Source organism: Mauremys reevesii, linkage group 2 (assembly GCF_016161935.1).
Source record: "Mauremys reevesii isolate NIE-2019 linkage group 2, ASM1616193v1, whole genome shotgun sequence".
In the NCBI taxonomy this organism is placed as follows: domain Eukaryota; kingdom Metazoa; phylum Chordata; order Testudines; family Geoemydidae; genus Mauremys; species Mauremys reevesii.
The window spans coordinates 281,762,235-281,832,881 of NC_052624.1; the positions used below are offsets into that span (position 1 = coordinate 281,762,235).

A 70,647-nucleotide genomic window follows, 5' to 3' on the forward strand; every position below is an offset into this window, starting at 1 on the left:
GAACACCACACCCGGGAGGTGTGTGGGTTACACACGGAGCCTTCACCACCAGACTTCAGGTCACCTTCCTCACAGCTTGGATAAACTTGGCTTTGAGGGGATCCTTTAGAACAGTGGCTCTCAACCTTTTCAGTCTACTGTGCCCCTTTCAGGAGTCTGATTTGTCTTGTGTACCCCCAAGTTTCACCTCACTCAGAAATTACTAGTTTACAAAATCAGATCTAAAATACAGATGTGTCACAGCACACTCTTACTGACAAATTGCTGACTTTCTCCTTTTGCCTGTATGAAATGTTAACCTGTACTTATTTCGCTAGTGCTTGTTCTGTAGCCTGCTGTAAAACTAGGCAAATATTGACAGGAGTTGTGGACCCCGTGCCCCTGGGTGACAACCACTGCTTTAGAAGAATCAGCTTCCAAGACTCAAGGGGCTAGAAAAGAAAGGGGCAGACAACCCCACATTCTTTCACCTAAGAAAACAAAACCACCAGCACCTTTGGGCCCCTGGAAGAGAGCCTGAGCAAGGGGGGAGCCAGGCACCACTTTGCTGGGAGACTGTGGCTGAGAGAAACCATCTTGAAGAGAGCCCGTGTGAAATAAGGCATACATTGATATTGGTGAGAGTAATTAATCATTGGAACAATTTACCAATGATTGTAGTGGATTCTCCATCACTGACAACTTTTAAATCAAGACGGGATGTTTGTCTAAAAGAGCTGCTCTAGGAATTATTTTGGGGAAGTTTTCTGGCCTGTGTGATACAGCAGCATTCCGGCCTTGGAATCTATGAAAGCACCTTCCAAAGGGCAGCACGGGTTAGTAGACTATTAAACACATGAGGAAACTGAGGTACAGAGAGGCAACTCATCCAGGCTCATGCAACAGGTCAGTAGCAGAACTGCGACTGCACTGAGGTTTCCTGACTGCCTAGCCAGTGCTCTGCCCATTGGAACACACTCTCTCCTCGATAGTACATTACATTCCCTGCAAATAAATTCTGAAGAAGGAAAGGAGAGCATTCACGCTAGCAATCAGATTTCTTGGAGTTCTGCTCATCCAATCAGGGAACAGAAGTCAAGTCATATGACCCGAGTGTCCAATCCACACACTGTGAGTTTTAACTAGCAAACTGATTCCTGAAGCAGAATTATTCATTGAACTCCCCCCGTGATTATTTTTGAAATAGGGATAAATTTGAGTGCCCTGGAAGCTTTTTAGGGAGAATTTGTGAAGAGGCAATGGGATGGGTTCACAGCTTAAATTATTCCCCATGAATTAGTTGCTTGGCTGTAAAGATAAGTGCTTCCATACCCCGCACATATCGGCAAGTACTGCCGACCCAATACAGTCAAACAAGTCAGGCGTCCCGAATCATGAGATTTTAAAATTATCTGGGGGATTCTTTTGATTTGCCTTATACTTTTTGAACCATTAGGGGTGGTCCCATTTTGAAGCAAGACGGGCTAGACATTTACTATTTTTTAAATGAAAGTGGAGATTCTTGCGTGCTCGGGGATGGCCCCACTCCGGGGTACTCTTTCTGCACCGGCCGCTTCCCTACCCCTGATCAGCACATTAAGTTCAAACCAAATAAAATTTATTGAACAGCAACTGTAAGGAAAACAGGGAAAAATGGAAGAGGGTTAAGGGGAACAAGGGACCCGCCCTGTGAGCTCGGGGGCACCACAACCAGCGTCTCAGGGATGTGAGGGAAGATCACAGCCTGTTCCTCACACTCCCGGCTAGTCACACCATCAGTCTCATTGAAGCCCCAGGGCCCGCTTTCATCTTGGAATCTGGGGTTAAACGTCATACCCCAAGGAGAGTCTCTTATCATCAGTCTCTGTGTCCCAGGACAACAAGCACTTGTTCTCAGCCACTTTGGCCCATGCTTACAAGGCCCACTGGTTGCTAGGGAGATGGTGGAATTAGTGGGCCCCTTCTGTTAATGGGCATGCTGGCAGGGTGGGATTCAGTAGTATGGAAATCGGAAATAGTATAAGGGACCTACCATCAATCAAACCCTAACCCTTCTCCTTGGCCACTTAAACCCTGCCCCTTGACCCCTTAAGCCCCGACCACCTGTCACTGGAAGTCCCACCCATGGGGAATATGACTTCTGGGGTCAAGGAGGACACATAACCGGAAGCCAAGGGTGTCATGTGACCCCTCTAAGAACTCCTCCCACTGCCCTCTACCAATCAGGAGGGGTTTCGCCCCCATAGGCCTACCTGGAGTGGGGATTTGACCAATCAGGGGTGTTCCGGGGCATGGTGACCCATCCGGAAGTGGTTCGTGTGACCCCTCTAAGAACTCCTCCACTGCCCTCTGCGAATCACGATGGGATTCAGCCACACAGCACCGCCCTGAGAGCAGATTTGACCAATCGGTGGTGTTCCAGAGCGGGGTGACTTGCCCAGAAGAGAGTCGTGTGACCCCTCTAAGAACTCCTCCCAGCGCTCTCTGCCAACCAGAGCGCATCACCATCACCCCATAAGACCCAGCAATCGGAGCAGAAGAGGCCATCTTTTACCAAGGACGCGTGCTTTAGAAATCGTGGAAACATGGACTCCTTCACCAGCCTGGTGAGAACTTCAGACTTTGTGTTAGCCCCGAGGGCCTTTGGACTTGTGTGGAGAAAGCGCTACATGAGTGACAGTTCCCATGAGGGCCCTTTGACTCAGCCATTGATGGATACGCCAGAACCCGAAACCCAAACCCTCGTGAGGCACCCCGATGAGCATGAAGGCCTCTCATTTAAATGTGTCAATATGAATGTGTCCCCCTTCATATTTGTGTTAGTAAAAGACGGTACCAGTAACAGTCATTTCTACGCAGGCAGTTCTGTTAAAGAAAATAACACCCGGGAAGTGGGTGAACCCTCTTTCTCAAGTAGCCAGAAAGCATAGCAAAACTTTGAATAGAAGACAGGTAACAGCTTGGCTTTCAGACAGGGACACTTACATTTTACACATTTCCACCCCACCATCAATCTCAGCCTGGACCATTCCACACAAGAGATCCACTTCCTAGACACCACAGCACTCATAAACGATGGCCACATAAACATCACCCTACTGACCGCTATACTTACCTACAGGCCTCCAGCTTTCATCCAGACCACACCACTCGATCCATTGTCTATAGCCAAGGTCTACGAAACAATCCCATTTGCTCCAACCCCTCAGATAGAGACAAACACCTACAACATCTCCATCAAGCATTCTTACAACTACAGTACCCACCTGCTGAAGTGAAGAAACAGACTGACAGAGCCAGAAGAGTACGCAGGAGTCACTGAATACAGGAGAGGCCCAACAAAGAAAGTAACAGAACGCCACTAGCCATCACCTTCAGCCCCCAACCAGCGGCGTATTATCGCCTAGGCCAACAAGGCTTAGGCCTAGGGCGGCAAATTTGCTCATGCCCCCTCCCCAACTCTGCCCCTTCCTCAAATCCCTGGCCCGCCTCCTCTCCCAGGCGCCCCACGCTTCCCCCCTTCCACCTCCCTCCCAGGCTTGCCACGCTAAAGTGCTGGGAGAGAGGGAGAAGTGAGTAGTGGCACATTCAGAGGAGGCGGAGCAGAGGTGAGCTGGACCCACGGGTGTGGTGAGTAACCTAGGGGGGCCCGGGAACCGCTCCCCGTCCCAGCTCATCTCCGCTCCACCACCACCATCCCCCGAGCGTGCCACAACTCCCCTTCTCCCCACCCCCTCCCAGTCTTGCTGCGGGGGAGCAGAGGTGAGCTGGCGCGCGGGGTGGGGAGGGGGCACGGCAATTTTTTGAGGGCCTAGGGGTGGCAAATTTGTTAATCCGCCACTGCCTCCAACTAAAACCTCTCCAGCGCATCATCAAGGATCTACAACCTATCCTGAAGGACGATCCATCACTCTCACAGATCTTGGGAGAGAGGTCTGTCCTCGCTTACAGACAGCCCCCAATCCTACAGCAACCACACACCACACAACAAAACACTAACCCAGGAACCTATCCTTGCAACAAAGCCTGTTGCCAACACTGTTCACGTATCTATTTAGGGGATACCATCATAGGACCTAATCACATCAGCCACGCCACTAGGCACATCTACCAATGTGATAGATGCCATCATGTGCCAGCAATGCCCCTCTGCCATGTACTTTGGCCAAAGCGGACAGTCTCTACGTAAAAGAATAAATGGACACTAATCAGACATCAAGAATGATAACATTCAAAAACCAGTCGGAGAACAATTCAATCTCCCTGGCCACTTGATTACAGACCTAAAAGTCACAATATTACAACCAAAAAACTTCAAAAACAGATTCCAACAAGAGACTGCTGAATTGGAATTAATTTGCAAATTGGACACCATTAAATTAGGCTTGAATAAAGACTGGGAGTGGATGGGCCATTACACAAAGTAAAACTCTTTCCCCGTGCTTATTTTTCCCCCCACTACAGTTCCTCACATCTTCTTGTCAATTGCTGGAAATGGGCCATTTTCATTACCACTACAAACAGTCCTTTTTGTCCACTGCTGATAATAGCTCACCTTAACTGATCACTCTCCTTATAGGGTGTATGGTAACAGCCATTGTTTCTTGTTCTCTGTGTATATCTATATCTTCCTACTGTATTTTCCACTGCATGCATCTGATGAAGTGGGCTGTAGCCCATGAAAGCTTATGCTCAACTAAATTTGTTAGTCTCTAAGGTGCCACAAGTACTCCTGTTCTTTTTTGCACTTTACACAAACCGGCTCAAATACATTTTAAAAGAAACAAGACCATTGGTTCAGATGTGGATGTGCAATGGCAGGCAAATTTGGTGGATATGCACCAGTTCTCCAAATGCAACAGCGGTTTTAAGTACATCTTAACAGTGATAGACATTCTATCCAAATATGCCTGGGCCTTAGGTCAAAAACACAAGACGAGTGGTGAGTTATCCAAGGCCTTTCAAGCTATTTTCAGCAAAGGTCGCGTGCCTCTCCCTTTGAGAAATCTAAAACCAAAGGAGCTTTTGAAAAAGGTTATGAATAGACCTTTACTGATGAGATATTCATTGGGCATGCCTAGTCCTGCTCAAAACATGTTTCAACAAGCACAGACATGTATTTTGTGATAATTTTCACAGCCATGTTACCCAATAAAGCACCCCAGGTGAGGGGTTTAAAGACAATTGATGTTTGGTGTTTGTTTTTTTTTTTAAAAAAGACCAATTCAGAAAAAAGTACACAGATTATTATTTTTTAATTGAAATAATCGCTCGTGAGGTCCCCTAAATAATCCCCCCGAGGGGGATTCCACTCACCCTCCCTTTTCAAAAATATCACCAAGTCAGTTTCGTGGTACAGGCACCACTCTTGCAACCTCTCTAGGAGGTTGTATAGTTCTAAGTGGGCATAAGCGGTGGTGAAACAGGCTATGAAGACGTTGGTATTGCCAGAGACAGAGTACCGGTCTTTTGCGAGCTTCCAAGACACACACGGTTTCATCGTCGATAAACTCACAGGATGAAACCTTGTAATTGGGAGAAAACAGGTACTGAAAGAGTGGAGAAATTGGAGAGGGTCCACAGAAGAGCACCAAGAATGATTAAAGGTATTGAGAACATGACCTATGCAGGAAGGCTGAAAGAATTGGGTTCGTTTAGTTTGGAAAAGAGAAGACCGAGAGGGGACATGATAGCAGTTTTCAGGTATCTGAAAGGGTGTCATAAGGAGGAGGGAGAAAACTTGTTCGCCTTCGCCTCTAAGGATAGAACAAGAAGCAATGAGCATAAACTGCAGCAAGGGAGGTTTAGACTGGACATTAGGGAAAAGTTCCTAACTGTCAGGATGGTTAAACACTGGAATAGATTGCCAAGGGAGGTTGTGGAATCTCCATCTCTGGAGATATTTAAGAGTAGGTTAGATAAATGTCTATCAGGGCTGGTCTAGACAGTATTTGGTCCTGCCATGAGGGCAGGGGACTGGACTCGATGACCTCTCGAGGGCCCTTCCAATCCTAGAATCTATGAATCTATAAATCTATAAAATCATAAAAGGAAAAAGATACAGATGAGAGCTAGAATTGGTTAAATGGAATCAATTCCATACAATAATGGCAAAGTTCTTGGTTCAGGCTTAGAACAGTGATAGAATAAACTGCAGGTTTAAATTAAGTCTCTGGAGTCCATCCCCAGCTGGGACGGGTCATCAGTTCTTTGTTCAGAGCTTCAGTTTGGAGTAAAGTCCCTTCAGAGGTAAGAAGCAGGATTGAAGACAAGCTGGAGATGAGGCATCAGCCTTTTATAGTCTTTTCCAGGTGTAAGAACACCTCTTTGTCCTTACTGTGGAAAATTACAAGCAAAATGGAGTCTGGAGTCACATGGGCAAGTTCCTGCATACTTTGCTGACTTACAAGGTGCATCTGCCTTCTCTCAATGGGTCAATTGTGTAGCTGATGGTCCTTAATGGGCCATCAAGCAGGCTAGGCAGAGCTAACACCAACTCGTCTGGGATGTCACCCAGAAGCATAGCATAAGTTTGAGATACAGACAGGATAGAGCCAATATTCATAACTTCAACTACAAAATGACACATTGATACAGACAGCATAATCATAACCAGCAACCCATAACCTGGTCTTAGACCCCTTATATGATCCCCTTTACAAAAGATTTAGTGCTACTACAGGACCTTGGTTGCAATCATATTCTATACGGTCCCAGTTCAAGTTAAGAATGGGACACAGGCATCTTCCGGTTTGGTCATTTTCTTTAAAACACGGCCGGGGTCTGCACTAAATTGCACAGCATTTATCAAGGTCACCCCTTACGCTAAATGTTCTTGGGTTAGGCACAGACATTGCGCAGCATAACCTATGGCAAGAACAACGTTTAATAACCTTTCCAAACACAACTCAGCACACAGGCGCCGGAGCTTGAAGTTTAGATCTACTGAAGTCCAAGTCACACAGTCATGGTGCCGTTGGGCTGGCGCATCTATGACACAGCCCTCACAATCTTCAAAAAGCTTTTCCCTAAGGCACTGATTAAGGACAGCATAAACAGCAACACGTACAATAGTCCGCATGACTTTTTTACGCTCACGACGTGGCCTTGGCTCAGTTATTTCCATGCCAAGCCTCCTAAACTCCTCATAGCCGTCATCCTTGGAGTCCTCTTCAACAATTTGTACTGGCATTGAGCAAAAACAAGGAGAGCCCGGTTCATCTTCGCTGCTTGATGCAATGCTGTCCAAGGCCTCTGGGTCCTCTAGAAAGGCATCGTCAATCTGTGGAGAGATTTTCAGAAAAGAAACAGTGTAAGTTCCCACTCCTTGTTTTTAAATATACACAACCCACCCCACCCCCCGGTTCCTAACCCCATTACACCCCATCATCAACAGTCACTTCTTAATCATTCATTTACCTGAGCAATGTCTTTTCCATTCACCTTGTCCTCCGATGACTCCCCTGAGCTGCGTTCACCTTCCACCTCTAGGGGGGTGGAAAATGAGAGGCCATCACACTCATCGGTGTGCCTCACGAGAGTTTGGGTTTCGGGTTCCAGCGTATCCATCAATGGCTGAGTCAAAGGTCCCTTGTGGGAACTGTCGCTCATGTAGCGCTTTCTCCACACAAGTCCAAAGGCCCTCGGGGCTAACACAAAGTCCAAAGTACTCACAGGGTGGTGAAGGAGTCCATGCTTCTACGATTTCTAAAGCACGCGTCCTTGGTAAAAAATGGCCTCTTCTGCCCTGGTGCTGGGACTTATGGGGTGATAGTGTTGCGCTTTGACTGGCAGAGGGCGCTGGGAGGAGTTCTTAGAAGGGTCACACGACCCTCATCTGGACAGGTCACCCCGTCCCGGAACACCACCGATTGGTCAAATCTGCTCTCAGGTTGGTCCTATGCGGCCGAAACCCATCGCGATTGGTAGAGTGCAGTGGGAGGAGTTCTTAGAGGGGTCACACGAGCCACATCCGGATGGGTTACCCCACCCTGGAACACCCCTGATTGGTCAAATCCCCTCTCCAGGTAGGCCTATGAGGGCGAAACCTCTCCTGATTGGTAGAGGGCAGTGGGAGGAGTTCTTAGAGGGGTCACATGACACCCTTGGCTTCCGGTCATGTGTCCTCCTTGACCCTGGAAGTAATACCCTGTGGGTGGGACTTCTGGTGATAGGTGGGCGGGGTTTAAGGGGTCAAGGAGCGGGGTTTTAGGAGTCAAAGGGCCGGTTTGTGTTTGATTGATGATAGGGCCCTAATAGTACTACTGGACAGACTTTGAGGCCCTTGCCTTCCAAAAGGGTGGCTTTGTAAATTTAGTGTCAGCTCTTCTTGAAGGAAGGATTGATTCTTGAATGCTCAATCTCATCCAAGCTCCCAGGCCCCCCTTCATCTTGGAATCTTGGGTTAAATGTCATACCCCAAGGAGAGACACTTATATATCAGTCTCTGTGTCCCAGGACAACAAGCCATTCTTCTCAGCCACTTTAGCCCATGCTTACCGGGCCCACTGGATGATAGGGAGAGGTGGGAATTTGTGGGCCTTTTCTGGTATTGGGCATGCTGGCAGTGTGAGATTCAGTAGTATGGAAACCGTACACCCTTGGAGGCCCTTGCCTTCCAAAAGGGTGGCTTTGTAAATTTAGTGTCAGGTGTTCTGGATCGAGGGTCCTTGGACATTCGGGACTTCACTTTGTGTTGCAGCTTGCTGAAGGTTTGCTTCAGGCACATGAACATCTTTTGGAGAACTTTGCTCCTTGAAGGGGATGGTGTCCTAGCTCTGGAGGCCTTTGGTGACTTTGAGGGAGAACCGTCAGGACTCCAACTTGCTTTCTCCCCAGCTTGCGAAAGCCCTGTTGTACTCGTTGCAACGGACACCATCTTTGGTTGCTTGCGGGGAGCCCTTTTCCCCATTCCATCCTGCGTCTTGCTCTTGTCTGCTGGAAGGAGCCACAGCACTGGCATCTTATTGTGGTTGGATGATGCTGAGGAGTCTCCTGGAGTCCATCGCTGTGGAATTCCATGGGATCTTCCCGGCACGTCAGCACCTGCAGAGCCAGCTGGTCTCTTTTGTCGATGCTTACCACCCTTCTCGCAGACTCTGATTGGTGGCTGGTCCCTGGAGAGCTTTGAATTCACAGTTCCATTGAACCCATGTGAATGCACGATGTCTCGAACACTATGCAGCTCAGCAGATGTCTCCTTTGGAGTTTTCTCACCCTTCCTCTTTCCTGGATATGCCTTGCGGCACTGCTGGCAAACTGAGACCTGGCCCGCCAAGGGGCGGGAGCTGCTCAACATTTCCGTCAGCTGCTTGATCTGCAGGTCGTGTGCAGCCTGCCCAGCAAGGAGAGAGTCAAGGGTGGATCTTGTTAGCTGCTCAGAGCCTGGTGCCTCTGGGGCAACCTGGTGCCATTGGGTCCTGGGAGGATCTGCCCTGCTCTCACCTGCTTGTGCCCCTGGCTGCAGGCAGGAGCCTTCTCCCAAGAGAACCTTCCTCTCCATGTGCAGCTCCAGCTTCTCTTCAGCCCCTTTGCTGCCGCTCACACTGGTAAGGGGCTTTCTCAACTCGCTCCTATACATTTGGAGTGTCGCTGCGAGTGTCTTCTCTGCTACTGTGGTTCCTGGAGGTGGCGATGTCAGACCCACCCCTGCTGGCAGAGTGCAGCGCTGTGGGTTAGTCTGCTTTCCTGCCGCGCCATCATTCCTGCCCGTCTCCATGGTGATATCTTCCACTGGCGTTGGAGGACGTGTGGAAGAAGAGGAGCTTGTGCTTCGCCTCCCCGTCTGCAGGAAATCAGTCTCCATCTCACTGAACTCCACACGGGCTCCCCTGGCTGGGACGGCGTGAGGCAGCTTTGCCAGGGGCTCTGGGTCCAGGGTGAGCAGCCCCCTCTGCATGACTGGATGCTGATGCCTTATGAGGAGTTCGATGGGGTGGGCAGGCTGTTGTCCCATCGTTGGGAATGCCGCTGTCCTGTGCCTGCCTGGCTCCCTAGGGGGGTGGAGTGGCCCAGGCAGGGCAGTCTCTCTCCGGAGGGGAGCATCTCTGTGTGACTCTCGCACCATCTTAGGAAAGGCCTTGGTTTGGATCTGCCAGCATTTCTGAGCCATGTGATCCTGCAGCTTGACCACCACTGTGGGCACAAGCGTGGCCAGGATGGCATCAGAAGATGCCATGATCCTGTGGGCCTTTTGGGGCAGGGGTCCCCGGGGGCAGACACATGGCTCCTGGATCTCCTGTGCACGCTGAGGGCTGGTGTTGGATCTGAAGGGCTCCGGGACCTTTGCTGGAAATCCACATTTGGACGGATCTGGGTTTACTTCCAATTGCTGCTTGGTGTCCCCCTCACCCAGCAATTGCTCCCCCGGGATGGGGGTTTGTGGAGCCCCCAGTCGCCTCTGCAGATGCTTCTGCCGGATGTTGAAGTCTGAGCTATGGACTGAAGTCTGGTCCAGACCCGTGGTCTGCTCTCCCCGGTCTTTTCTGCTGTGGGCAGGAGGCCTGGAGAGAGGCTGGGCTTGGATGGGATGAGTGGATCCTTCCCAGCTCGCGAAGGGCATGATCTCCCCTGTGTGGCAGAGGGGCTCCGACTGAATGATGGCGTCTTCTCTCAGAGAAAAGGAGCTGGGACTCCAGAGGGCAGAGGTGGTGGATTCCATAGCGGAATAGGAGAACTGGCTCATCGCGGCTGTCGCCACACTCGGCCTGTGGGAGAGAGCAGACAAGGACAGATGGGACATGGCCCTGCTGAGCAAAGGCAGGGCTTGGGCACAGCCTTCCAACAGTAGTGCAATGGGGCAGTGCCTAGGCATGCCTTGCACACCACAGCCTGACACAAGGACATCAGCTGGGTAACGAAGGACTGAGAGGGGGAGCCGGCACTCATTTTATCTAGAACGATAACCCCTTCGTCACACGCACATGTGCAGCACCTAGCACAATGGGGCCTTCAGCATGACTGGGGACCTAGTGTTATTTTAATAGAAAGATTAGCTAACAACAATTGCTTTGGGTGAGGAAGACGTGAGCATGTGTGTGTAACCCTCGCCAGAGGAGGTTGTGAAGGCCAAGACTATAAACTATAAAAGGAACTGGATAAATTCATCAATGGCTATTAGCTAGGATGGGCAGGGATGGTGTCCCTAGTCTCTGTTTGTCTGAAGCTGGGAATGGGCGACAGGGGACGGATCATTTGATGATTCCCTCTTCTGGTCATTCCCTCTGCTGCACTGGCATTGGCCAGTTTTGGAAGACAGGATACTGGGCTAGATGAACCTTTGGTCTGACCCAGTCTGGCTGTTCTTATGTTCTTACATTCTAACCCACTGGAAAACTGTCCTCTTCTAATGGCTGATACACTAGAGGCTAACAACCTACTATTGCTCCCAGTTAATGGAGTTTCTCTGGTGGTGGGGGACTGTGCTACGGTCCTGAAAGTCCTGGGTTTGAACCCAGCTGATGACTCATGCTTTGGGTGTATCACAGAGTGCCCCACTCACTGCTTGTCTGGAGCCTACTCTGGGGATTAGCTCTCGAGGTCAATGCCCCTTCCAATTGTCGCATGTGGTCACATCATCTCTCTGTCATTCCGGGAACTGCAGTGTCCCCTTCTTGGCTAGGCCACTCAGCGTTTCCCCCTCTTCCAGGGTACAGTCCTGCAATTGCCTGTCACTCCCACAGTGACCCAGACAGTCCTCCTTCACTGCCCCGCCGGTCTGGGCCATGCCTTCTTGGCTGGTGAAATCTGGGCCCACACTTCACACCGGGCTCCAGGCCAGGGACCCTCAACCCAGCAGTTCTGGGCTTTCCTCTCCCAGCCTGGACTGCTTCCCACTACTCCTGGTTCCCCTCCTTGCTCTGGGTGAACCAGCTCCAAACACTCCCCCCTCTTCCCAGGGAGGGGCTGCCCTTTCCCAGCCGCAGCCCCTGTCTCTTGCCAGCTTCTCTGGCTTTATCGGCCCCGCCTATTCCTGCCCAGCTGAGCCTGCTTGGAATCAATTCCCTGCTCCCTGGCTCTTCCTCCAGGTGCATCCTGTGGAGTTCATGGGCCTGCCTGGCCACCTGAGCCCCTTCCAGTGCTGTGTGGGGTGGACACCCCCTCACAGCGTGTCATTGGATTGCTTTTTCTTTCAAACACAGCACGGGCAGGTTCTAGACAGTCGCCTGCTGGCAGATATTGCCGTACAGAAGGATTTGATCCTACTCACAACCCCAACTTGTAGTCTCTGCATTTCATTTCTGATAATCCCTCACCTCACTTTCACTGGTATCTCAGCTGTTAGGATCCTGGAGTGTCTGGTTTTCCCTGCTCCCTCCTCTCTATTTTCATTATCCCCTCCCACACAGCCCCCAGTCTGGTGCCCCCCGCTCAGTTGCCTTACGGTATCAGAACTGCATCCAGGTGTCTGCCCACGTACTGTAGCCTCCTCTCAACCAGCCTGAGGCTCTGAGCCAAGGGGAGCTTCTCCAGGGGCAGAGGGCAGCTGTGGAACAGAGAGAGCAGATAGCTGAGTGCAGGCCCTGCCCTCAGGCCCTCTTTTACCCAGAGGTGCGGCACCGAAAGGCTCCCTGTCCCCTTCTCCACTGAGGCAGCCTCCTCCCCTGCAATACCCGGGCCTTGGATGTTCTGGGTTGGGGTTAGCTGGATTGTTAGGTGATCCCTGTCTAGTGCTGAGGAGGTGAGTGTCTATCCTGCTGGCTGCATGTGTGTCATGTCCCTCCCACAGAAGCTAATCAACATGTAGGATAACAGCCTACTCTAGCTACCCAACTATGCAGCTACTTCTTTAGCTCCAGGATTCAAATCCTACGTGGAACCTATGCTGGGGGACTGGAGGAGGGGCCATTACCCAAGTGCTCCTGGGTCCCCTACTCACCGTACCAGAAAGGCCAGCCTTCCTCCTGACCTCTGCACCTCACCTCCCTGGGGTGCACGTGGCTGCTCCCAGAAAACATTTTCTCCCGCTCTTGGCAGGAGAGGATGGTCCAGTCCAGTTGACACAATCTACCCCTCCCCCTCACTGCCCCAGGTTAAAGGAGCCGTATGATGCTGGAAGAAGGGAATGACCTATTGTACAAGGCGTGGGGGTGGATTAGAGATGGCAACTTCTGCAAGGTGGGAATGAATTGCAGGAGTCTAAAGGAGAAGAGTTGCCTGTGTGGTACATAGGTCGGGGCAGGGGAGGGATTACTTGGGCTACTGCCCCTGGGTGGGGATGAATTGCATGACGCTAAAGGAGGGGACTGACCCACTGCAAATTTATGGAGGGGGGCATTGCTTACCACGTCTCTGGGGATGCACCAGCCTCCTCCAACTCTTCCGCACAGCGTCCAAAAGCTGCCAGAAGTGAGACATAAAGGAGACATTGAGCTGCTTGGGCACCCTCTGCCCCAGATTTCAGAGGCAGCCTGTGAATGGAGCCCCAGCCAGTGCCACCGCACGGCTCTGGGCACGAATGCGCCTTCTCAGGAAGAGGGGAGGCAGGTGGGGGAATAGACCCTATTTCTCTGCTTTGCATGGGGCCTGAGTCTGCCACCGCAGCTGTGGGGTGAGGGGCTGCTTACCTTTCGCTTTCTTTTTTGTCTTTCTGAGCCTCCTCTTCCTCGGAGAAGCCTGCCACACACAGAGAAAGCAGCAAGGTTAGAAGAGAACTCCTCAGTAAACCTGGGAGAACAATGAGCCAGAGGTGATTGCCATGTGGGGCCAGAGGGAAATTTTTCCTTCTGGCAGAGTATTGCACTCTGAGGCATCATGGGTAGGCATTGTGCTTTCCTATGATGCAGCCAATATAGGGAACAAAGCACAACCCATAACAGGGGTCACTGCAACACTCCAGGGGTTGGAGAAACAGGGATTGCTGGTACCAGGAGCCTGCAGAGTTTATAAGCATTGAAGGAGAGAGCCTGCAAAGTTCTCTCTCCTGCAGAGATGATCAAACTCTGCAGGTTTTAGGATTGCAGAGTATGCAACTAACCCCAGATACCATGCACGGAATTCAGAATCTAGGGGAGAAATCCGACATCTGGACAACAGTGTTTCCTAGATACATATTCAGGGAGTGCATGATATCGGGGTTTTCTCTGCAGCCATTTGGGATGGCCATGCTACTCCTGAGTGGTGAAGCCATGAATGGATCATGCAAATCCTCCCAAGCAAGTGCTGCTATAACCCCTAGAGCATCCTCAAATGGCAGCTGTTTTACACCAAAACACAACAACAACAGTTTGGCATGAGCTCAGTCCACTTGCCTGAGAGCTGCAAAGTTTCTTGAAGGTAAACTGCACTGCTTGCAGCTTAACTAGCCAGGTATTCCTTTCACAGGCTAGATCTTTCTTGACTGGGCTCGGCCCCTTCCCTCCTCCCCCACAGTTTAGTTCCTTTAGTTCTCCAGATGTTTTCAGCAGTCTTCCTTTTGGGGCAGGGAGGTGGTGGAGAAGAACCTAGATTAACTCACTTCCAAGACTTCAATAGGATTTGGCTATGACAGGAATCCTTTGTCTCCCAGTTTGACACCACCACCCCTCCGCCCCTCCATCCTAGTGGAAAAATACCACCAGTCCAAAATGATGTCCATCTGAGGGAACTGGGATTGTTTAGTCTGCAGAAGAGAAGAATGAGGGGGGATTTGATAGCTGCTTTCAACTACCTGAAAGGGGGTTCCCAAGAGGATGGATCTAGACTGTTCTGAGTGGTAGCAGATGACAGAAGAAGAAGTAATGGTCTCAAGTTGCAGTGGGGAAGGTTTAGGTTGGATATTAGGAGCAACTTTTTCACTCGGAGGGTGGTGAAGCACTGGAATGGGTTCCCTAGGGAGTTGGTGGAATCTCCTTCCTTAGAGGTTTTTAAGGGCAGGCTTGACAAAGCCCTGGCTGGGATGATTTAGTTGGGAATTAGTCCTGCTTTGAGCAGGGGCTTGGACTAGATACCTCCTGAGGTCCCTTCCAACCCTGATATTCTATGGATTCTATAATTCTATGAGGTGACATGATCACATGACCCTGCAGTGTCAAAGCAGCATCCCAGGAAGCTTCTCAGGAAGGAGGAAGATTAGCATCTTCCATGTCCTATTGTCCTTCCTAATGGCCCATCCAGGCTGATTGCCTACTATTTGGGGGCATTCGCCTGGTGCAAGCACTTTTGTAATTGATACAGAGCCCATATTCCTAACTTCAGATACAGAAATGATACATCCATCCAAATAGGATAATCCCATTCAGTAAATCAGAACCTTTCCAAGGATATCTCACATGACCCATCTTGCATAAAACATACCGTAGTTATGCCATATTCCTAGAACAATATTTCTATGAAGAATATGGGGCGTAATGTCACAGGGGTGAAGAAGCATGTGGACAAGGGGGATCCGGTGGATAGAGTGTACCTGAACTTTCAGAAAGCCTTTAACAAGATCCCTCATCAAAGGTTCTTAAGCAAAGTAAGTTGTCATGGGATAAGAGGGAAGGTCTTCACATGGACCACTAACTGGTTTAAAGATAGGAAACCAAAGGTAGGAATAAATGGTGAGTTTATGAAGAGAGATAAATAGCAAGGTCCCCCAAGGGTCTCTACTGGGACCAGAGTTGTTTGACATCTTCATAAATGATCTAGAAAAGCGGGGAAACAGTGAAGTGGCCAGATTTGCAGATGATACAAAGCTAAAGATCGGTAAATCCAAATCTGAATAGGCCCTCCTTGTTCCCAGATGTATAACTCTGTGTTGGGCTGTGTGAAAAGGCATTTTGTTTGAATGGGCCCCATTTGCCAAACAAACTCTCCAGAACTCTCTGTCTGACTGCCCTGTCCTCATCGTTATTTGCCATTCTGCCAATCTTCATGTCATCAGCTCATTTTTATCAGCATCAATTTTGTATTTACTTCCAAGTCATTGAAAAATATTGAATATCATCAGATCTAGTACTGATCCCTGCAAAGCCCCATTAGAAACACCCACATTTGATGATCCCTTTGACAATTACTTTTTGAGATCTATCAGTTAGCCATTAGCCTGTTCTCAATCCCTTTAACCTGTGCTCCATTGATATTGTATAGTGCTAATTTTTAATCCAAATGTCCTGCGGTTCCTGGATGCCTAAACAGGGGAATCTCAAGTTGGAGGAGAGAGGTTATTTTACCTCTGTATTTGGCACTGGTGCAACCACTGCTGCAATTCTGTGTCCAGTTCTGGTGTCTAACATTCAGGAAGGATGTAGATAAATTGCAGAGGGTTCAGAGAAGAGCCATAAGAATGATTAAAGGATTAGAAAACCTGCCTTATAGTGATAGACTTTAGGAGCTCAGTAAATGTCTCTTAAAGACGTTAAGGGTGGTTTGAAGAAAAGTCTATAAACACCTACATGGGGAAGAAATAATTACAAATGGGCTTTTCAATCTAGCAGAGAAAGGTCTCACATGGTCCAATGGCTGGAAGTTAAAACTAGACACATTCAGACTAGACAGAAAGTGTCCATTTTTAACAGTGAGAGGAATTAACCAGTGGAACAATTTACCAAGGTCATGGTGGACTGATTCTCCATCACTGGCAATTTTTTAAATCAAAATTGGACATTTTAATTCAAGGTATGCACTAGGCATGATTGTGGGGAAGTTCTTTGGCTTGTGCTAGACAGGAGGGTCAGACTAGAAGATCACAGTGTGCCCATCTTGCCTTGGAATCTGTGAAAAACCACACCTTCCAAAAGTCTAAGTTTGTCACATCTATGTTTGACATGGCCCATTTTCCATGAAACATTGTTAACCTGCTTTGAATATATTCCCGTCCTTTAATTCTTTATTGATTGAATCCCATATCAGTTTGTCCATTATTTCAGGCTAAGTGGCCTATAAGAAGCTGGGTCAACCTCCTGAACCTTTTTGAATATTGACAAAACATTAGCACACTTCCAGCTTCTGGAATTCCCTCAGGAATCCTACATTGGTTAAAAAATTAATGTCCGTGGGCCAATAACCTCCTGAGCCAGCTCTTTGAGGACTCTTGGGTGGAGATGATCCGAGCCTGCTGATTGAAAACTACTTCTGTTTGGTTCCTGCATTCAGCTGGCATCAATCCAGCCTTTCCATCTCTCAAGGAGTCTCACTTACCTCAGATCTGGCAAGCCTGATCACAGCATAATACACAAGAAAGAGCAGCAGGATCCTTAGGCAGGAGGCAGAGTTGAGAAAGAGGAGGAGTGATCTCATTTTGCCGGGCTCAGGCACTAAGAATCACAGATACGCTCAAAGCAGCACCAAGTAGCCAGGCTACACCTGAGGGCAGGTTGCTGCTCTGGCATCAGGCAGGCGCTGATGTCGTCTCTAGGTCACAATGAGGCTGCTCTCCTGTAATCTCCCTCTAGCCTGTGAGGTGTCAATGCTGTACATAGATCAGGAGATAGGATGGGGCAATCGCCCAAGGGGGCTGAGCTGCTGAGCTCAGAATAAGGCAGGAGAGAGGGCATCAGGTTTCCCAGGAAAACCCTGGGTCTTTTCCGAGCTCTATGACTCTCAAGCCCCTAGGCAAGGGACATTTTTTCCCTACTTGTGGGAACTCCTAAAACCCCTATGACTGAGGCAGAATCTCCCAGCCTGAAGTGAGAAGCAGCCCTGAAGTGATTATCTAGTGCTACGAGGGCACAAAAACGTTCATGGTATCGGCAGCCCAAGCATTCCAAACCCTTGAGCTGGGCCCCAACTAAATCATGAGATCTTCAAAAAACATTCATCTGGGGAACTCTTCATTTGCCTTCTGGTGTCTGTGCCTCTAGGGTGCACTCAATTCACGTTCTCCAGCTTCTCTTTGCATCCACGAGGGATTAAAATTGGCTAACAAATAAAATAAAATAAAGAGCAGAGATTCTCAAATAAATCACTTGAATGCAGCAGTGGGCGCTTTAAGAAAAGCACCCTATATCATAAGATAATAAAGAGCCCTACCTCTTATTAACATCTTCAATCAGTAGCTCTCAAAGCACTTTACAAAAGAGGTCTGTAGCATTAGCCCCCTTTTCGAGATGGGAAACTGAGGCACAGAGCAGAGCAGACTGGATACTGGGCTAGATGGACCCTGGGTCTGACCCAGTGTGGCCGTTCTTATGTTACAGCTGTTCAGTCTCCTTGATACCTGTGATGTCATAATCCTGCTCAGTTCTCCAGTCTTCCATGGAGTCTGGATGGAAAGACAGGGTAGATGTCACCTAGTGAGCTGGGCCTGTGAGAGTAACCTGTGTTCAGGCAGAGAGGGGCTCCTGGGAGAGCAGAGTCAGGGCTCCATTAAAGAGCCGGAGACAAGGGCCTGGCCTGAGTGTAACCCACCAAACTTTGATTACATCCGTACCCGTAATAATTCCATTGTATTGCAGGGACAGTGAGCAGGTTCAGTCTGTTCCGACAGCGGAACTCCCACCTGTGGAGAACACCACAAATATGCAAATTGGCACAATTGGGGATGCCAGTACCCAGAGTTGCTCCGATTTGGAGGAAAGACACCACAGTGTAGTAAAGCTGCTCAGACTAAACAAAAAAATTCTTCTGTTGAGAAGACGACAATCTGTGGGTTAACTAAGACGCCTCATAAATCGAAACATGCTCTTATCATTACAGCAATACAGCACATGGGGTCAAAGAAAAATAACAGTATCTAACATACAGATTTCTTCAGTACAGAAAGGTACACGGGTCACTAATCCTACGCATTGAAAGCATGCACTGCTCATTTGGCATTTATGTCCTCACGCCCTCCTGAGCTGACCAAGCAGCAAGCACCCTGTTCTTTGAATAGGCTGGGATCCTTCTCCTGGCAGTTATCTGCTTGCTGCAGGTAACCAAAGCAGGCCTGCGAACATCAGCCCTCAGGGCAGAGATCTTCAGCGCCCTTCCCATACGGCTGTCTCTCTCTGGGGCTGGCTGAAGTGGCGGAAGAGGTTGGCACCCCCTTTTTTTAAAATTTGGGAGTGGAATTGGCCCTCCACCCTTGGAGATGACCTACTGAGCATGTGTGACCCAAAGCAGCCCTCTAGTCACACCCTACATGCGATGGTAATAATCTTTGTACAAAATATGCCTTGTGAGGTCCTCAGGCTGTGCTCTAGTAACCCCCCTGCATTGTAAGCCTGGGTTTAACATTGCTGGGCTGGGTCTCACGGCCAACATGTAACTCCAACAGACCACAGTCGTCAGCAGGATTGAACATGGAATCTGTGAAGCTCAGTATAGGTGCCTCTACTTCATGAGCTAAAAGCCACGTGGCTCTTAGCTAAGGCTGTAGCAGACTCATCAATCTCTAGCTAGGCTGGGTGCCACTAGAGGGGGACACAGACTCATAGTTGTGGCCCAACGCAGGCCACAGAATCTCACCCACCCATTCCTGTAACAAACCCCTGACCTATGTCTGAGCTGCTGAAGTCCTCAACTTATGGATTAAAGACTTCAAGGTGCAGAGAATTCTCCAGCAAGTGACCCGTGTCCCATGCTGCAGAGGAAGGCAAAAAACCTCCAGGGTCTCTGCCAATCTGCCCTGGAGGAAAATTCCTTCCCGATGCCAAATATGGCGATCAGCTAAACCCTGAGCATGTGGGCAAGACTCACCAGCCAGACACCCAGGAAAGAATTCTCTGTAGTAACTCAGATCCCACCACATCTAACATCCCATCACAGGCCATCACAGGCCATTGGGCATATTTATCGCTAATAGTCAAAGATCAATTAATTGCCAAAATTAGGCTAGCCCATGATACCATCCCCTCCATAAACTTATCCAGCTCAGTCTTGAAGCCAGTTAGGTTTCTTGCCCCCACTGCTCCCCTTGGGAGGCTGTTCCAGAACTTCATTCCTCTGATGGTTAGAAACCTACATTTAATTTCAAGTCTAAACTTCCTGATGGCCAGTTAATATCCATTTGTTCTTGTGTCCACATTGGTACTGAGCTTAAATAATTCCTCTCCCTCCCTGGTATTTATCCCTCTCTTTATATTTATAGAGAGCAGTCACATCTCCCCTCAGCCTTCTTTTGGTTAGGCTAAACAAGCCAAGCTCTTCGAGTCTCCCCTCATAAGACAGGTTTTCCATTCCTCGGATCAGCCTAGGAGCCCTTCTCTGTACCTGTTCCAGTTTGAATTCGTCCTTCTTAAACATGGGAGACCAGAATTGCACACAATATTCCAGAGCGCCACACCAAGCAAGCATAGGTTACATACTTCCCCTAGCTGAGGAAGCGCCTCCCGAGCTTCGGATACTTCCCATCTGATATCCCAGATAAGCCCCTGGTTCTAGGGCCTATAAAGCCCAGTCATTGGAAGGCAGCATTGAATCTCAGACCTCTGAAGCTGAGTGTATGAGCCTCTACTGCATGACCTAAATGCCAGCCTCCTAGGCTAAGCTTCAGAGGTCCCAGGTTTGATCCTTCCCGCCAACAATTAGTGTCTGTCAGTGTTATACTAACACATCCATATTACACTACACAGACCTTCTGACTCAGGTCTGTGGCTTGAGCTGCATCCACACTGCAAAATGACAGGGCTCGGACCCAAGTCCCAGCAGAACTCAGGATCTGACCCTGAACCCCCATTTGTAGGGTCCTAAGACCCAGGCCCTGCGTGTTTGCTGACCCGAGTCGGACTCATTTGTGCATGGATGGAAGTGGGGCTTGGGCTCAAACCTGAGTCAGAACCCGGGCTTAATGTACAGTGTAGACGTACCTGCAGTTAGCTTGGCAGGTTCGTCCTTTAGCTCAAAATAGTTACTAAACTGCTCAAGAGAGTTAAGACCAAAGCAGACTGTGAAGAACTTCAAAAAGATTTCACAAAACTAAGTGATTGGGCAACAAAATGGCAAATGACATTTAATGTGGATAAATGTAAAGTAATGCACATTAGAAAAAATAACCCCAACTACACATACAATATGATGGGGGCTAATTTAGCTACAACGAATCAGGAAAGAGATCTTGGAGTCATCGTGGATCGTACTCTGAAGACATCCGCGCAGTGTGCAGCAGCAATCAAAAAAAGCAAACAAGATGATAGGAACCATTAAAAGAGGGATAGAGAATAAGACTGAGAATATATTATTGCCCTTATATAAATCGATGGTACGCCCACATCTCGAATACTGCATACAGATGTGGTCTCCTCATCTCAAAAAAGATATACTGGCACTAGAAAAGGTTCAGAGAAGGGAAACTAAAATGATTAGGGTTTTGGAACGGGTCCCATATGAAGAGAGATTAAAGGGGCTAGGACTTTTCAGTTTGGAAAAGAGGAGACTAAGGGGGGATATCACAGAGGTCTATAAAATGATGAGTGATGTGGAGAAAGTAGATAAGGAAAAGTTATTTACTTATTCCCATAATACAAGAACTAGGGACCACCAAATGAAATTAATGGACAGAGGGTTTAAAACAAATAAAAGCAAGTTCTTCTTCACACAGCGCACAGTCAGCTTGTGGAACTCCTTGCCTGAGGAGGTTGTGAAGGCTAGGACTATAATAAGGTTTAAAAAAGAGCTGGATAAATTCATGGAGGTTAAGTCCATTAATGGCTATTAGCCAGGATGGGGTAAGGAATGGTGTCCCTAACCTCTGTTTGTCAGAGGGTGGAGATGGATGGCAGGAGAGAGATCACTTGATCATTGCCTATTAGGTTCACTCCCTCTGGGGCACCAGGCATTGGCCACTGTCGGCAGACAGGATACTGGGCTGGATGGACCTTTGGTCTGACCAAGTATGGCCGTTCTTACGTTCTTATGTTCAGGTGACACAGGCCCGTGACTGCAGAGCGGAAGCACCAGACTTCACGTCCCTGCCACCATAGGGACAGAGGGTGTCTGATTCATGGAGTAAGCATGCCATATAGCACATGGATTCATCGCATGGGATTACATTGCAAGACTACTCAAAAACTAAATCTCTTTACTGAGTGGAGCTCCAAGCAGGAGCAATCACACCAGGCAGCAGCAGATGCCTGTAGGTTTCCAGGTGGCCCTGAAGACGCTGCATAACACCTGGAGCTCTAAAGACCACATTGCATGGTCCCTCCACTTGAACCTCTCCTCCCCCCATAATCCCCGGCCATGGGGCTGTGCTATGGAGGCCTTGGACAGGCCATCCACATGAGGGTGAATGTCACCTGTCCCTCATGTCAGTGCTCGAGAGCCATTTCCCTGGTGGTTTCACACAGAATGGCATCTGGGCAGTTCTATCTTCGGCTGTAATTACTGACATTAGTCACCGGAGTGCAGGGGTTATTGGGGTGACTTGTTTCCCCACCCCTTCCTGGGTAACAGACTCCCACACAGCAGTACTCCAGTGGCCTTATGCCAGGGCTTTGGCCTGACTCCGGCCTCAGGGGTCCTTCCAACCCTTATAGCGGGCGGCTTTCCATCCTTGGTGGCTGGCAGGGAAAGCCAGGCTGCCCCTGTATTCTGGGTTCCAATCCAGGGATGCTGAAGCAAGCAGTTCAGCTCTACTCCCTCTCTAGGTCATATCTTCCCTCAGCCAGTCTCAGACTAGGCCATCCCCAGGCTCACCCCTCCACAGACTCTTCCCCCATCCCAGGCTCTGCAGAGTTCTCTCCAGCTCCTGTACTGAGCCACCTCCCCCATCCCTACCTCTTATTAACATCTTCAATCAGTAGCTCTCAAAGCACTTTAAAAGGAGGTCTGTTCATTCCCTCTGAAACACCTGGCATTGGCCATTGTCGGAAGACCGGATACTGGGCTAGATGGACCTTTGGTCTGACCCAGTGTGGCCATTCTTATGTTACAGCTTCTCAGTCTCCTTGATACCTGTGATGTCATAATCCCGCTCAGTTCTCCAGGCTTCCATGCAGTCTGGATGGAAAGACAGGGTAGATGTCACCTAGTGAGCTGGGCCTGTCAGAGCAACCTGTGTTCAGGCAGTGAGGGGCTCCTGGGAGAGCAGAGTCAGGGCTCCGTTAAAGAGCCGGAGACAAGGGCCCGGCCTGAGTGTAACCCACCAAACTTTGAACATCAGCCCTCAGGGCAGAGATCTTCAGCGCCCTTCCGATATGGCTGTCTCTCTCTGGGGCTGGCTGAACTGGCGGAACACGTTGGCACCCCGTTTTTTAAAATTTGGGAGTGGAATTGGCCCTCCACCATTGGAGATGCCCTTCTGAGCATGTGTGACCCAAAGCAGCCCTCTAGTCACACCCTACATGCGATGGTAATAATCTTTGTACAAAATATGCCTTGTGAGGTACCCAATGGTTTCCCCAGGATTTGAAATTAGGGGAGGTGTTTGAATTTACAGGGTGGGGGTGTCAGGACCGATGAGATATATAAAAGAGATATAAATAAAGTAAATATTTTGTTAGGATGATGCAAATTTAACCTAAGGATAATGCAAGTTACACCAAAACATATAACACGTCTAGATTTCTAAAAACATATACATTTTTTAAAAAAAAATGTATTTAATTTAAATAGACTTTTGAAAAGTAAGCTATCATGGGATAAGAGGGAAGTCCTCTGAAGGATCAGGAACTGGTTAAAAGATGGAAAACAAAGGGTAGGAATAAATTATCGGTTTTCAGAATGTAGAGAGAGAAATAGTGGTATCCCTGAGGGGTCGTTACTGGGACCATTACTGCTCAACATACTCATAAATGATCTGGAAAAATGGGTAAATAGTTGAGGTGGCAAAATTTGCAGATGATACAAAACTATTCAAGGTAGTTAAGTCCCAGGCAGACTGGGAAGCGTTACAAAGGGATCTCACAAAACTGGGTGACTGGGCAACAAAAGTGGCAGATGAAATTCAATGTTGATCAATGCAAAATGATGCACATTGGAAAACAATCTCAACTATACATACAAAATGGTGGTGTCTAAATTAGCTGTTAACACTCAAGAAAGAGATCTTGGAGTCATTGTGGATAGTCCTCTGAAAACATCCACTCAATGTGCAGCGGCAGTCAATGATTCCTAACATTCTGTTTGCTTTTTTAAAAAGAACAGGAGTACTCGTGGCACCTTGGAGACTAACAAACCATGCTCTGAGTGTCCCTAGCCTGTTTGCCAGAAGCTGGGAATGGGGAACAGGGGATGGATCACTTGATGATTCCCTGTTCTGTTCATTCCCTCTGACGCACCTGGTCTTGAGCACTGTCGGAAGACAGGAGACTGGGCTATATGGACCATTGGTCTGACCCAGTATGACCATTCTTATGTAAAAATTAATTATAAGAATACAAATGTTTAGTACAGAAACTCCCCAACATCATGACCTCTCAAGATAGCAACAATGTGAGATAACAACCTTGGCAAATACTGCATTTTAAAAATCTTGGCCTACTAGGAAACATATTTATATATGTTTCCATTCCCAGTCACAAATCTAGCATTCTGGAGCAAAGTCACTAAAATATAGTCCAACAAACAAATGTTTATTTAACGTGCCCCTTATTTAAGCCGTCGGAGGTGCTTTCACGTGAGTCCACCTCCCAGGTGGGGGGCAAGAAGGCACCTTGCTCGTTCCTCCAGCTGCTCACTGTTCTCTCTGGCCATGGCTCTTCATTCACTCCACCACTCTGTTGCCAATGGCCCTGCGCAGTCACCTTCTGCTGCCACCTGCCACTGTGACCTCTGCGAGTTGGTCTCTTGAGGTTCCACCCGCTCTCAGTGATTTCAGCTGAACTCTCCGTGGGGGAACCTCGCTGCTAGTGCAGTCTGGGCTGTCTTTTACACAAAAACACTGTCCCCACAGGAACACTGTCCCCACAGCACGACTAAGCACGTAGAGCTGATTATCAGTGATTTCAGCTGCAGTGGTCACTTAACAGAACAAAAGACTATCTGTGGAGCCTAATCAGCTCTGTCTTTAAACAGTGGAGAGGGACAGGTCCCCACCCTCTCTTTTGATGCCCTCAATCAGCACAGGCTAATACAGTTCTACTGCCTTTTACTCATACAATAAGAACAACAACATTTCATTCCCAACCCCACCCCCCGCATTCAAGTGATTTGTAACCCAACCCCAGCCAAAATCTATCACTTGGGCAACACAGCTCTGTTTGCTGGATACCTAGGTAGATTAGGTGTGAATGTAAATACATTTTGGTCCTGAAGCCTTTCCCTGCAGCCTCCAGCTCATCATTAGTTGTCAGGGAGAGCTCATTGAGACTTTGCTTACAAATCATCATTTGAAATTATTAGGTTGGCCAACATCATGGAAACGAATGCACAGGCATTATCATAAAAACAAGAGCTGTACAAGGAAACTAGCCTAGGTTCATACTTTTGGCATATATTATGCTTTCAGAAACACGTATTTTATCATACACTGTATATGCTTTTAAAGTATGTATTAATGTTTCAATTTCAATTCAAATTTCCAAACAGTCACTAAATTGGCAGGTTTCAGAGTAGGAGCCGTGTTAGTCTGTATCCACAAAAAGAACAGGAGTACTTGTGACACCTTAGAGACTAACAAATATATTTGAGCATAATCTTTCGTGGGCCCACTTCATCGGATACATAGAATGGAACTTATAGTGCGGAGATATATACACATACAGAGAACATGAAAAGGTGGGAGTTGCCCAAGCAACTCAAAGAGGTTAATTAATTAAGATGTGCTATTATCAGGAGGAGAAAAAAACCAAACTTTTGTAGTGATAATCAAGATAGCTCAATGGATCGTGTGGTGTGTCCTGGATGGAAGCTGGAGGCATGTAGGTAAGTATAGCGGTCAGTAGGTTTCCGATATAGGCTGGTGTTTATGTGACCATTGCTTATTAGCACAGTAGTGCCAAGGAAATGGAGAGCTTGTGTGGATTGGTCTAGGCTGAGGTTGCTGGTGGGATGGAAATGGTTGAAATCATGGTGGAATTCCTCAAGGGCTTCTTTTCCATAGGTTCAGATGATGAAGGTATCATCAGTGTAGCTCAAGGAGAGTAGGGGCGTTAGGGGATGAGAGCTAAGGAAGTGTTGTTCTAAAACAGCCATAAAAATGTTTCGCATACTATGGTGCCATGCGGCTCCCCACAGCAGGGCCACTGACTTGAAGGTATATTGTCCACAAATGTGAAATAGTTGTGGGTGAGGACAAAGTCGCAAAGTTCAGCCTCCAGGTTTGGCATGTAACTAGTTCACAAAACTGGGGGGGGGAGGTGTTGGGGAAATCCCTGGAGGTACCATTTGAAAACTAACAACTCTCTGGTCAATAAGATCATGATGCAACATTACATGGTGGGTTATGAGTTCCCCCTGTACGACAGTACTTGTGAAAACCTGACAGCCCCTCCTAGGCAAATGCTGTTAAAGAGGTCTGTCCTAAACAAAGGAATGGGGGTTTATATAAGCAGCAAACAAGGTCATCAAGATAGCAGGGGAAGGAGATGGTAATGAACAGAGCAATTTACATTTCAGCAAACACAAGTGGAGGGAGAGGGAGAGCACATATAATGTTGACAGACCCGGGTTGCTGGCAAGCGGGATCAAACCTGGCACTTCTGGAGCTTAGTGCATAATCCTCTACTGCATGAGCTGAGAGCCAACTGGCAGTTAGCTAGGGCTGTAGAGCAGAGTCATTTAACTGTCTCTACATGGTCTCGGTGCCACTAGAGAGGACAGAACACCACACCCGGGAGGTGTGTGGGTTACATACTTCCCCTCGCTGAGGAAGTACATCCTGAGCTCAGAGACTTCCCGGTTGAAATCCCAGATGAGCCCCGACTTGTAACATTGACAGACCCCTGTTGGTGGCGAGCGGGATTGAAACTAGGGCCTCTGGAACTTACTGCATGAGTCTCTACTGCATGAGCTAAAAGGCTGCAGCACAGACTCATTTTAGCTCTGTCTCATTAAGTGGTCTTGGTGCCACTAGAAGGGACAGGACACCACTCCCAGGAGGTGTGTGGGTTACACACGGAGCCTTCACCACCAGACTTCAGGTCACCTTCCTCACTGCTTGGATAAACTTGGCTTTGAGGGGATCCTTTAGAACAGTGGCTCTCAACCTTTTCAGTCTACTGTGCCCCTTTCAGGAGTCTGATTTGTCTTGTGTACCCCCAAGTTTCACCTCACTCAGAAACTACTAGTTTACAAAATCAGATCTAAAATACAGATGTGTCACAGCACACTCTTACTGACAAATTGCTGACTTTCTCCTTTTGCCTGTATGAAATGTTAACCTGTACTTATTTCGCTAGTGCTTGTTATGTAGCCTGCTGTAAAACTAGGCAAATATTGACAGGAGTTGTGGACCCCGTGCCCCTGGTTGACAACCACTGCTTTAGAAGAATCAGCTTCCAAGACTCAAGGGGCTAGAAAAGAAAGGGGCAGACAACCCCACATTCTTTCACCTAAGAAAACAAAACCACCAGCACCTTTGGGCCCCTGGAAGAGAGCCTGAGCAAGGGGGGAGCCAGGCACCACTTTGCTGGGATACTGTGGCTGAGAAAAACCATCTTGAACAGAGCCTGTGTGAAATAAGCATACATTTATATTGGTGAGAGTAATTAATCATTGGAACAATTTACCAATGATTGTAGTGGATTCTCCATCACTGACCACTTTTAAATCAAGACTGGATGTTTTTCTAAAAGAGCTGCTCTAGGAATTATTTTGGGGAAGTTTTCTGGCCTGTGTGATACAGCAGCATTCCGGCCTTGGAATCTATGAAAGCACCTTCCAAAGGGCAGCACGGGTTAGTAGACTATTAAACACATGAGGAAACTGAGGTACAGATAAGCAACTCATCCAGGCTCATGCAACAGGTCAATAGCAGAACTGCGACTGCACTGAGGTTTCCTGACTGCCTAGCCAGTGCTCTGCCCATTGGAACACACTGTCTCCTCGATAGTACATTACATTCCCTGCAAATAAATTCTGAAGAAGGAATTTCAGAAACATTCACGCTAGCAATCAGATTTCTTGGAGTTCTGCTCATCCGATCAGGGAACAGAAGTGAAGTCATATGACCTGAGTGTCCAATCCACACACTGTGCATTTTAACAAGCAAACTGATTCCTGAAGCAGAATTATTCATTGAACTCCCCCCGCGACTATTTTTGAAATAGGGATAAATTTGAGTGCCCTGGAAGCTTTTTAGGGAGAATTTGTGAAGAGGCAATGGGATGGGTTCACAGCTTAAATTATTCCCCTGGAATTAGTTGCTTAGCTGTAAAGATAAGTGCTTCCATACCCCGCAGATATCGGCAAGTACTGCCGACCCAATACATTCAAACAAGTCAGGCCTCCCGAATCATGAGATTTTAAAATTATCTGGGGGATTCTTTTGATTTGCCTTATACATTTTGAACCATTGGGGGGTCCCATTTTGAAGCATGACGGGCTAGACATTTACTATTTTTTAAATGAAAGTGGAGATTCTTGCATGCTCGGGGATGGCCCCACTCCGGGGTTCTCTTTCTCCACCGGCCGCTTCCCTACCCCTGATCAACACATGAAGTTCAAACCAAATTCAATTTATTGAACAGGAACTGTAAGGAAAACAAGGAAAAATGGAAGAGGGTTAAGGGGAACAAGAGACCCGCCCTGTGGGCTCGGGGGCACCACAACCAGCGTCTCTGGGATGTGAAGGCAGATCACAGCCTGTTCCTCACACTCCCGGCTAGTCACACCATCAGTCTCATTGAAGCCCCAGGCCCCGCTTTCATATTGGAATCTGGGGTTAAACGTCATACCCCAAGGAGAGTCTCTTATCATCAGTCTCTGTGTCCCAGGACAACAAGCACTTGTTCTCAGCCACTTTGGCCCATGCTTACAAGGCCCACTGGTTGCTAGGGAGATGGTGGAATTAGTGGGCCCCTTCTGTTAATGGGCATGCTGGCAGGGTGGGATTCAGTAGTATGGAAATCGGAAATAGTATAAGGGACCTACCATCAATCAAATCCTAACCCTTCTCCTTGGCCACTTAAACCCTGCCCCTTGACCCCTTAAGCCCCGACCACCTGTCACTGGAAGTCCCACCCATGGGGAATATGACTTCTGGGGTCAAGGAGGACACATAACCGGAAGCCAAGGGTGTCATGTGACCCCTCTAAGAACTCCTCCCACTGCCCTCTACCAATCAGGAGGGGGTTCGCCCCCATAGGCCTACCTGGAGAGGGGATTTGACCAATCAGGGGTGTTCCGGGGCATGGTGACCCATCCGGAAGTGGTTCGTGTGACCCCTCTAAGAACTCCTCCACTGCCCTCTGCGAATCACGATGGGATTCAGCCACACAGCACCACCCTGAGAGCAGATTTGACCAATCGGTGATGTTCCAGAGCGGGGTGACTTGCCCAGAAGAGAGTCGTGTGACCCCTCTAAGAACTCCTCCCAGCGCTCTCTGCCAACCAGAGCGCATCACCATCACCCCATAAGACCCAGCAATCGGAGCAGAAGAGGCCATCTTTTACCAAGGACGCGTGCTTTAGAAATCGTGGAAACATGGACTCCTTCACCAGCCTGGTGAGAACTTCAGACTTTGTGTTAGCCCCGAGGGCCTTTGGACTTGTGTGGAGAAAGCGCTACATGAGTGACAGTTCCCATGAGGGCCCTTTGACTCAGCCATTGATGGATACGCCAGAACCCGAAACCCAAACCCTCGTGAGGCACCCCAATGAGCATGAAGGCCTCTCATTTAAATGTGTCAATATGAATGTGTCCCCCTTCATATTTGTGTTAGTAAAAGACGGTACCAGTAACAGTCATTTCTACACAGGCAGCTCTGTTAAAGAAAATATATTACACCCCCGGGGAAGTTGGGCGCCAGCGGGTGAATCCTCTTTCTCAAGTGGCCAGAAAGCAGAGCAAAACTTTAAATAGAAGACAGGTAACAGCTTGCCTTTCAGACAGGGACACTTACACTTTACACATTTCCACCCCACCATCAATTTCAGCCTGGACCATTCCACACAAGAGATCCACTTCCTAAACACCACAGCACTCCTAAACGATGGCCACATAAACATCACCCTACTGACCGCTATACTTACCTACAGGCCTCCAGCTTTCATCCAGACCACACCACTCGATCCATTGTCTACAGCCAAGGTCTACGAAACAATCCCATTTGCTCCAAGCCCTCAGATAGAGACAAACACCTACAACATCTCCATCAACCATTCTTACAACTACAGTACCCACCTGCTGAAGTGAAGAAACAGACTGACAGAGCCAGAAGAGTATGCAGGAGTCACCTAATACAGGACAGGCCCAACAAAGAAAGTAACAGAATGCCACTAGCCATCATCTTCAGCCCCCAACCAGCGGCGCATTATCGCCTAGGCCAACAAGGCTTAGGCCTAGGGCAGCAAATTTGCTCAAGCCCCCTCCCCAACTCTGCCCCTTCCTCAAATCCCTGGCCCGCCTCCTCTCCCAGGCGCGCCACGCTTCCCCCCTTCCACCTCCCTCCCAGGCTTGCCACGCTAAAGTGCTGGGAGACAGGGAGAAGGGAGTAGCGGCACATTCAGAGGAGGCGGAGCAGAGGTGAGTTGGATCCACGGGTGCGGGGAGTAACCTGGGGGGGCCCGGGAACCGCTCCCCATCCCAGCTCATCTCCGCTCCACCACCACCATCCCCCGAGCGTGCCACAACTCCCCTTCTCCCCACCCCCTCCCAGTCTTGCCGCGGGGGAGCAGAGGTGAGCTGGCGCGTGGGGTGGGGAGGGGGCGCGGCAATTTTTTGAGGGCCTAGGGGTGGCAAATTTGTTAATCCGCCACTGCCTCCAACTAAAACCTCTCCAGCGCATCATCAAGGATCTACAACCTATCCTGAAGGACGATCCTTCACTCTCACAGATCTTGGTAGACAGGTCTGTCCTCGCTTACAGACAGCCCCCAATCCTACAGCAACCACACACCACACAACAAAACACTAACCGAGGAACCTTTCCTTGCAACAAAGCCTGTTGCCAACACTGTTCACGTATCTATTTAGGGGATACCATCATAGGACCTAATCACATCAGCCACGCCACTAGGCACATCTACCAATGTGACAGATGCCATCATGTGCCAGCAATGCCCCTCTGCCATGTACTTTGGCCAAAGCGGACAGTCTCTACGTAAAAGAATAAATGGACACTAATCAGACATCAAGAATTATAACGTTCAAAAACCAGTCGGAGAACAATTCAATCTCCCTGGCCACTTGATTACAGACCTAAAAGTTACAATATTACAACAAAAAACTTCAAAAACAGATTCCAACAAGAGACTGCTGAATTGGAATTAATTTGCAAATTGGACACCATTAAATTAGGCTTGAATAAAGACTGGGAGTGGATGGGCCATTACACAAAGTAAAACTCTTTCCCCGTGCTTATTTTTCCCCCCACTACAGTTCCTCACATCTTCTTGTCAATTGCTGGAAATGGGCCATTTTCATTACCACTACAAACAGTTCTTTTTCTCCCCTGCTGATAATAGCTCACCTTAACTGATCACTCTCCTTATAGGGTGTATGGTAACAGCCATTGTTTCTTGTTCTCTGTGTATATCTATATCTTCCTACTGTATTTTCCACTGCATGCATCCGATGAAGTGGGCTGTAGCCCATGAAAGCTTATGCTCAAATACATTTGTTAGTCTCTAAGGTGCCATAAGTACTCCTGTTCTTTTTTGCACTTTACACAAACCGGCTCAAATACATTTTAAAAGAAACAAGACCATTGGTTCAGATGTGGATGTGCAAAGGCAGGCAAATTTGGTGGATATGCACCAGTTCTCCAAATGCAACAGCGGTTTTAAGTACATCTTAACAGTGATAGACATTCTATCCAAATATGCCTGGGCCTTAGGTCAAAAACACAAGACGAGTGGTGAGGTATCCAAGGCCTTTCAAGCTATTTTCAGTAAAGGTCGCGTGCCTCTCCCTTTGAGAAATCTAAAACCAAAGGAGCTTTTGAAAAAGGTTATAAATAGACCTTTACCGATGAGATATTCCTTGGGCATGCCTAGCCTTGCTCAAAACATGTTTCAACAAGCACAGACATGTATTTTGTGATAATTTTCACAGCCATGTTACCCAATAAAGCACCCCAGGTGAGGGGTTTAAAGACAATTGATGTTTGGTGTTTGTTTGTTTTTTTTTTAAAAAAAAGACCAATTCAGAAAAAAGTACACAGATTATTATTTTTAATTGAAATAATCGCTCGTGAGGTCCCCTAAATAATCCCCCCGAGGGGGATTCCACTCCCCCTCCCTTTTCACAAATATCACCAAGTCAGTGTCATGGTACAGGCACCACTCTTGCAACCTCTCTAGGAGGCTGTATAGTTCTAAGCGGGCAGAAGCGGTGGTGAAACAGGCTATGAAGGCGTTGGTATTGCCAGAGACAGAGTACCGGTCTTTTGCGTGCTTCCAAGACACACACGCGGTTTCATCGTCGATAAACTCACAGGATGAAACCTTGTAACTGGGGGGAAACAGGTACTGAAAGAGTGGAGAAATTGGAGAGGGTTCAGAGAAGAGCAACAAGAATGATTAAAGGTCTTGAGGACATGACCTATGAAGGAAGGCTGAAAGAATTGGGTTTGTTTAGTTTGGAAAAGAGAAGACTGAGAGGGGTCATGATAGCAGTTTTCAGGTATCTGAAAGGGTGTCATAAGGAGGAGGGAGAAAACTTGTTCGCCTTCGCCTCTAAGGATAGAACAAGAAGCAATGAGCATAAACTGCAGCAAGGGAGGTTTAGACTGGACATTAGGAAAAAGTTCCTAACTGTCAGGGTGGTTAAACACTGGAATAGATTGCCGAGGGAGGTTGTGGAATCTCCATCTCTGGAGATATTTAAGAGTAGCTTAGATAAATGTCTATCAGGGCTGGTCTAGACAGTATTTGGTCCTGCCATGAGGGCAGGGGACTGGACTCGATGACCTCTCGAGTACATACAATAATGGCAAAGTTCTTGTTTCAGGCTTAGAACAGTGATAGAATAAACTGCAGGTTTAAATTAAGTCTCTGGAGTCCATCCCCAGCTGGGACGGGTCATCAGTTCTTTGTTCAGAGCTTCAGTTTGTAGTAAAGTCCCTTCAGAGGTAAGAAGCAGGATTGAAGACAAGCTGGAGATGAGGCATCAGCCTTTTATAGTCTTTTTGAGGTGTAAGAACACCTCTTTGTCCTTACTGTGGAAAATTACAAGCAAAATGGAGTCTGGAGTCACATGGGCAGGTTCCTGCATACTTTGCTGACTTACAAGGTGCATCTGCCTTCTCTCAATGGGTCAATTGTGTAGCTGATGGTCCTTAATGGGCCATCAAGCAGGCTAGGCAGAGCTAACACCAACTCGTCTGGGATGTCACCCAGAAGCATAGCATAAGTTTGAGATACAGACAGGATAGAGCCAATATTCATAACTTCAACTACAAAATGACACATTCATACAGACAGCATAATCATAACCAGCAACCCATAACCTGGTCTTAGACCCCTTATATGACCCCCTTTACAAAAGATTTGGTGCCACTACAGGACCTTGGTTGCAATCATATTCTATACGGTCCCAGTTCAAGTCAAGAATGTGACACAAGCATCTTCCGGTTTGGTCATTTTCTTTAAAACACGGCCAGGGTCTGCACTAAATTGCACAGCATTTATCAAGGTCACCCCTTACGCTAAATGTTCTTGGGTAGGCACAGACATTGCGTAGCATAACCTATGGCAAGAACAGTGTTTAATAAGCTTTCCAAACAGAACTCAGCACACAGGCGCCGGAGCTTGAAGTTTAGATCTACTGAAGTCCAAGTCACACAGTCATGGTGCCGTTGGGCTGGCGCATCTATGACACAGCCCTCACAATCTTCAAAAAGCTTTTCCCTAAGGCACTGATTAAGGACAGCATAAACAGCAACACGTACAATAGTCCGCATGACTTTTTTACGCTCACGACGTGGCCTTGGCTCAGTTAGTTCCATGCCAAGCCTCCTAAACTCCTCATAGCCGTCTTCCTTGGAGTCCTCTTCAACAATTTGTACCGGCATTGAGCAAAAACAAGGAGAGCCCGGTTCATCTTCGCTGCTTGATGCAATGCTGTCCAGGGCCTCTGGGTCCTCTAGAAAGGCATCGTCAAGCTGTGGAGAGATTTTCAGAAAAGAAACAGTGTAAGCTCCCACTCCTTGTTTTTAAATATACACAACCCATCCCACCCCCCGGTTCCTAACCCCATTTCACCCCATCATCAACAGTGACTTCTTAATCATTCATTTACCTGAGCAATGTCTTTTCCGTTCACCTTGTCCTCCGATGACACCCCTGAGCTGCGTTCACCTTCCACCTCTAGAGGGGCGGACAATGAGAGGCCATCACACTCATCGGTGTGCCTCACGAGAGTTTGGGTTTCGGGTTCCAACATATCCATTAATGGCTGAGTCAAAGGGCCCTCGTGGGAACTGTCGCTCATGTAGCGCTTTCTCCACACAAGTCCAAAGGCCCTCGGGGCTAACACAAAATCTGAAGTTCTCACCAGGGGTGGTGAAGGAGTCCATGCTTCCACGATATCTAAAGCACGCGTCCTTGGTAAAAGATGGCCCCTTCTGCCCCGGTGCTGGGACTTATGGGGTGATAGTGTTGCGCTCTGATTGGCAGAGGGCGCTGGGAGGAGTTCTTAGAAGGGTCACATGATCCTCATCTGGACAGGTCACCCTGTCCAAGAACACCACCGATTGGTCAAATCTGCTCTCAGGGTGGTCCTATGCGGCCGAAACCCATCGCGATTGGTAGAGTGCAGTGGGAGGAGTTCTTAGAGGGGTCACACGAGCCACATCCGGATGGGTCACCCCACCCTGGAACACCCCTGATTGGTCAAATCCCCTCTCCGGGTAGGCCTATGAGGGCGAAACCTCTCCTGATTGGTAGAGGGCAGTGAGAGGAGTTCTTAGAGGGGTCACATGACATACTTTGCTTCCGGTAATGTGTCCTCCTTGACCCTGGAAGTAATACCCTGTGGGTGGGACTTCTGGTGATAGGTGGGCGGAGTTTAAGGGGTCAAGGGGCCGGGTTTTAGGAGTCAAAGTGCCGGTTTGTGTTTGATTGATGGTAGGGCCCTAATAGTACTACTGGACACACTTAGAGGCCCTTGCCTTCCAAAAGGGTGGCTTTGTAAATTTAGTATCAGCTCTTCTTGAAGGAAGGATTGATTCTTGAACCGCATGAAGTAAAGTAATAAATCCAGTGAGCTAGCCACACCCTCAATCTCATCCAAGCTCCCAGGCCCCCCTTCATCTTGGAATCTGGGTTTAAATGTCATATCCCAAGAGGAGTCACGTATACATCAGTCTCTGTGTCCCAGGACAACAAGCCGTTCTTCTCAGCCACTTTAGCCCATGCTTACCAGGCCCACTGGATGATAGGGAGAGGTTGGAATTTGTGGGCCCCTGCTGTTAGTGGGCATGCTGGCAGGGTGGGATTCAGTAGTATGGAAACCGGACACCCTTGGAGGCCCTTGCCTTCCAAAAGGGTGGCTTTGTAAATTTAGTGTCAGGTGTTCTGGAACGAGGGTCCTTGGACATTCGGGACTTCACTTTGTGTTGCAGCTTGCTGAAGGTTTGCTTCAGGCACATGAACATCTTTTGGAGAACTTTGCTCCTTGAAGGGGATGGTGTCCTAGCTCTGGAGGCCTTTGCTGACTTTGAGGGAGAACCGTCAGGACTCCCACTTGCTTTCCCCCCAGCTTGCGAAAGCCCTGTTGTACTCGTTGCAACGGACACCATCTTTGGTTGCTTGCAGGGAGCCCATTTCCCCATTCCATCCTGCGTCTTGCTCTTGTCTGCTGGAAGGAGCCACAGCACTGGCATCTTATTGTGGTTGGATGATGCTGAGGAGTCCCCTGGAGTCCATCGCTGTGGAATTCCATGGGATCTTCCCAGCAAGTCAGCACCTGCAGAGCCAGCTGGTCTCTTTTGTCGATGCTTACCACACTTCTCGCAGACTCTGATTGGTGGCTGGTCCCTGGAGAGCTTTGAATTCACAGTTCCATTGAACCCATGTGAATGCACGATGTCTCGGACACCATGCAGCTCAGCAGATGTCTCCTTTGGAGTTTTCTCACCCTTCCTCTTTCCTGGATATGCCTTGCGGCACTGCTGGCAAACTGAGACCTGGCCCGCCAAGGGGCGGGAGCTGCTCAACATTTCCGTCAGCTGCTTGATCTGCAGGTCGTGTGCAGGCTGCCCAGCAAGGAGAGAGTCAAGGGTGGATCTTGTTAGCTGCTCAGAGCCTGGTGCCTCTGGGGCAACCTGGTGCCATTGGGTCCTGGGAGGATCTGCCCTGCTCTCACCTGCTTGTGCCCCTGGCTGCAGGCAGGAGCCTTCTCCCAAGAGAACCTTCCTCTCCATGTGCAGCTCCAGCTTCTCTTCAGTCCCTTTGGTGCCGCTCACACTGGTAAGGGGCTTTCTCAACTCGCTCCTATACATTTGGAGTGTCGCTGCGAGTGTCTTCTCTGCTACTGTGGTTCCTGGAGGTGGCGATGTCAGACCCACCCCTGCTGGCAGAGTGCAGCGCTGTGGGTTAGTCTGCTTTCCTGCCGCACCATCATTCCTGCCCGTCTCCATGGTGATATCTTCCACTGGCGTTGGAGGACGTGTGGAAGAAGAGGAGCTTGTGCTTCGCCTCCCCGTCTGCAGGAAATCGGTCTCCATCTCACTGAACTCCACACGGGCTCCCCTGGCTGGGACCGCGTGAGGCAGCTTTGCCGGGGGCTCTGGGTCCAGGGTGAGCAGCCCCCTCTGCATGACCGGATGCTGATGCCTTATGTGGAGTTCGATGGGGTGGGCAGGTTGTTGTCCCATCGCTGGGAATGCCGCTGTCCTGTGCTTGCCTGGCTCCCTAGGGGGGTGGAGTGGCCCAGGCAGGGCAGTCTCTCTCCGGAGGGGAGCATCTCTGTGCGACTCTCGCACCATCTTAGGAAAGGCCTTCGTTTGGATCTCCCAGCATTTCTGAGCCACGTGATCCTGCAGCTTGACCACCGCTGTGGGCACAAGCCTGGCCAGGATGGCATCAGGGGATGCCATGATCCTGTGGGCCTTTTGGGGCAGGGGTCCCCGGGGGCAGACACATGGCTCCTGGATCTCCTGTGCACGCTGAGGGCTGGTGTTGGATCTGAAGGGCTCCGGGACCTTTGCTGGAAATCCACATTTGGGCGGATCTGGGTCTACTTCCAATTGCTGCTTGGTGTCCCCCTCACCCAGCAATGGCTCCCCCGGGATGGGGGTTTCTGGAGCCCCCAGTCGCCTCTGCAGATGCTTCTGCTGGTTGTTGAAGTCTGAGCTATGGACTGACGTCTGGTCCAGACCCATGATCTGCTCTCCCCGGTCTTGTCTGCTGTGGGCAGGAGACCTGGAGAGAGGCTGGGCTTGGATGGGATGAGTGGATCCTTCCCAGCTCGCGAAGGGCATGATCTCCCCTGTGTGGCAGAGGGGCTCCGACTGAATGATGGCGACTTCTCTCAGGGAAAAGGAGCTGGGACTCCAGAGGGCAGAGGTGGTGGATTCCATAGCGGAATAGGAGAACTGGCTCATCGCGGCTGTCGCCACACTCGGCCTGTGGGAGAGAGCAGACAGGGACAGATGGGACATGGCCCTGCTGAGCAAAGGCAGGACTTGGGCACAGCCTTCCAACAGTAGTGCAATGGGGCAGTGCCTAGGCATGCCTTGCACACCACAGCCTGACACAAGGACATCAGCTGGGTAACGAAGGACTGAGAGGGGAGCCGGCACTCATTTTATCTAGAACGATAACCCCTTCGTCACACGCACATGCACAGCACCTAGCACAATGGGGCCTTGAGCATGATTGGGGACCTAGTGTTATTTTAACAGAAAGATTAGCTAACAACAATTGCTTTGGGTGAGGAAGATGTGAGCATGTGTGTGTAACCCTCACCAGGGAGGTTGTGAAGGCCAAGATTATAAACTATAAAAGGAACTAGATAAATTCATCAATGGCTATTAGCTAGGATGGGCAGGGATGGTGTCCCTAGTCTCTGTTTGTCTGAAGCTGGGAATGGGCGACAGCGGACGGATCATTTGATCATTCCCTCTTCTGGTCATTCCCTCTGCTGCACTGGCATTGGCCCGTTTTGGAAGACAGGATACTGGGCTAGATGAACCTTTGGTCTGACCCAGTCTGGCTGTTCTTATGTTCTTACATTCTAACCCACTGGAAAACTGTCCTCTTCTAATGGCTGAGACACTAGAGGCTAACAACCTACTATTGCTCCCAGTTAATGGAGTTTCTCTGGTGGTGGAAGACTGTGCTATGGTCCTGAAAGTCCTGGGTTTGAACCCAGCTGATGACTCATGTTTGGGGTGTATCACAGGATGCCCCACTCACTGCTTGTCTGGAGCCTACTCTGGGGATTAGATCTCGAGGTCAATGGCCCCTTCCAATTGTCGCATGTGGTCACATCATCTCTCTGTCATTCCGGGAACTGCAGTGTCCCCTTCTTGGCTAGGCCACTCAGCGTTTCCCCCTCTTCCAGGGTACAGTCCTTCAATTGCCTGTCACTCCCACAGTGACCCAGACAGTCCTCCTGTTCACTGGCCCGCCTGTCTGGGCCATGCCCTCGGTGGCTGGTAGGGAAACCTGGGCCCACACTTCACACCGGGCTCCAGTCCAGGGACCCTCAACCCACTAGTTCTGGGCTTTCCTCTCCCAGCCTGGACTGCTTCCAACTACTCCTGGTTCCCCTCCTTGCTCTGGGTGCACCAGCTCCAAACACTCCCCCCTCTTCCCAGGGAGGGGCTGCCCTTTGCCATCCGCAGCCCCTGTCTCTTGCCAGCTTCCTGGCTTTATCGGCCCCGCCTATTCCTGCCCAGCTGAGCCTGCTTGCAATCAATTCCCTGCTCCCTGGCTCTTCCTCCAGGTGCACCCTGTGGAGTTCATGGGCCTGCCTGGCCACCTGAGCCCCTTCCAGTGCTGTGTGGGGTGGACACCCCATCACAGCGTGTCATTGGATTGCTTTTTCTTTCAGACACAGCACGGGCAGGTTCTAGACAGTCGCCTGCTGGCAGATATTGCCGTACAGAAGGATTTGATTCTACTCACAACCCCAACTGTAGTCTCTGCATTTAATTTCTGAGAATCCCTCACCTCACTTTCACTGGTATCTCACCTGTTATTTTAGGATGCTGGAGTGTCTGGTTTTCCCTGCTTCCTCCTCTCTACATTCATTATCCCCTCCCACCCAGCCCCCAGTCTGGTGCCCCCGCTCAGTTGCCTTACGGTATCAGAACTGCATCCAGGTGTCTGCCCACGTCCTGCACCCTCCTCTCAACGAGCCTGAGGCTCTGAGCCAAGGGGAGCTTCTCCAGGGGCACAGGGCAGCTGTGGAACAGAGAGAGCAGCTAGCTGGGTGCAGGCCCTGCCCTCAGGCCCTCTTTTACCCAGAGGGGCGGCACCGAAAGGCTCCCCGTCCCCTTCTCCACTGAGGCAGCCTCCTCCCCTGCAATGCCCGGGCCTTGGATGTTCTGGTTTGGGGTTAGCTGGATGGTTAGGTGATCCCTGTCTAGTGCTGAGGAGGTGAGCGTCTATCCTGCTGGCTGCATGTGTGTCATGTCCCTCCCACAGAAGCTAATCAACAGATAGGATAACAGCCTACTCTAGCTACCAACTATGCAGCTACTTCTTTAGCTCTAAGGGGTGCTTTATGCTGCAGAGCTGAAGGTCCAGAGTTCAAATCCTACTTGGAACCTATGCTGGGGGACTGGAGGAGGGGCCATTACCCAAGTGAAGCTGGATCCCCTACTCACCGTACCAGAAAGACCAGCCTTCCTCCTGACCTCTCCACTTCACCTGCACGGGGCTGCTCCCAGAAAACATTTTCTCCCGCTTTTGGGAGGAGAGGATGGTCCAGTCCCGTTGACACAATCTACCCCTCCCCCCCCCACTGCCCCAGGTTAAAGGAGCCGTATGATGCTGGAAGAAGGGAATGACCCACTGTACGAGGCGTGGGGGTGGATTAGAGATGGCAACTTCTGCAGGGTGGGAATGAATTGCAGGAGTCTAAAGGAGAAGAGTTGCCTGCGTGGTACATAGGTCGGGGCAGGGGAGGGATTACTCGGGCTACTGCCCCTGGGTGGGGATGAATTGCATGACGCTAAAGGAGGGGACTGACCCACTGCAGATTTATGGAGGGGACATTGCTTACCACGTCTCTGGGGATGCACCAGCCTCCTCCAACTCTTCTGCACAGCGTCCAAAAGCTGCCAGAAGTGAGACATAAAGGAGACATTGAGCTGCTTGGGCACCCTCTGCTTCCTAGCAGCCTATTGCCCCAGATTTCAGAGGCAGCCTGTGAACGGAGCCCCAGCCAGTGTCTCTGCACGGCTCTGGGCACGACTGTGCCTTCGCAGGAAGAGGGGAGGCAGGTGGGGGAATAGACCCTATTTCTCCGCTTTGCATGGGGCCTGAGTCTGCCACCGCAGCTGTGGGGTGAGGGGCTGCTTACCTTTCGCTTTCTTTTTTGTCTTTCTGGGCCTCCTCTTCCTCGGAGAAGCCTGCCACACACAGAGAAAGCAGCAGGGTTAGAAGAGAACTCCTCAATAAACCTGGGAGAACAATGAGCCAGAGGTGATTGCCATGTGGGGCCAGAGGGAAATTTTTCCTTCTGGCAGAGTATTGCACTCTGAGGCATCATGGGTAGGCATTGTGCTTTCCTATGATGCAGCCAATATAGGGAACAAAGCACAACCCATAACAGGGGTCACTGCAACACTCCAGGGGTTGGAGAAACAGGGATTGCTGGTACCAGGAGCCTGCAGAGTTTATAAGCATTGAAGGAGAGAGCCTGCAACGTTCTCTCTCCTGCAGAGATGATCAAACTCTGCAGGTTTTAGGATTGCAGAGTATGCAACTAACCCCAGATACCATGCACGGAATTCAGACCCTGGGGGAGAAATCCGACATCTGGACAACAGTGTTTCCTAGATACATATTTAGGGAATGCATGATATCCGGGTTTTCTCTGCAGCCATTTGGGATGGCCATGCTACTCCTGAGAGATGAAGCCATGAATGGCTTATGCAAATCCTCCCAAACAAGTGCTGATATAACCCCTAGATCATCCTTAAACGGCAGCTGTTTTACACCAAAAAACAACAACAACAGAAAAAGGATCAGGATATCCTCCAGGGCGATTTGGATGACCTTGTAAACTGGAGTATTAGTAACAGGATGAAATTCAATAGTGAGAAGTGTAAGGTTATGCATTTAGGGATGACTAACAAGAACTTTAGTTATAAGCTGGGGACGCACCAGTTGGAAGTAACGGAGGAGGAGAAGGACCTAGGAGTCCTGGTTGATCGTATGATGACTATGAGTAGGCAATGTGATGTGGCCGTTAAAAAAGCTAATGCGGTCTTGGGATGCATTAGGCGAGGTATTTCTAGTAGGGATAAGGAGGTGCTAGTCCCGTTATATAAGGCATTGGTAAGACCTCATTTGGAGTACTGTGTGCAGTTTTGGTCTCCCATGTTTAAGAAGGATGAATTCAAACTGGAGCAGGTACAAAGAAGGGCCACTAGAATGATCCGAGGAATGGAAAGACTGTCGTATGAAAGGAGACTTGAGGAGCTCGGTTTGTTTTCCTTAACCAAAAGAAGGATAAGAGGAGATATGATTGCACTCTTTAAATATATCAGAGGGATAAATACCAGGGAAGGAGAGGAATTATTTCAGCTCAGTGCTCATGTGGACACGAGGACAAATGGATATAAATTGTCAGTCAGGAAATTTAGGCTTGAAATTAGACAAAGGTTTCTAACCATCAGAGGAGTGCAATTCTGGAACAGCCTACCAAAGGAAACAGTGGGGGCGAAGGACCTCCATGACTTTAAGATTAAGCTAGATAAGTTTATGGAGGAGATGGTATGATAGGATAACGGGCTTAGTCAATAGGTCAATTAAATTGCCACACTGGTAATTAGTACAATGGGTCAATGATAGGATATTGTTAGCCTTTTCCAGAGGGTATGGCTGGAGAGTCTTGCCCGCATGCTCGGGGTTCAGCTGACCGCCATATTTGGGGTCGGGAAGGAATTTTCCTCCAGGGTAGATTGGCAGTGGCCCTGGAGGTTTTTCGCCTTCCTCCGAAGCTTGGGGCAGGGGTCGCTTGCTTAAGGAGTGGGTGGATCGGCTTATGTGGCCTGCATCTTGCAGGAGGTCAGACTACATGATCATAATGGTCCCTTCTGATCTTGAATTCTATGATTCTATGAACAGTTTGGCATGAGCTCAGTCCACTTGCCTGAGAGCTGCAAAGTTTCTTGAAGGTAAACTGCACTGCTTGCAGCTTAACTAGCCAGGTATTCCTTTCACAGGCTAGATCTTTCTCGCCTGGCCTCGGCCCCTTCCCTCCTCCCCCACAGTTTAGTTCCTTTAGTTCTCCAGATGTTTTCAGCAGGCTTCCTTTTGGGGCAGGGAGGTGGTGGAGAAGAACCTAGATTAACTCACTTCCAAGCCTTCAATAGGATTTGGCTATGACAGGAATCCTTTGTCTCCCAGTTTGACCCCCCCCCCCCGCCCCTCCATCCTAGTGGAAAAATACCACCAGTCCAAAATGATGTCCATCTGAGGGAACTGGGATTGTTTAGTCTGCAGAAGAGAAGAATGAGGGGGGATTTGATAGCTGCTTTCAACTACCTGAAAGGGGGTTCCCAAGAGGATGGATCTAGACTGTTCTGAGTGGTAGCAGATGACAGAAGAAGGAGTAATGGTCTCAAGTTGCAGTGGGGAAGGTTTAGGTTGGATATTAGAAGCAACTTTTTCACTCGGAGGGTGGTGAAGCACTGGAATGGGTTCCCTAGGGAGGTGGTGGAATCTCCTTCCTTAGAGGTTTTTAAGGGCAGGCTTGACAAAGCCCTGGCTGGGATGATTTAGTTGGGAATTAGTCCTGCTTTGAGCAGGGGCTTGGACTAGATACCTCCTGAGGTCCCTTCCAACCCTGAGATTCTATGGATTCTATAATTCTATGAGGTGACATGATCACATGACCCTGCAGTGTCAACGCAGCATCCCAGGAAACTTCTCAGGAAGGAGGAAGATTAGTCTCTTCCATGTCCTATTGTCCTTCCTAATGGCCCATCCAGGCTGATTGCCTACTATTTGGGGGCATTCCCCTGGTGCAAGCACTTTTGTAATTGATACAGAGCCCATATTCCTAACTTCAGATACAGAAATGATACATCCATCCAAATAGGATAATCCCATTCAGTAAATCAGAACCTTTCCAAGGATATCTCACATGACCCATCTTGCATAAAACATACCTTAGTTATGCCATATTCCTAGAACAATATTTCTATGAAGAATATGGGGCGTAATGTCACAGGGGTGAAGAAGCATGTGGACAAGGGCGATCTGGTGGATACAGTGTACCTGAACTTTCAGAAAGCCTTTAACAAGATCCCTCATCAAAGGTTCTTAAGCAAAGTAAGTTTTTATGGGATAAGAGGGAAGATCTTCACATGGACCACTAACTGGTTTAAAGATAGGAAACCAAAGGTAGGAATAAATGGTGAGTTTATGAAGAGAGATAAATAGCAAGGTCCCCCAAGGATCTGTACTGGGACCAGAGTTCTTCAACATCTTCATAAATGATCTAGAAAAGGGGGGAAACCGTGAAGTGGCCAGATTTGCAGATGATACAAAGCTAAAGATCGGTAAATCCAAAGCTGAATAGGCCCTCCTTGTTCCCAGATGTATAACTCTGTGTTGGGCTGTGTGAAAATGCATTTTGTTTCAATGGGCCCCATTTGCCAAACAAACTCTCCAGAACTCTCTGCATGACTGCCCTGTCCTCATCGTTATTTGCCATTCTGCCAATCTTCATGTCATCAGCTCATTTTTATCAGCATCAATTTTGTATTTACTTCCAAGTCATTGAAAAATATTGAATAGCATCAGACCTAGTACTGATCCCTGCAAAGCCCCATTAGAAACACCCACATTCAATGAGCCCTTTGACAATTACTTTTTGAGATCTGTCAGTTAGCCATTAGCCTGTTCTCAATCCCTTTAACCTGTGCTTCATTGATATTGTATAGTGCTAATTTTTAATTCAAATGTCCTGCGGTTCCTGGATGCCTAAACAGGGGAATCTCAAGTTGGAGGAGAGAGGTTATTTTACCTCTGTATTTGGCACTGGTGCAACCACTGCTGCAATTTTGTGTCCAGTTCTGGTGTCTAACATTCAGGAAGGATGTTGATAAATTGCAGAGGGTTCAGAGAAGAGCCATAAGAATGATTAAAGGATTAGAAAATCTGCCTTATAGTGATAGACTTTAGGAGGTCAGTCAATGTTGCTTAAAGAGGTTAAGGGTGGTTTAAGGAAAAGTCTATAAATACCTACATGGGGAAGAAATAATGACAAATGGGCTCTTCAATCTAGCAGAGAAAGGTCTCACATGGTCCAATGGCTGGAAGTTGAAACTAGACACATTCAGACTAGACAGAAAGCGTCCATTTTTAACAGTGAGAGGAATTAACCAGTGGAACAATTTACCAAGGTCATGGTGGACTGATTCTCCATCACTGGCAATTTTTTAAATCCAGATTGGACATTTTAATTCAAGGTATGCACTAGGCATGATTGTGGGGAAGTTCTTTGGCCTGTGCTAGCCAGGAGGGTCAGACTAGAAGATCACAATGGGCCCATCTTGCCTTGGAATCTGTGAAAAACAACACCTTCCAAAAGTCTAAGTTTGTCACAGCTATGTTTAACGTGGCCCATTTTCCATGAAACCTTCTTAACCTGCTTTGAATATATTCCTGTCCTTTAATTCTTGATTGATTGAATCCCATATCAGTTTGTCCATGATTTCAGGCTAAGTGGCCTATAAGAAGCTGGGTCAACATCCTGAACCTTTTTGAATATTGACAAAACATTAGCACACTTCCAGCCTTCTGGAATTCCCTCAGGAATCCTACATTGGTTAAAAAATTAATGTCCGTGGGCCAATAACCTCCTGAGCCAGCTCTTTGAGGACTCTTGGGTGGAGATGATCCGATCCTGCTGATTGAAAACTACTTCTGTTTGGTTCCTGCATTCAGCTGGCATCAATCCAGCCTTTCCATCTCTCAAGGAGTCTCACTTACCTCAGATCTGGCAAGCCTGATCACAGCATAATACACGAGAAAGAGCAGCAGGATCCTTAGGCAGGAGGCAGAGTTGAGAAAGAGGAGGAGTGATCTCATTTTGCCGGGCTCAGGCACTAAGAATCACAGATACGCTCAAAGCAGCACCAAGTACCCAGGCTACACCTGAGGGCAGGTTGCTGCTCTGGTATCAGGCAGGTGCTGATGTCGTCTCTAGGTCACAATGAGGCTGCTCTCCTGTAATCTCCCTCTAGCCTGTGAGGTGTCAATGCTGTACATAGATCAGGAGATAGGATTGGGCAATCGCCCAAGGGGGCTGAGCTGCTGAGCTGAGAATAAGGCAGGAGAGAGGGCATCAGGTTTCCCAGGAAAACCCTGGGTCTTTTCCGAGCTCTATGACTCTCAAGCCCCTAGGCAAGGGACATTTTTTCCCTACTTGTGGGAATTCCTAAAACCCCTGTGACTGAGGCAGAATCTCCCAGCCTGAAGTGAGAAGCAGCCCTGAAGTGATTATCTAGTGCTACGAGGGCACAAAAACATTCATGGTATTGGCAGCCCAAGCATTCCAAACCCTTGAGCTGGGTCCCACCAAAATCATGAGATTGGCTTCCAAATAATGAGATCTTCAAAAAACATTCATCTGGGGAACTCTTCAGTTGCCTTCCGGTGTCTGAGCCGCTAGGGTGCACTCAATTCACGTTCTCCAGCTTCTCTTTGCAACCACGGGGGATTAAAATTGGCTAACAAATAAAATAAAATAAAGAGCAGAGATTCTCAAATAAATCACTTGACTCCAGCAGTGGGTGCTTTAAGAAAAGCACCCTATATCATAAGATAATAAAGAGCCCTACCTCTTATCTAACATCTTCAATCAGTAGATCTCAAAGCACTTTGCAAAGGAGGTCTGTAGCATTAGCCCCCTTTTTGAGATGGGAAACTGAGGCACAGAGCAGAGCAGTGACTTGCCCAAGGTCACCCATCAAGACAGTAGCAGAGTCAGGACTAGCACTTCAGTCTTCTGAGTTCTAGCTCGTGCTCTATCCACTAGGTCACAGTGCATTTGAAGTAAGGGGTCATAGTCAGTACATTCCTGTATTGGTTATTTTGGGCTCTTCCAATACCATTGGGATTGAAGTTACACATTTTGACCTGTGGCCTGTGCTGGCACAGAGGCATCCTTGTTAAAACAAGTTTCTCACAGCAGGTTGCATCTGAGTTCTTGTTAGGCCTGAACACAAGTTCACTGGACCGTGTCTCGGATGTCCCCATAGGAAAGTTTAAAAGTCATTGAAGGCCTTGCAGTGCATTGACATACTGGGATGTTCAGAAAGCCTTTGACAAGGTCCCTCAGCAAAGGCTCTTAAGCAAAGTAAGCTGTCATGGGAGAAGAGGAAGGGTCCTCTCATGGATCAGTAACTGGCTAAACCATAGGAAACAAAGGGTAGGAATAGTGCATGCAGATGTGGTCTCCCCATCTCAAAAAAGATCTCTTGGAATTGGAAAAGGTTTAGAAAAGGACAACAAAAATGAGGAGGGGTATGGAACAGCTTGCATAGGAGGAGAGATTAATAAGACCGGAACTCTTCATCTTAGAAAAGACAATTACAGGGAATATGATAGAGGTCTGTAAAATCATGATCGGTGTGGAAAAAGTAAATAAGGAAGTGTTATTTACTCCTTCTCAGAACAGAAGAAGTAGGGGTCACCACATGAAATGAATAGGCAGCAGGTCGAAAAGAAACAAAAGGCAGTATTTCTTCACACAATGCACAGTCAAGCCAGGGAACTCTTTGCCAGAGGATGTTGGGAAGGCCAAGACTATAAGAGGGTTCAAAAAAGAACTAGATCATTTCATGAAAGATAGGTCCATCGATGGCTATTAGCCAAGCTGGGCAGAGTTGCCACACCATGCTCTGAGTGTCCTTAGGTTCTGTTTGCCAGAAAATGGGAATGGACAGTAGGGGATGGATCACTTGATGATTCCCTGTTCTGTTCATTCCCTCTGAAACACATGGCATTGGCCACTGTCGGAAGACCGGATACTAGATGGACCTTTGCTCTGACCCACTGTGGCCGTTCTTACATTACAGCTGTTCAGCCTCCTTGATACCTGTGATGTCATAATCCCGCTCAGTTCTCCAGTCTTCCTTGGAGTCTGGATGGAAAGACAGGGTAGATGCCACCTAGTGAGCTAGGCCTGTAAGAGCAACCTGTGTTCAGGCAGAGAGGGGCTCCAGGGAGAGCAGAGTCAGGGCTCCGTTAAAGAGCCGGAGACAAGGGCCTGGCCTGAGTGCAACCCTCCAAACTTTGATTACACCCGTACCCGTAATAATTCCATTGTATTGCAAGGACAGTGAGCAGGTTCAGTCTGTTCCGACAGCGGAACTCCCACCTGTGGAGAACACCACAAATCTGCAAATTGGGACAGGTGCGGATGCCAGTACCCAGAGTTGCTCTGATTTGGAGGAAAGACACCACAGTGTAGTAAAGCTGCTCAGACTAAACAAAAAAATTCTTCTGTTGAGAAGACGACAATCTGTGGGTTAACTAAGATGCCTCATAAATCGAAACATGCTCTTATCATTACAGCAATACAGCACATGGGGTCAAAGAAAAATAACAGAATCTAACATACAGATTTCTTCAGTACTGAAAGGTACACGGGCCAAGCAGCAAGCACCCTGTTCTTTGCATAGGCTGGGATCCTTCTCCTGGCAGTTATCTGCTTGCTGCAGGTAGCCAAAGCAGGCCTGCGAACATCAGCCCTCAGGGCAGAGATCTTCAGCGCCCTTCCGATACGGCTGTCTCTCTCTGGGGCTGGCTGAACTGGCGGAACAGGTTGGCACTGTTGTGTATTTGGTTGTCATGGTTTTGTTGCTATGGCAACTGAGTTAGATTATTATGGGTTAGCTCAACCAGTTTCAACCGGCTGAGGAGCTCTCTGTATATATGTAAATAAAATGAAGGTTTTGGTTAGCTGCCTGCTCTCTGGCCTCAAGTGATTGCTTCCTACACCGGCTGCCCCAAGGATACAACACTGGCGACGAGGATGGGACTCCGGTGCTGCTCCAGTAACAGAAGGAAGTAGAAGTTAAGGTAAAGAACAAACAAACAAAAAAGCTGCTTGTTTGCACTGACTGTGAAAGTGAAACTAAAAATCGTGGCTACTCTGACCAGGCCCCTGGAGCCTTTTGATGAGAATACAGAGCAGTGGCATGTGTATACTGAGCGTTTTGAGCTTTTTGGTATTGCAAATGACATTACAGAAGCGAAGAAGGTGCCAATATTCTTAACTGTTGTAGGGGCTAAAACCTACTCTCTGCTACGCAGCTTACTACACCCTGTTAAGCCTGAGACTAAATCTTACAGTGACATTGTGGAAATCCTGGGGTCTCATTTCTCCCCAAAACCACTGGTAATTGCTGAAAGATATAGGTTCCACAAAAGAGACCAAAAGGAAGATGAAACAGTTGTACAATTTGTAGCCATTTAAAAAAAGCTAGCAGAACACTGTGAATTTAAAGAGATGTTAAATGATGCCCTGCGTGACAGGTTAGTGTGTGGCCTCTGCAGTGAAGCTATACGGAAGCGCCTACTGACAGAGGCTCAGCTTACCTTACAGAAGGCTGTTGATATTGCTGTCTCCATGGAACTGGCTACAAGGGAGGCACAATACATCAGTGCACCCCCTAGGGTGCAAAAAGTGTCACAAGAACCAACCCACAAAACTGTGCAGAGTCAAGAATGTTACCGCTGTGGTAAGCCGGGTCACCAGGCATCAGAATGCTGGTGTAAGGACCTGGTGTGTCGACACTGTGGCAAAAAGGGACACATTGAGTGTGCCTGTAAACAAAAGAAAAAGAGGCCTGTGGTCTGGCCGACAAAAAGAGGAACCCTGCATACCCTAGAGCAGACCCAGGATGATCAAGGTGACAGCTCATCGCAAGAGGAAGTGCCACTGCATGTTTTGTCTTTGGCAATGGGCTCACATGAATACTGGGTAACCCCGTTATTGGATGGCAAACGTATACGCATGGAACTGGACACCGGTGCAGCCGTCTCACTGATCTCCGAGACTGTGTATAAAGAAAAGCTACAGCATCTTCCGCTTAAGGCAACAAAAACTGTTCTGAAGACGTATACGGGAGAAGCTGTGCCTATGCTGGGCACTATTGATGTTAAGGTGGAGCTCAATGGACAGGTGGCTAAATTGCCACTGTTTGTGGTGAGAGGTAACTACCCAGCCTTAATGGGTAGGTCTTGGCTTGGGAAGATTCAACTGAACTGGGCAGAAGTGCACCGGATGACTAAAGAAGAAACCAGTCTAACCCCTATACTAAGGAAACATGCTGCTGTTTTTGGAGATGATTTGGGAAGTATGAAGGGAATCACTGTGACATTGAACATTAAACCTGACAGTCCACCAAAATATCTGAAAGCCCGAACTGTGCCATATGCCATCAGGCCAAAAGTTGAAGCAGACCTGGAGCACCTGGTCACCAATGGAGTCCTAATACCAGTTACCCATAGCTCATGGGCCACTCCTATCGTTCCAATCGTGAAGAAAGATGGCTCTCTCCGGATTTGCGGTGATTTTAAAGTCACTGTCAACCCAGTGTTGTGTGCAGAGCAATACCCGCTTCCCCGCATCGATGACCTCTTCGCAGGCCTGGCTGGGGGACAAAAGTTCAGTAAGATTGATCTGAGTCAAGCATATTTACAGATGCACGTCGATGAAAAGTCCCAAGAGCGGTTGACTATTGTGACTCATAAGGGCTTTATCGATACTGTCGTCTACCCTTCGAATAACATCTGCTCCCGCCCTGTTCCAGAGGGCTATGGACCAGATCTTGTGTGGCTTGTCAGGAGTTCAGTGCTATCTGGATGATATCCTGGTCACTGGAAGAAATGAAGAGGATCACTTAAAGAATTTAGAGGCTACCCTACAAAGACTGGAAGAGTATGGCCTACGAGTTCGCAAAGACAAGTGTGAATTCTTCAAGCCTTCTGTTGAATATTTGGGACACATCATTGATTCTGCAGGTCTTCATAAGGCCCCTGCCAAAGTTAAAGCTATTGTGGAGGCTCCCCCACCTCGAAATGTAAGCCAGCTGCGCTCGTTTCTAGGACTCCTGAACTATTATGGAAAGTTCATCTCACAGTTAGCCACACTGCTAAAACCACTTCATGAGCTCCTTGGGCAGAACAAGGCCTGGAAGTGGACTGAAGCCTGTGATGTTGCGTTTAACAAAGCTAAGGATGCATTGCTAAATTCTGAAGTTCTAACGCACTTTGATCCATCCTTACCACTGCAATTGGCCTGCGATGCCTCCCCTTATGGAGTGGGAGCAGTCGTGTCACATATTATGCCTTCAGGAGAAGAGAGACCTATTGCTTTTGCTTCACGCACTCTAAGCAAAGCAGAAACTAACTACGCCCAAATCGAACGTGAGGTATTAGGAATTGTTTTTGGAATTCGGAAGTTTCATCAGTACCTGTTTGGGCGAAAATTTACTCTTCTCACAGACCATCGACCTCTGACATCAATTTTGGACCTTACACAGGCATTCCCCCATTAGCTGCTAGTCGTATGCAACGTTGGGCATTGTTACTTTCAGCACACACATATGAAATCAAATATCGGAAATCCACTCTACACGGCAATGCAGATGGCCTCTCAAGGTTGCCTTTGCCGGTCAAACACCAAGATAGTGCCCACAAGGAAATCTTCTACTTTGAACAGGTAGAGAATACACCCATCACTGCTACTCAGATAAAGAAGGCAACTCGCGTTGACCCAGTATTGTCCCACGTTATGGACCTGGTGATGCATGGAACATCTCGACAAACCTCTCGGTCTCATCCGATCTTGTTCCCTACATGTCCAAGCGGACGGAGTTATCGGTCCAATCTGGTTGTTTGTTGTGGGGGAGACGTGTCATTATTCCACCACCACTGAGATCACAGATGTTAGAACAGCTACATTCCGGTCACTGTGGAATAGTGCGCATGAAGGAAATTGCACGAAGCTATTTTTGGTGGCCTGGACTGGACAGTGCTATTGAAGAGAAGGCAAAAGCTTGTATGTCATGTCAGGGTGTGAGGAATGCACCCCAGTGGGCACCCCTACACCCATGGGACTGGCCTGAAAACCCGTGGCAACGTATTCACGTTGACTTTGCTGGCCCCCTTGAAGGAAGCATGTTCTTGGTGGCAATAGATGCCCATTCTAAATGGCCAGAAGTCTCTATAATGCAGTCCACTTCTGCAGAGAGTACTATCCAAAAACTACGAGGACTCTTTAGTTGTTTTGGTCTGCCAGAACAACTTGTGAGCGACAACGGACCGCAGTTCGTTTCTCAGGAGTTTCAACATTTTATGAAGGCAAATGGGATACACCACATCACGTCAGCACCATATCATCCGTCCACCAACGGATTAGCTGAAAGATTTGTGCAGACAATGAAAAATGCTTTGAAATCAGCAAGGGGACAACACTCCATTCAAAAGCGTCTGGATACCTTTTTACTTTCCTACAGAAACACACCTCATGCTACGACCCACACATCTCCGGCCTTTCTAATGATGGGACGACAGCTGCGCACTTGCTTTGATCTGCTGAAACCTTCTGAACCCCGACAAATTGTGCAACATCAGCAGCAATATCAAGTCATCAGACGGGCACGCAGAGCAAAAGACCGAACCTTTAGCCCGGGACAGCCAGTTTTGGCTCGGAATTATACTTCCAGAGCTAAATGGGTTCCGGCCACAGTCATCACTCAAACAGGACCTGTTTCCTACACAGTCCGGACTGCAGAGAATGTTACCTGGCGGCGACATGTAGATCAGCTGTTGCCAGGTCATGCCAGTCCTCAGGACCCATCTGCAGTTGAGGGGTCTGACTTCACCTCTTCTGGTGAGGGATCGAATCACGAGTCACCTGTTTCTGACTGTTCTCCTCCATTACTGCCGGGCGGCTGAGATACCCCTTTGCCCAGCACGAGCTGATACCACCTCCTCACCTGTTCGTGCTGCGGACCCTGAGCCCCTAGTGCTTTCGGGTGCAATAACCCCAGTAGTTCGCCGTAATCCACCTAGAGACAGAAGGCCTCCTCATCGGCTGGATCTTTAGCTAGGGCGAACCCACAGTTATGGGGCAAAATAATCCCCAGGGTTTAGCCGGGAATGGAGGCAGTCTCCCCTCCTTCTCTAGTCTAGTGTGTGTTTTCTTTAGGGACTGTTCTTATTAGGGGGGGAGGAATATGTTGTGTATTTGGTTGTCATGGTTTTGTTGCTATGGCAACTGAGTTAGATTATTATGGGTTAGCTCAACCGGTTTCAACCAGCTGAGGAGCTCTCTGTATATATGTAAATAAAATGGAGGTTTTGGTTAGCTGCCTGCTCTCTGGCCTCAAGTGATTGCTTCCTACACCGGCTGCCCCAAGGATACAACAGGCACCCCCTTTTTTTTAAATTTGGGAGTGGAATTGGCCCTCCCCCCTTGGAGATGCCCTACTGAGCATGTGTGACCCAAAGCAGCCCTCTAGTCACACCCTACATGCGATGGTAATAATCTTTGTACAAAATATGCCTTGTGAGGTCCTCAGTCTGTGCTCTAGTAACCCCCCTGCATTGTAAGCCTGGGTTTATCACTGCTGGGCTGGGTCTCACGGCCAACATGTAACTCCAAAAGACAGGGCGGTGCAAGGAAGTTTCGTGCCCTAGGCGAAACTTCCACCTTGCACCCTCCCCAGCTAATCCCGCCCCATGGCAGCTAACTCAGCCTCCCACCCGGGAGCACCCCGCAGCAGCTACCCCCCACACCGCGACAGCTAACCCCTCTCCCCCCTGTCCTCCCACAGCAACTAACCCCGCCCAGAGAGACTCCCCCTGTCCCCCACAGCAGCTAATCCCACCTGGGGAGACTTCCCCCCCCCTCCCGCCACGGCAGCTAACCCTGCCTGGGGAGACTTCCTCACTCTCCCACCACCACGGCAGCTAACCCTGCCTGGGGAGACCTCCCCCCACGGAAGCTAACCCTGCCTGGGGAGACCTCCCCCCACGGAAGCTAACCCTGCCTGGGGAGCCCGCCCCAGCTCACCTCAGCTCCGCCTCCTCCACTGAGCACGCCGGCGCTGCTCTAATTCTCCTCCCCACCCTGGCTTGCGGCGCTGATTGGAGGAGACTTAGAGCTGGGCTGTGTGCTCAGCGGAGGAGGCAGAGTGGAGGTAAGCTGGGGCGGGGAGCTGTTCCCCTGTGTGCGCGCCCCCGGTTACTGCAGGCAGCCCACCCCCCCCCCCCCCCCACCCAGCTCAGCTCCACTCCACCTCCTCGCCTGAGGGGACTTTTAGGCTTCCCCAACCACTAGGCGCCCTAGGCAGCCACCTAGTTTGCCTAAATGGTTGCACCGGCCCTGCCAACAGACCACAGTCGTCAGCAGGATTGAACATGGGATCTGTGAAGCTCAGTGTATGTGCCTCTACTTCATGAGCTAAAAGCCACGTGGCTCTTAGCTAAGGCTGTAGCAGACTCATCAATCTCTAGCTAGGCTGGGCGCCACTAGAGGGGGACATAGACTCATAGACTTTAAGGTCAGAAGGGACCATTATGATCTTCTAGTCTGACCTCCTGCCCAACGCAGGCCACAGAATCTCACCCACCCATTCCTGTAACAAACCCCTGACCTATGTCTGAGCTGCTGAAGTCCTCAACTTATGGTTTAAAGACCTCAAAGTGCAGAGAATCCTCCAGCAAGTGACCCGAGCCCCATGCTGCAGAGGAAGGTGAAAAACCGCCAGGGCCTCTGCCAATCTGCCCTGGAGGAAAATTCCTTCCCGACCACAAATATGGCGATCAGTTAAACCCTGAGCATGTGGACAAGACTCACCAGCCAGACACCCAGGAAAGAATTCTCTGTAGTAACTCAGATCCCACCCCATCTAACATGCCATCCCAGACCATTGGGCCTATTTACCTGCTAATAATCAAAGATCACTTAATTGCCAAAATTAGGCTGTCCCATGAAACCATCCCCTCCATAAACTTATCCAGCTCAGTCTTGAAGCCAGTTAGGTTTCTTGCCCCCACTGCTCCCCTTGGAAGGCTGTTCCAGAACTTCACTCCTCTGATGGTTAGAAACCTTCATCTAATTTCAAGTCTAAACTTCCTGATGGCCAGTTAATATCCATTTGTTCTTGTGTCCACATTGGTACTGAGCTTAAATAATTCCTCTCCCTCCCTGGTATTTATCCCTCTGATATATTTATAGAGAGCAGTCACATCTCCCCTCAGCCTTCTTTTGGTTAGGCTAAACAAGCCAAGCACTTCGAGTCTCCTCTCATAAGACAGGTTTTCCATTCCTCGGATCATCCTAGTAGCCCTTCTCTGTACCTGTTCCAGTTTGAATTCGTCCTTCTTAAACATGGGAGACCAGAATTGCACACAATATTCCAGAGTGCCACACCAAGCAAGCATAGGTTACATACTTCCCCTAGCTGAGGAAGCGCCTCCCGAGCTTTGGATACTTCCCATCTGATATCCCAGATAAGCCCCTGGTTCTAGGGCCAATAAAGCCCAGTCATTGGCAGGCAGCATTGAATCTCAGACCTCTGAAGCTGAGTGTTTGAGCCTCTACTGCATGACATAAACGCCAGCCTCCTAGGTTAAGCTTCAGAGGTCCGAGATTCAATGCTGCCTGCCGACAATTGGGGTCTGTCAGTGTTATACTAACACGTCCATATTACACTGCACAGACCTTCTGACTCAGGTCTGTGGCTTGAGCTGCATCCACACTGCAAAATGACAGGGCTTGGACCCAAGTCCCAGCAGAACTCAGGATCTGACCCTGAACCCCCATTTGTAGGGTCCTAAGACCCAGGCCCTGCGTGTTTGCTGACCCGAGTAGGACTCATTTGTGCATGGATGGAAGTGGGGCTTGGGCTCAAACCTGAGTCAGAGCCCGGGCTTAATGTACAGTGTAGACGTACCTGCAGTTAGCTTGGCAGGTTCGTCCTTTAGCTCAAAATAGTTACTAAACTGCTCAAGAGAGTTAAGACCAAAGCAGACTGTGAAGAACTTCAAAAAGATCTCACAAAACTAAGTGATTGGGCAACAAAATGGCAAATGAAATTTAATGTGGATAAATGTAAAGTAATGCACATTGGAAAAAATAACCCCAACTATACATACAATATGATGGGGGCTAATTTAGCTACAACAAATCAGGAAAGAGATCTTGGAGTCATCGTGGATAGTTCTCTGAAGACATCCACGCAGTGTGCAGCATCAATCAAAAAAGCAAGCAAGATGTTAGGAATCATTAAAAGGAGGATAGAGAATAAGACGGAGAATATATTATTGCCCTTATATAAATCGATGGTACGCCTACATCTCGAATACTGCGTACAGATGTGGACTCCTCATCTCTAAAAAGATATACTGGCACTAGAAAATGTTCAGAGAAGGGAAACTAAAATGATTAGGGTTTCCTCCTCCATATGAGGAGAGATTAGAGGGGCTAGGACTTTTCAGCTTGGAAAAGAGGAGACTAAGGGGGGATATCATAGAGGTCTATAAAATGATGAGTGATGTGGAGAAAGTAGATAAGGAAAAGTTATTTACTTATTCCCATAATACAAGAACTAGGGACCTCCAAATAAAATTAATAGGCAGCAGGTTTAAAACAAATAAAAGGAAGTTCTTCTTCACACAGCGCACAGTGAGCTTGTGGAACTCCTTGCCTGAGGAGGTTGTGAAGGCTAAGACTATAACAAGGTTTAAAAAAGAACTGGATAAATTCATGGAGGTTAAGTCCATTAATGGCTATTAGCCAGGATGGGTAAGGAATGGTGTCCCTAGCCTCTGTTTGTCAGAGGGTGGAGATGGACGGCAGGAGAGAGATCACTTGATCATTACCTGTTAGGTTCACTCCCTCTGGGGCACCTGGCATTGGCCACTGTCGGCAGACAGGATACTGGGCTGGATGGACCTTTGGTCTGACTCAGAATGGCCATTCTTATGTTTAGGTGACACAGGCCCGTGGCTGCAGAGTGGAAGCACCAGACTTCACGTCCCTGCCACCATAGGGACAGAGGGTGTCTGATTCATGGAGTAAGCATGCCATATAGCACATGGATTCATCGCATGGGATTTCATTGCAAGACTACTCAAAAACTAAATCCCTGGGGAATGTAATGCTCTCCTTACTGAGTGGAGCTCCAAGCAGGAGCAATCACACCAGGCAGCAGCAGATGCCTGCAGGTTTCCAGGTGGCACTGAAGATGCTGCATAACACCTGGAGCTCTAAAGACCGCATTGCATGGTCCCTCCACTTGAACTTCTCCTCCCCGCATAATCCCTGGCCATGGGGCTGTGCTATGGAGGCCTTGGACAGGCCATCCACATGGGGGTGAATGTGACCTGTCCCTCATGTCAGTGCTTGAGAGCCATTTCCCTTGGTGGTTTCACACAGAATGACATCTGGGCAGGTCTCTCTCCAGCTGTAATTACTGGCATTAGTCACCGGCGTGCAGGGGTTATTGGGGTGACTTGTTTCCCCACCCCTTCCTGGGTAACAGACTCCCACACAGCAGTACTCCAGTGGTCTCATGCCAGGACTTTGGCCTGACTCCGGCCTCAGGGATCCTTCCAACCCTTATATCAGGCGGCTTTCCAGCCTTGGTGGCTGGCAGGGAAAGTCAGGCTGCCCCTATATTCTGGGTTCCAATCCAGGGCTGCTGAAGCAAGCAGTTCAGCTCTACTCCCTCTCTAGGTCAATTCTTCCCTCAGCCAGTCTCAGTCTAGGCCCTTTTCCCCAGGCCATCCCCGGGCTCACCCCTCCACAGACTCTTCCCCCATCCCAGGCTCTGCAGAGTTCTCTCCAGATACTGTACCGAGCCACCTCCCCCAGCACTTTCTCGTTGGGAGCCCAGGTCCTGGTTCCCCACCCCTGAAGCCCTTCCTTTGTATCCGCCACCAAGCTCCTCCCCGGCTGGATCTCATCCTAAACTGGGCCTGCTCTGCCATGTAGATACTGGCAGGTGCCACATTGAGCTCTCCAGCTCCCCTTAATCCTGTCAGTACCCGTGTGGGGCAGTGGAGCTGGAATACTTTTAATAGTGGGGGTGCTGAAAGCCAGCCCCCTTACCCCAGTCCACCCCACCCCCTGCCTGCAGAGCTGGGAGCAGGGCCATGTCTCGGGGAGTGGGGGACCCAGACAGGGGTAAAGGGGCTGAGGCTGTGGCCACAGCTGGGGCTGGCAGCTGGGACCCTGGGCCGGCAGTGGGGTGGCAGCCAGGACCCCAGGCACAGGGCTGGCAGCAGAGCCCCACGTAGAACCTGAGTTCCCGCACTCATGAGGTGGGGTTTATGACCCCCTCACAACATGGCTCTAGGCTTTCCTTCCCTTCCTAACCTGATTCTTCAAGAAGTGGGGAAACCTTCCAGCTTCATCAGATTCAAAGTGGTCGGCACTTGTATAGTGACTTAAATCCAAGGATCTCAAAGCATGTCACAGACACTGAGTGGAGTCCCCTGTTAGCTGGGGAAATATTATCTCAAAGTTGCAGATGGGGCAACTGAGGCAGAGAGTGATTTTAAAGCCTTATGTTCAGAGGTACTGAGGACCACTGGCTCACGCTGATGTCACTCTTAATCACTCTGTGCCTCGGTTTTCCCTTCTGTAACATGGGCATGCTACTCCCCTACCTCATAGGGTTATTGAGTGATACAAGTGTGACATTGGGCAAGTCACTTAGCCTGTGCTTCAGTTCTCCATCCATACAATGGGGCTGAAAGCATTTCTCCACCTCCCGGCAATGTTGTTCGGATAAATACATTAAAGACTGTGAGGAGCTCAGCTACTGCAGATCATATAAGTACCCAGGACACATAGCATCACAGTCCTCTTGTCAGCACGGGAGTAGCACAAAAGTCAACTTCCCAGCCCCACAGCTGTAGATAGATTTTAAATTTCAGGATACTCTGATCTTAGCTAATGCAAGTGGTTGGAAATGACTAACAGAGGAAAAACCCCAGGCAGTTCAAGCAGTAACTGCCGCTGCTTTTCAAGGAGAGAAGTTTGCCTGATGGTTGTGTGTGGGCCACTTTGCCACCTGTGGAATGACCTGCCTGAGGGTAGATTGATAGGTTCCCCCGCAAGAGCCAGACCACTGGTGCAAGAGAAAAAGAAACAAGCCAGAAAACTCGATGTGGAGTTTACAGAAGCATTAACTCCCCAGAGGTCTAAACCACACCAGCCTAACTTGCACATTTGAATATGTTACATAAAACGAAGAGGGAAACTTTAAATTTCCTCTGCTGAATACTCCAGATACTGTTCCACATCGTACAATTGCAAAACAATTTTAAACTCGCCTTAAAATACATAATTCACCTTCAGGCATTGTATTCCTGAAGCCAACAGGAATACAAGCCAACATTTTCCCTTTCCAAAACACAGCAATCTTGTCGTTTTCAGTGTAATTATCTAATACACACAGCTCATTGCCACCTCTTAAATACACAAAATAGTGTGTATTCCACAGAACCAAATCAAGTGCATATCATTTTCCTCGTCTATAATTGCTTTAAGTACCAAGGCAGTTGTCATAGTTATGAGGCTTATGTTACATTACCCTTTAGCTTAAAGGTTTTAATGGAGAGAGTTGAAAAAAATGACTCCCGCCTGTAAATGCAAACGTTTAACATCTTAACTTTGAACCACGTACTGAAAGATCGGAGAGAAACACTGGGTCTCTGTCTCAGTTACCCCAAAGCGGCTTAACGCCGCCGGAGCGTCTTCAGCCGGTATGGAGCTGGCCTGAGGACCCTCTCCCAGCCAGGGACATATTGGAGGTGCAGAGGGGAGGGCCCGGCCTCACTCCAGAATATGAAGAGCACAATGGAGACCGAAAAGCCACTTTATCAACACTACCTGCCTGAAGCACAGGAGCGCGGGGGTGAGGGGCGGGTTGTTGAGAAACGGGGCCATTGGCCTTTATTTCTCCTTCCCAACACCATCCACTCTCAGCATCACAGGGCCTGATCCAGAAAAAACTCGGCTGAGCATCACACGCCACACTCTGAGCAGTCCTGCTGACGCCCCTGGGACTACTCATGCAACAGTAGGCATTGCACCCAATACTCAGTGCTACCAAAAGCCCATAGCCCTCATTTTTCCATAGCCCCCTGGGACGTTCCCCTGGTGTTATCTGGACCGGTGATCTGCTAGGTCACTCCAATCCTCGCCTCTGGGAGCCAGCCTTACCTTGCTCCGCTGTGAGAACCCCCACTCCTGGGCTGTTCACGCACAGCCTGCGGCATGTAAGCTGCTCCCAGCTACGTGAGTGAGCACTTTTGGCCAGCCGTTGCTTGGATTGTGCAACTGAATGACACTAGCCAATATCTCTGGTCCCAGACACAACTCTACGAACCTCTGTCTTACAGTGTCCAGTTATGCCCCCTGGACGCTGCAAGCTTATATGAGTTTGTCAATTTAACAAAGAAATTGATATGTACCAGGCTTGTTATCCCAACATGCTTCAAACCAAACACACTGCTTCAGGTAGAATAAACAAACAAATTTATTAACTACAAAAGATGGATTTTAAGTGATTATAAGTCAAAGCACAAGAAGTCAGATTTTGTCAAATGAAATAAAAGCAAATCACGTTCTAAGCTGATCTTAACACTTTCAGTAGCCTTAAAAAATTAGATGCTTCTCACCACAGGCTGGCTGGTTGCTCTTCAGCCAGGCTCTCCCCTTTGATCAGGGCTTCAGTTGCTTGGTGTGGGGTCTGTAGATGGAGGCGGAAGAGAGAGAGCCTGGCAAATGTCTCTCCCTTTTATCATGTCCTTTCTTTCCTCTTGGTTTTGCCCCCTACCCCCGCCCACCTTCAGGGTCAGGTAACCATGACCTCATCGTAGTCTAAGGGAGGGGGCTCACTGGAGAGTCCAACAGATCCTTTGTTGCTGCCTAGGCCTGTGTCCTTCGTTCTTGTGAGGCTGGGCTGGGTTTGTCCCATACATGCCCTGATGAGGTGTGAACTGCCCCTCTGCTCCTGGAGAATTTTGCCTGGGCTTGTTTTAAGCCATGAGGACACATTTTCAGCCTCATAATTCTATACATGCCATTGCAACCTATAACACTACTCTAACAACAATGCTCAGTGCATCATGAGCCTTCTGAAGACACCCGACATGACAAACTTTGTACTGGATGCCACACAATCCTATTATAAGGATGAATATGGGGGTGCAGGTTGCTCCCCTGAGGTAGAGTCTCACCTCTACTTCCCCTCTTTTTATCAGCCTTCACTACCACATGGCTATATGCTCCCCTGTGCAAGCCATGGGTGCACAATCTAGCCCTTAACATTCAACCTCCTTGGGGCAGTAACCTGTCGGTCACTTGTCTGGAAAGCACCGTGCACCCCTATGGAAGGATGGCCCAGTGGTTAGGACACTAGTCTGGGCCTTGGGAAACCCAGGGTGACTTCCCTGCTCTGCTACAGTCTTTCTGAGTGACCCTGAGCAAGTCACTTATCCTCTATGGCAGGGGTGGGCAAACTTTTTGGCCTGAGGGCCACACTGGGGTTGCAAGACTGTATGGAGGGCCAGGTAGGGAAGGCTGTGCCTCCCCAAATATCCTGGCCCCTACCCCCTATCTGCCCCCTCCCACTTCCTGCCCCGACTGCCCCCTCAGAACCCCCAACCCATCCACCCCCCCGATCCTTGTCCCCTAACTGCTCCCTCCTGGGACCCCCACTGCTAACCGCCCCAGAACCCCACCCCATCTGACCCCCTGCTCCCTGTCCCCTGACTGCCCCAATCCCTATCCACACCCCCACCCCTGACAGGCCCCCCAGGACTCCCACGGTTCTGCAACCCCCCGGTTCCCCATCCCTTGAGCGCCCCCCCCGCACCTCTGCCCCAACCAACCACCCCCTGCTTCCTGTCCCCTGACTACCCTCTGGGACCCCCTGCCCCTTATCCAACCCCCCAGCCCCCTTACCATGCTGCTCAGAGCAGCATGTCTGGCAGCTGCGCCGCCCAGCCAGAGCTAGACACGCTGCCGCCCAGAGCGCAGCCCGCGTGGCGGCGTGGCTGCGGGGGAGAGGGAACAGCGGGGGAGGGGCCAGGGGCTAGCCTCCCCGGCTGGGAACTCAAGGGCCAGGCAGGACGGTCCCGCAGGCCATAGTTTGCCCACCTCTGCTCTATGGGCCTGGGTCACACTGCCCTCCCTGCAGGAGTCCTGTGAGGATAAACGCATTATAATCTGGGAGATGCGCCAACGAGATGAGAGCCACATACGTACCTTAGCTAGGCAAATAAACCCAGCACATACAATAACAATGCTAATACCTCGGCCTCTCAGCACGCAATCGATTTGACAGGGCTCACGCAGAGGCATAAAACGGATTCTCAGATATTCTGGCTGTTAATTGGAGTTGATTTGAAGCTGAGTTTGGCAGAAATCTTGAGGGGTTTGCTCAACCTGAAAGGAAAGAGAGACACACACACAACATCTTGAAATCCGGCCAGGAGGGTGTCAGAGGACAGGTCTCCTCTGTTTTTACAGTGACTCAAGGTTCACCTGGGCCCTGCTGTGGAAGCGAAGGGAGGCAGCAGTGTCTGATCCATTGCATTCGTCCCTGCTTTCAACTGGGTTCCTCTAACACGTTGGCAGGAGAGCAAACAGCAAGGGTTGCTTCTTGTTATAGGTCCTCTGTCACTGCCAGCTGCCATTTTCAAGGCGAACAGTCTGGCCAACCCCAAATATTAAAAAAATCATTAGTTAGGCCCATCCCCCCCAAAAACTCTTGAGACTGGCTTAAAGATCACAAAGTTTAAAAACAAACAGATTATGGCTTCCTTTCCTCTGGTTTCTGGTGTCTTTAGGCTGCAATCAGGTGCCCAGCTCTGAAGGCAGTGCTGCTGCCAGCACAGAAGTAAAGGGTGGCATACTTTTATCCTATAGGGTACTTTTCTAGTATGGGGTAAAAGTACATGAAAGACCAGATTTCACGGGGGGAGACCAGATTTCATAGTCCACAGCGTGTTTTTCACAGCCATTAATTTGGTAGGGCCCTACTTATTACACCAGTCCCTGAAACAATTCCCGCCGAGTCAGCTGGAATCTCCCGTTCTGGCACCGCCCCCTCCAGGAAGAGATGGGACATAACTCCACAGTCTGGCCCTTTCAAGGATCTGTGTCTTATTAAGCTGCCAGTCAGCAGGGTCTGCCCACTGGGTGCCTGCCCGTATTGTTGCTAAGTGTATCAGACTGAATGCCGCTTCCTTTTCTAGCCCTCAGCCCCGGTCCCTCTTTGGTTCCAACTGCGAAGTGGAGAAGCCAATTCCAAATCCAGCCCCCCTCTCCACAAGGGATTAAAGCCCCAGCTCTGCCATTGAGCCTGGGATCCAAACCTCCTGACACGAAGCCCTTCCTGATCGAAACCCTGGTCAAACGGCCCCACGGAGCCCCTGGGAAGGAAAGGAGCCACTTTCCCCCATGCTCTTAGCCCATCAGCCTAACACAGCATCTCCTCCCATTCTTCTCCCTTCCCCGCAGTCTCCTGCCAGCATCATTTTCATTCTCAGTGACCCAGAATTAGTAAAGTTTGACTACATTTATTTCAGAAGCATTTTGGCTGTAGAGCAGTGTAATGTAAGCTGAGCCTCTGTCAGTAGGCGCTACCGTATAGCTTCACTGTAGAGGCCACACACTAACCTGTCACGCAGGGCATCATTTAACATCTCTTTAAAGTCACAGTGTTCTGCTAGCTTTTTTAAAATTGCTACAAATTGTACAACTGTTTCATCTTCCTTTTGGTCTCTTTTGTGAAACCTATATCTTTCAGCAATTACCAGTGGTTTTGGGGAAAAATGGGACCCCAGGATTTCCACAATGTCACTGTAAGATTTAGTCTCAGGCTTAACAGGGTGTAGTAAGCTGCGTAGCAGGGAGTAGGTTTTAGCCCCTACAACACTTAAGAATATTGGCACCTTCTTCGCTTCTGTAATGCCATTTGCAATAACAAAAAGCTCAAAACGCTCAGTATACACATGCCACTGCTCTATATTCTCATCAAAAGGTTCCAGTGGCCTGGTCAGAGTAGCCATGATTTTTAGTTTCACTTTCACAGTCAGTGCAAACAAGCAGCTTTTTTGTTTGTTTGTTCTTTACCTTGACTTCTACTTCCTTCTGTTACTGGAGCAGCACCGGAATCCCATCCATCGTCGCCACTTGTTATATCCTTGGGGGCAGCCGGTTTAGGAAGAAATCACTTGAGGCCAGACAGCAGACAGCTAACAAAACTACCATTTTATTTACAGACACAGAGCTCACCCAACCGGCTGAAGCTGGCTGGGCTATCCCCTAATAATCTGACTCAGTTGCCATAGGAACAAAAACCATGACAACCACATTCACAACACCAACTTTGTAATATTTAAAAACAGGACACTCCAGCAAGAGTGCTGGAACCTCTTCTCTTCCCCCTGAGGACTCACCCCTTCCCCCTGAGGACTCACCCCTCCCCTAACTCTTCTCCAGAGGCCCTGCCCAACAATCACTCCTCTGTCCCTCCTCTCCCCGGCCTCCCTCTGCACAGATTGGTAGGGACTTGCCTGCGGCCTGATGCAGGTAGGAGGCAGCCCTGCCTCAGTAAGGGCTGATGCGGGTGAGGGCAAGTGCCTCCCTGCCTCCCCCACCCACAGTAACCAGACTTTGGGTGTCCGGTCAGTAGATCTGACTGGACACTGTCGGAGCCCCTTTTTGACCGGACTTTCCAGTTGAAAACCAGGCACCTGGTCACCTTATTTCAGCTCCATTGATTCCCAGGGCAGTGTGGAGCCCAAATACCTTTAGGGACCTGATGCCTGAGCCAAGCCCTAGAAGGGTGGGCACAGAATCCACGTGCCGTCCTACAGCCGGCCTGGGGGCGGATATCACTGCCCCCAAGCCCAGCTGGGAAGGGCGGGCTGCCCCTGCCCCGTGCAGTGGTTTCCCCAGGAATTGAAATTAGGGGGGGTGTTCGAATTTACAGGGGGGGTGTCAGAACCAATGAGAGATATAAAAGAGATATGAATAAAGTAAATGTTTTGTTAGGATTATGCAAATTTAACATAAGAATAATGCAAGTTATACCATAACACATAACAGGTCTAGATTTCTAAAAAAATATACATTTAAAAAAAAAGTATTTAAATTGACTTTTGAAAAGTAAGCCATCATGGGGTAAGAGGAAAGTCCTCTCATGGATCAGTAGATGGGAAACAAAGGGTAGGAATAAATTATCAGTTTTCAGAATGGAGAGAGATAAATAGTGGTATCCCTGAGGGGTCGGTACTGGGACCAGCACTGTTCAACATATTCATAAATGACGTGGAAAAATGGGTAAACAGTGAGGTGGCAAAATTTGCAGATGATACAAAACTATTCAAGATAGTTAAGTCCCAGGCAGACTGCGAAGAATTACAGAGGGCTCTCATAAAACTGGGTGACTGGGCAACAAAAATGGCAGATGAAATTTAATATTGATAAATGCAAAGTAATGTACATTGGAAAACAATCTCAACTATGCATACAAAATGAAGGAGTCTGAATTAGCTGTTAACACTCAAGAAAGATCTTGCAGTCATTGTGGATAGTTCTCTGAAAACATCCACTCAGTGTGCAGTGGCAGTCAGTGATTCCCAACATTCTGTTTGCTTTTTTAAAAAGAACAGGAGTACTTGTGGCACCTTAGAGACTAACACATTTATTTGAGCATAAGCTTTCGTGGGCTACAGTCCACTTCATCGGATGTAGCCCACGAAAGCTCATGTTCTTTTTGCAATACAGACTAACACGGCTGCTACTCTGAAACCTTTGCTTTTTTAAGAAAGGGATAGATAAGAAGACAGAAAATATCATATTGCCTCTATATAAATCCATGGCACATGTACACCTTGAATACTGTGTGCAGATCTGGTTACCCCATCCCAAAAAAGACATACTGGAAATGCAAAAGGTACAGAGATGGGCAACTAAAATGATTAGGGGTATGAAACAGGAGAAGAAATTAAAATGACTGGGGATTTTCAGCTTAGAAAAGAGACGACTAAGGGGGGATATGCTAGAGGTCTATAAAATCTTGACTGGTGTGAAGAAAGTGAATAAAGTAAATGTTTTGTTAGGATAATGCAAATTTAACATAAGGAAAATGCAAGTTACACCAAAACACATAACAGATCTAGATTTCTAAAAAAAATATATAATTAAAAAAAAGTATTTAATTTAAATTGACTTTTGAAAAGTAAGCCATCATGGGGTAAGAGGAAAGTCCTCTCATGGATCCGTAACTGGTTAAAAGATGGGAAACAAAGGGTAGGAATAAATTATCAGTTTTCAGAATGGAGAGAGATAAATAGTGGTATCCTTGTGGGGTCAGTACTGGGACCAGTACTGTTCAACATATTCATCTGGAAAAATGGGTAAACAGTGAGGTGGCAAAATTTGCAGATGATACAAAACTATTCAAGATAGTTAAATCCCAGGCAGACTGCGAAGAGCTACAAAGGGATCTCACAAAACTGGGTGACTGGGCAACAAAATGGCAAATTAAATTCAATGTTGATAAATGCAAAGTAATGCACATTGGAAAACAATCTCAACTATACATACAAAATGATGGCATCTGAATTAGCGGTTAACACTCAAGGAAGAGATCTTGGAGTCATTGTGGATAGATCTCTGAAAACATCCACTCCACGTGCAGCAACAGTCACAAAAGCAAACAATGTTGGGAATCATTAAGAAAGGGATAGATAATAAGACAGAAAATATCATATTGCCTCTATATAAATCCATGGTACGTGTACACCTTGAATACTGTGTGCAGATCTGGTCAACCATCCTAAAAAATATACATTGGAATTGGAAAAGGTACAGAGATGGGCAACTAAAATGATGAGGGGTATGAAACAGGAGGAGAGATTAAAGGGACTGGGAATTTTCACCTTAGAAAAGAGACGACTAATGGGGATATGATAGAGGTCTACAAAATCTTGACTGGTGCGAAGAAAGTGAATAAGGAAATTTTATTTAATCCTTCACATAACACAAGAACTAGCAGTCACCCAATGAAATTAATAGGCAGCAGGTTTTAAAAAAACAAAAGGAAGTACCGTATTTTTCCGTGTATAAGACGCCCCCATGTATAAGACTCCCCCTACTTTTCTAACCCCCAATTCAGGTTTTTTGTTTTGGTTTGGTTTTTTCCCCCCTCCTGCTTTGCCGCTCTGGCCATACCCCAGGTTTTTTTTGTTTTGTTTTGTTTTCTTTCCCTGCTTAGCCCCTCCGGCCACCCTGCAGGTCCCTCCCCCCCGCTGCTCCGGCTGCGCCGCAGGTTTTTTTGTTTGATTGGTTTTTTTCCCTCCTGCTTTGCCGTTCCGACCATGCCACAAGTTTTTTTGTTTTGTTTTCTTTGCCCTCCAGCTGCGCTGCAGCTGTCCCCCCCGACTTTGCCAATCAGTCCGAGGAAGAGGACGCAGAGGTAGGGGTAGAGGGGACGAGGAGGGCCATGCACCCCAGCTGGTCTCCGGCAGCGGCCCTGCCCGGCTCCTGCCGCATCCCTCCCCGGCCGCCCGACTCCTGCCGCCCGTCCGGCTCCCCGGCTCCCCGCGTCCCCGGCCGCCCGCTCCCCGGCCCCGCTTCCCCGGCCACCCAGCTCCGGGTCCCCATCCCCGCTTCCCTGGCCGCCCGGCCCGGCTTCCCCGGCCGCCCGGTTCCAGCCCCGTCCCTGCTTCCCCGGCCGCCCGGCTCCAGCCCTGTCCCCGGCCGCCCAGAGAGAGGGCAGGGGAGTTCGGGGGTGGGGTGGGGGGTGGATAGGGGTTGGGATTTTGGCAGCTCATCACTGGGTATGGGCAGTTTCCCATTCCCGCGGTTCTCTCCTCGGCTTACTTCCGTGTATAAGACGACCCTCAATTTTTAGTCTAACTATTTTAGGAAAAAGTATAGTCTTATACACGGAAAAATACAGTATTTCTTCACACAATATAAAGTCAACCCAGGGAACTCTTTGCCAGGGGATGCTGTGAAGACCAAAACTATAACAGGATTTTAAAAAGAACTAGATAAATTCCTGGAGAATAGGTCCATCTGTGGCTATTAGCCAGGATGAGAGGGATGCAACACCATGCTCTGAGTGTCCCTAGCCTGTTTGCCAGAAGCTGGGAATCGGCAACAGGGGATGGATCACTTGATGATTCCCTGTTCTGTTCATTCCCTCTGAAGCACCTGGCCTTGACCACTGTTGTAAGACAGGGTACTGGGCTATATGGACCATTGGTCTGACCCAGTATGACCATTCTTATGTAAAAATTAATTATAATAAAAATGTTTAGTACAGAAACTCCCCAACATAATGACCTCCCAAGATAGCAACAATGTGAGATAACAACCTTGGCAAATACTGCATTTTAAAAATCTTGGCCTACTGGGAAACATATTTATATAAGTTTCCTTTCCCAGTCACAAATCTTGGATTCTGGAGCAAAGTGACTAAAATATAGTCCAACAAACAAATGTTTATTTAACGTGCCCCTCACTTTTCCCTCCACCGCACTCCACTCACCGGTGTTGTCCTTGGTCAGTGGAGACTCAGAGTTCAGAGGTGCTTTCACGTGAGTACACCTTCCAGGTGGGGGACAAAAAGGCACAGTTCGCTCTGGCCACGGCTGTTCGTTGTGCCATCGTTCACTCCACCGTTCTGTTGCCAATGGCCCTGCACAGTCACCTTCTGCTGTCACCTACCACTGTGACCTCTGCGAATTGGTCTCTTGAGGTTCCACCAGCTCTCAGTGATTTCAGCTGAGCTCTCAGTGCGGGAACCTCGCTGCTAGTGCAGTCTGGGCTGTCTCTTACACAAAAACACTGTACCCACAGGAACACTGTCCCCACAACAGGACTAAGCACTTAGACCTGATTCTCAGTGATTTCAGCTGCAGTGATCACTTAACAGAACAAAAGACTATGGAGCCTAATCAGCTCTGTCTTTAAACAGTAGAGAGGGACAGGTCCCCACCCTCTCTCTTGATGCCTTCAAATCATCACAGACTAAGTACAGTTCTACTGCCCTTTACTCATACAATAAGAACAACATTTCATCCCCCTTTTCCCCCCACATTCAAATGGTTTGTAACCCAACCCCAGCCAAAATCTATCACTTGGACAACACAGCTCTGTTTGCTGGATACCTAGGTAGATTAGGTGTGAATGTAAATATAATCTGGCCCTGAAGCCTTAGCCCCCAGCTCATCACTAGCTGTCAGGCAGAGCTCATTTAGACTTTGCTTACAAATCATCATTTGAAATTATTAGGTTGGCCAACATCACCAAAATGAATGCACTGACATCATAAAAAACAGCTGTATAAGGAAGCAAGGAAGCTAGTCTATGTTCATACTTTTCAAATCTGTTATACTTTTTCAGATACATATATTTTATCATACACTGTATAAGCTTTTAAAGTATGTATTAATGTTTCAGTTTAAATTCAGATTTCCAAACAGTCACTAAATTGGTATGTACAGGGCCGCCCAGAGGATTCCGGGGGCCCAGGGTCTTCGGCGGCGGGGGGCCCTTCCATTCCAGGACCCGCCGCCAAAGTGCCCCGAAGACCCGCAGCGGGGCCCCCCCGCCGCCGAATTGCCGCCGAAGCGCAGCCTGGTCTTCAGCGGTAAGTCGGCGGCGGCGCGGGGGCTCCGCCACGGATCTTGGGGGCACTTCGGCGGCGGGTCCCAGAATGGAAGGGCCCCCCACCGCCGAATTACCGCCAAAAACCGAGCTGAACTTCGGCGACGGGTCCCGCTCCGTCTTCGGCGGTAATTTGCCTGCGGGGGGTCCTTCCGCTCCGGGGCGGAAGGACCCCCCGCCGGCGAAGACCGGGAGCGAAGAAGCTCCTGCGCCCGGCCCCGCAAGAGTTTTCTGGCCCCCCGGAGCGAGTGAGGGACCCTGCTCCAGGGGCCCCGAAAAACTCTCGTGGGGGCCCCTGTGGGGCTCGGGGTCTGGGGCAAATTGCCCCTCTTGCCCCCCCCCCCTCTGGGCGGCCCTGGGTATGTAACTAGCTCACAAAACTGGGAGGGGACGGGAGGGAAATCACTGGCCCCGTGTGTCTCGCAAGGGGCCCCCCTCGGACTACAACTCCCAGGCGCCCTTGCGGGCTGCGGGGGCTCCCATTGGCCGCAGCGCCCCTCTGCCCCCACGTGACGCTCCAGCTGGCGCCCGCCCCGCACGTGCGCGGCTCCCCCGTGGGCCGGGGCCGGGGCCGAATGGAGCCGGGGCGGCGGGACTCGCTGGCGCTGCTCACCGACCTCTACCAGTTCACCATGGCCTACGGCTACTGGCGGGCCGGGCGGCAGCGGGAGCCGGCCGAGTTCGAGCTCTTCTTCCGCCGCTGCCCCTTCCAGGGGGGCTTCGCCCTGAGCGCGGGGCTGGGCGAGTGCCTGGCCTTCCTGCGGGGCTTCCGCCTCCGCCCGCCAGGTAGGGCCGGCGCCGGGGTGGGGGAGCGAGCAGGCGGGATAGGGGGCCGGGGATGGGGAGCGAGCTGGCGGGATTTGGGGCCTGAGGGGGGCGGGGGGGTGCGAGCAGGCGGGTTATGGGGCCAGAGCGGGGCGGGGAGCGAGCAGGCGGGATAGGGGCCGGGGGTGGGGAGCGAGCAGGCGGGATATGGGGCCAGAGCGGGGCGGGAGCGAGCAGGCCGGGGCCGGGGAGCGAGCAGGCGGGATATGGGGGCCGGGGCCGGGGAGCGAGCAGGCGGGATAGGGGCCGGGGCGGGAGCGGGCAGGCGGGATAGGGGGCCGGGGCGGGGAGCGGGCAGGCGGGATAGGGGGCCGGGGCGGGGAGCGAGCAGGCGGGATAGGGGCCAGAGCGGGGCGGGGGCAGGCAGGCCGGGGCCGGGGGGGAGCGAGCAGGCGGGATATGGGGCCAGAGCGGGGCGGGGGGGAGCGAGCAGGCGGGATATGCCGCCAGAGCGGGGTGGGGGGCAGCGAGCAGGCGGGATAGGGGCTGGGATGGGGACAGTGCCAGGAGGGGGGGTAGGCACAGGCAGGGGGGTAGGCACAGGCAGGGCGGGGTAGTGCCAGGGAGCATGGGAGGGCAGGCAGGATAGGGGAAAGTGCCCGGGTGTGGGGGAGTGCCAGGGTGCATTAAGGGAGGGCATTGTTTGTCACAGATCATTGGTGGCAGTGCCAGGAAGCTGGAGGGTGGCGGGTGGGGGCACTTGGGGCAGTGACAGGGAGCCCTGGGAGCAGGCAGGGTAGGGGACCAATGCCAGGGAGCTGTAGGGGCAGAACTGGCGCTAGGCATAAGCAGACTAAGACTTAGGGCCCTCAGCAGCTCAAGGCAGCACTTTATTTGCTTTTTTAGTGTGTGTTGTGTGAGGGGGCTCCCCAGGAGGGCCCCCACAACATTATTCCTGCTTAGGGGCCCCCAGTGGGCTAGCACCGCCTCTGAGTAGGGGCAGGGCTGGGTAGCAGGCAGTGCCAGGGAGCATTCGGGGCAGGTGGAGGAGGGGGTGTTAGTGTTAGGGGCTGGACGTCAGTGCCCGAGAGTGGCAGGGCCAGGTGGCAGGCAAG

The 70,647-nt window shown here is 49.4% G+C and overlaps 3 protein-coding genes and 1 long non-coding RNA gene across 13 annotated transcripts in view; 1 reads left to right on the plus strand and 3 right to left on the minus strand.

Moving 5' to 3' along the window:
* Positions 1–6,505: 6,505 nt before the first annotated feature.
* LOC120396784 lies at positions 6,506–22,713 on the minus strand. 5 transcript variants are annotated; one of them, XR_005593374.1, is made up of 5 exons: positions 22,579–22,713; positions 13,545–13,593; positions 12,362–13,317; positions 7,399–10,685; positions 6,506–7,261 (listed from the first exon to the last, which is right to left on the minus strand). XR_005593374.1 is itself a non-coding variant. In XM_039521863.1 (3 exons), exons 1-3 carry the CDS (start codon positions 13,496–13,498, stop codon positions 8,555–8,557), a joined length of 2,469 nt encoding a protein of 822 aa, XP_039377797.1. In that variant the 5' UTR covers positions 13,499–13,558; the 3' UTR covers positions 7,371–8,554. The 5 variants fall into 5 exon arrangements, 1 of the variants encoding a protein (XP_039377797.1); XR_005593375.1 differs by lacking the exon at positions 22,579–22,713 and adding an exon at positions 17,080–17,253; XR_005593372.1 differs by lacking the exon at positions 22,579–22,713 and having other exon boundaries at positions 12,362–12,463; positions 13,263–13,558.
* A 10,632-nt stretch (positions 22,714–33,345) lies between these two features.
* LOC120398813 lies at positions 33,346–35,589 on the minus strand. The gene is made up of 2 exons (XM_039526482.1): positions 34,145–35,589; positions 33,346–34,007 (listed from the first exon to the last, which is right to left on the minus strand). Exons 1-2 carry the CDS (start codon positions 34,334–34,336, stop codon positions 33,552–33,554), a joined length of 648 nt encoding a protein of 215 aa, XP_039382416.1. The 5' UTR covers positions 34,337–35,589; the 3' UTR covers positions 33,346–33,551.
* A 4,536-nt stretch (positions 35,590–40,125) lies between these two features.
* LOC120398995 lies at positions 40,126–45,197 on the minus strand. Its single transcript, XR_005594872.1, has 3 exons — positions 45,028–45,197; positions 40,382–40,430; positions 40,126–40,136 (listed from the first exon to the last, which is right to left on the minus strand). It is a non-coding gene; the product is annotated as an uncharacterized LOC120398995 (long non-coding RNA).
* Positions 45,198–69,323: 24,126 nt separating this feature from the next.
* The window catches only part of LOC120399541 (nicotinate phosphoribosyltransferase-like), a 22,793-nt gene continuing 21,469 nt past the window's right edge, over positions 69,324–70,647 (plus strand). For all 6 annotated transcript variants that reach the window (XM_039527880.1, XM_039527881.1, XM_039527882.1 and 3 more), the window contains exon 1: positions 69,324–69,553. In XM_039527880.1, coding sequence (XP_039383814.1) covers positions 69,343–69,553 — 211 coding nt within the window. In that variant the 5' untranslated portion in view covers positions 69,324–69,342. The remainder of the gene's footprint in view (positions 69,554–70,647) is intronic.

Coding starts and splice junctions, on each gene's coding strand:
- LOC120396784 (XM_039521863.1), bottom strand. CDS start 13,498: ATGCAAAGCAGAGAAATAGGGTCTATTCCCCCACCTGCCTCCCCTCTT. Junction 12,464..13,262: donor GGTGCATCCCCAGAGACGTG/GTAAGCAATGCC, acceptor TCTGTTCCACAG/CTGCCCTCTGCCCCTGGAGA. Junction 10,686..12,361: donor CTGGATGCAGTTCTGATACC/GTAAGGCAACTG, acceptor TCTCTCCCACAG/GCCGAGTGTGGCGACAGCCG.
- LOC120398813 (XM_039526482.1), bottom strand. CDS start 34,336: ATGAGCGACAGTTCCCACGAGGGCCCTTTGACTCAGCCATTAATGGAT. Junction 34,008..34,144: donor ACGGAAAAGACATTGCTCAG/GTAAATGAATGA, acceptor ATCTCTCCACAG/CTTGACGATGCCTTTCTAGA.